The sequence below is a fragment of the Hyperoodon ampullatus genome (genome assembly GCF_949752795.1).
Source record: "Hyperoodon ampullatus genome assembly, chromosome: 10".
Lineage (NCBI taxonomy): Eukaryota > Metazoa > Chordata > Mammalia > Artiodactyla > Ziphiidae > Hyperoodon > Hyperoodon ampullatus.
The window spans coordinates 43,643,052-43,715,140 of NC_136923.1; the positions used below are offsets into that span (position 1 = coordinate 43,643,052).

Genomic DNA, 72,089 nt, shown 5'->3' on the forward strand with positions numbered 1-72,089 from the left:
CAAAATGAACTCATACTATTTACAGCAACATGGATGGAGCAGTAGATCATCTCACTAATTGTGGTAAGTAAGAGACAGAAAGACACATATCCCAGGATATCACTTATATGTGCAGTCTAAATACAGATACAAAGGAAGTAGTATACAAAGGAAACACAGATTCACAAACGGAAAAATGAAGTGTAGAGTTCCCGCAGGGGCAAATTGGAGATGGGGGAAGGATGAAGTAGGAGGTTGGGATTAACACAAACAAACTCACGTATCAAAAAGTGTTCATCAAGGACGACCCGCATGAAAGCACAGGGAACGCTACAAAACATTCTTTAATAAACTAACAGGGAAAAGAATCCAAAATCCTACAGCTACAGCTACATTTATAACTGCATCAAGTTGCTGTACAACTCAAACAAACACAACACTTTACATAAACTATGCTGAAATAGAAAATCAATATGAAATTACTAAACAAGAAAGGGGCAAGGAATGCCTACTCTATTACCCTCAGGCCTCTGTGACGTCAGTTGGTGTCACATCCCTGGAGCCTCAGCAGGCCTACGTCCAGGGGCTGGAGTATGCTGGTGCTGAGGGAGCCAGCGAGGAGGATGTGCCAACTGATCAGTGGCCCCTCGGGCCTCTATTGCCCATTGTCCTCTGCATGGTACCACAATCTCCTGATCCAATGTGGCCCTCTTACAGGTAAGCAAATCCTGGTGTACCCTAATGACGGTAGAACAGCTGAGAGGGAAGAGCTGTGAAGAAACCAGATCTCCACAGCTCCTGCTAGGTGGATTCCCACCTCCAGCCTACTTCATTAGAATCGCCCCACCGACAAACAACAGCACCCTCCAAATAGCACACTGGAAAGTCTTGGGATATGCCTGGTGCGCGGCAGTGCAGTTTAAGGGGCAAGATGTAAAGATACACAAGCCCTGTGGTGTGTGTTTAGCCACGTTCGACTACAGTCTCCAATCCAACACCAGGACTCCCGCTATGGCTTTGTTTGCCCAAGTTACCAGAGAGGACACGAAGTAGTGCTGCCACCTTGTGGCACATTCCCGTAACAACAACTTTAAAAACTGTGCTGAAGGGCAATTATCATTCACAAGGCCAAGGGCCTGCATGTTTGCAAATGAACCCTGCCCACAAGAAATGTCCTGGGCTATGTAACATGAAATGAATTCCAATCAGGCCTGACTCTCAGGCAGAAATGTTTTAAGACCTCAGTGGTACTCACCCACTTTTTAAAAAATAGCACATCAAATGAAAAAATGCTCAGGATCTGTCATGATAAGAGAATACAAATAAACCTAGACTAGGTGTTTCCTCGCTGCAGTCTCAAAAAGCATACAAAGAGTAAGTGCTCAAGAGGGCAGGCCGAAGAGGGAACCCTATTATGCTGTTGGAGGAAATGAAAATTGCTAAAAACCACTATGGAAATCTGAAGGCAAGTTCCCTGCTGAACTAAAAAGTGGAGCTAGCACGAGATTCAGCAACCCCAGTCCAGTTCGTACAACCAGAGAATACCATCATTGGAATAAAACACTTGCACCCCAACGGTCATTGTGGTACATTTACCATATCCAAGACATGCAAAAGAATGAAATATACAGCGACAGATGAATGGATCAAGATGTTCTGCTACCTACCCTCCCTCGACTACCACTCATCCATAGAACAAAATTAACTCACACTATTTGCAGCAACATGGATGGAGCAGTAGATGATCTCACTAATTCTGGTAAGTAAGAGACCGAAAGACACATATCCCAGGATATCACTTATATGTGCAGTCTAAATACAGATACAAAGGAAGTAGTATACAAAGGAAACATAGATTCACAAACGGAAAAAAAGTGTAGAGTTCCAACAGGGGCAAAATTGAGATCAGGGAATGATGAAGTAGGACGATGGGATTAACAGAAACACACTCATGTATCAAAACGTGTTGATCAAGGATGACTGGATTGAAAGCACAGGGAACGCTACAAAACATTCTTCAATAAACTAACAGGGAAAAGAATACGTAATCCTACAGGTACAGCTACATTTGTAACTGCATCAACTTGCTGTACAACTCAAACAAACACAACATTGTACATAAACTATGCTGAAATAGAAAATGAATATTAAATTACTAAACAAGAAAGGGGCAACGAATGCCTACTCTATTACCCTCAGGCCTCTGTGACGTCAGCTGGTGTCATATCCGTGGAGCCTCAGCAGGCCTGAGTCCTGTGGCTGGAGTATGCTGGTGCTGCGGGAGCCAGGGAGGAGGACGTGCCACCTGATCAGCGGCCCCTCGGACCTCTATTGCCCATTTTCCTCTGCATGGCACCACAATCTCCCGACCCAATGTGGCCCTCTTACAGGTAAGGAAATCCTGGTGTACCCAAAGTATGGAAGAACAGCAGAGAGGGAAGACTTGTGAAGAAACCAGATCTCCACAGCTCCTGCTAGGTGGATTCCCACCTCCAGCCTACTTCATTAGAATCGCCCCACCTACAAACAACAGCACCCTCTGAATAGCACATGGGAAAGTCTTGGGATATGCCTGGTGTGCGGCAGTGCAGTTTAAGGGGCAAGATGTAAAGATACAAAAGCCCTGTGGTGTGTGTTTAGCCACGTTCGACTACAGTCTCCAATCCAACACCAGGACTCCCGCTATGGCTTTGTTTGCGGAAGTTACCAGAGAGGACACTAAGTAGTGCTGCCACCTTGTGGCACATTCCCGTAACAACAACTTTAAAAACTGTGCTGAAGGGCAATTATCATTCACAAGGCCAAGGGCCTGCATGTTTGCACATGAACCCTGCCCACAAGAAATGTCCTGGGCTATGTAACATGAAATGAATTCCAATCAGGACTGACTCTCAGGCAGAAATGTTTCAAGACCTCAGTGGTACTCACCCGCTTTTTAAAAAATAGCACATCAAATGAAAAAATGCTCAGGATCTGTCATGATAAGAGAATACAAATAAACCTAGACTAGGTGTTTCCTCGCTGCAGTCCTGAAAAAGCATAAAAAGAGTAAGTGCTCAAGAGGGCAGGCCAAAGAGGGAACCCTATTATGCTGTAGGAGGAAATGAAAATTGCTAAAAACCACTATGGAAATCTGAAGGCAAGTTCCCTGCTGAACTAAAAAGTGGAGCTAGCATGAGATTCAGCAACCCCAGTCCAGTTCGTACAACCAGAGAATACCATCATTGGATTAAACACTTGCATCCCAACGGTCATTGTGGTACTTTTACCATATCCAAGACATGCAAATGAACGAAATATACAGCGACAGATGAATGGATCAAGATGTTCTGCTACCTACCCTCCCTCGACTACCACTCATGCAGAGAATAAAATGAACTCATACTATTTACAGCAACATGGATGGAGCAGTAGATCATCTCACTAATTGTGGTAAGTAAGAGAGAGAAAGACACATATCCCAGGATATCACTTATATGTGCAGTCTAAATACGGATACAAAGGATGTAGTATACAAAGGAAACATAGATTCACAAACGGAAAAAAGAAGTGTAGAGTTCCCACAGGGGCAAATTGGAGATGGGGGAAGGATGAAGTAGGAGGTTGGGATTAACACAAACAAACTCACGTATCAAAAAGTGTTCATCAAGGACGACCCGCATGAAAGCACAGGGAACGCTAGAAAACATTCTTTAATAAACTAACAGGGAAAAGAATCCGAAATCTTACAGCTACAGCTATATTTATAACTGCATCAAGTAGCTGTACAACTGAAACCAACACAACACTGTACATAAACTATGCTGAAATAGAAAATCAATACGAAATTACTAAACAAGAAAGGGGCAAGGAATGCCTACTCTATTACCCTCAGGCCTCTGTGACGTCAGTTGTTGTCACATCCCTGGAGCCTCAGCAGGCCTACGTCCTGTGGCTGGAGTATGCTGGTGCTGAGGGAGCCAGGGAGGAGGATGTGCCACCTGATCAGTGGCCCCTCGGGCCTCTATTGCCCATTGCCCTCAGGATGGTAGCACAATCTCCTGATCCAATGTGGCCCCCTTACAGGTAAGCAAATCCTTGTGTACACTAATGATGGTAGAACAGCTGAGAGGGAAGAGCTGTGAAGAAACCAGATCTCCACAGCTCCTAGTAGGTGGATTCCCACCTCCAGCCTACTTCATTACAATCGCCCCACCTACAAACAACAGCACCCTCCGAATAGCACATTTGAAAGACTTGGGATATGCCTGGTGTGCCGCAGTGCAGTTTAAGGGGCAAGGTGTAAAGATACACAAGCCCTGTGGTGTGTGTTTAGCCACGTTCGACTACAGTCTCCAATCCAACACCAGGACTCCCGCTATGGCTTTGTTTGCCCAAGTTACCAGAGAGGACATGAAGTAGTGCTGCCACCTTGTGGCACATTCCCGTAACAACAACTTTAAAAACTGTGCTGAAGGGCAAATATCATTCACAAGGCCAAGGGCCTGCATGTTTGCAAATGAACCCTGCCCACAAGAAATGTCCTGGGCTATGTAACATGAAATGAATTCCAATCAGGCCCGACTCTCAGGCATAAATGTTTCAAGACCTCAGTGGTACTCACCCGTTTTTTAAAGAACAGCACATCAAATGAAAAGATGCTCAGGATCTGTCATGACTAGAGAATACAAATAAACCTAGACTAGGTGTTTCCTCGCTGCAGTCATCAAAAAGCATAAAAAGAGTAAGTGCTCAAGAGGGAAGGCCGACGAGGGAACCCTATTATGCTGTTCGAGGAAATGAAAATTGCTAAAAAGCAGTATGGAAATCTGAAGGCATGTTCCCTACTGAACTAAAAAGTGGAGCTAGCACGAGATTCAGCAACCCCAGTCCAGTTCGTATAACCAGAGAATACCATCATTGGAATAAAGCACTTGCACCCCAACGGTCATTGTGGTACTTTTTACCATATCCAAGACATGCAAACGAATGAAATATCGAGCGAGCGATGAATGTATCAAGATGTTCTGCTACGTACCCTACCTCGACTACCACTCATGCAGAGAACAAAATGAACTCATACTATTTACAGCAACATGGATGGAGCAGTAGATCATCTCACTAATTGTGGTAAGTAAGAGATAGAAAGACACATATCCCAGGATATCACTTATATGTGCAGTCTAAATACGGATACAAAGGAAGTAATATACAAAGGAAACATAGATTCACAAACGGAAAAATGAAGTATAGAGTTCCCTCAGGGGCAAATTGGAGATGGGGGAAGGATGAAGTAGGAGGTTGGGATTAACACAAACAAACTCACGTATCAAAAAGTGTTCATCAAGGACGACCCGCACGAAAGCACAGGGAACGCTACAACACATTCTTTAATAAACTAACAGGGAAAAGAATCCGACATCCTACAGCTACAGCTACATTTATAACTGCATCAAGTTGCTGTACAACTCAAAGAAACACAACACTGTACATAAACTATGCTGAAATAGAAAATCAATACGAAATTACTAAACAAGAAAGGGGCAAGGAATGCCTACTCTATTACCCTCAGGCCTCTGTGACGTCAGTTGGTGTCACATCCCTGGAGCCTCAGCAGGCCTACGTCCAGTGGCTGGAGTATGCTGGTGCTGAGGGAGCCAGCGAGGAGGATGTGCCAACTGATCAGTGGACCCTCGGGCCTCTATTGCCCATTGTCCTCTGCATGGTACCACAATCTCCTGATCCAATGTGGCCCTCTTACAGGTAAGCAAATCCTGGTGTACGCTAATGACGGTAGAACAGCTGAGAGGGAAGAGCTGTGAAGAAACCAGATCTCCACAGCTCCTGCTAGGTGGATTCCCACCTCCAGCCTACTTCATTAGAATCGCCCCACCGACAAACAACAGCACCCTCCAAATAGCACACTGGAAAGTCTTGGGATATGCCTGGTGCGCGGCAGTGCAGTTTAAGGGGCAAGATGTAAAGATACACAAGCCCTGTGGTGTGTGTTTAGCCACGTTCGACTACAGTCTTCAATCCAACACTAGGACTCCCGCTATGGCTTGGTTTGCCCAAGTTACCAGAGAGGACACGAAGTAGTGCTGCCACCTTGTGGCACATTCCCGTAACAACAACTTTAAAAACTGTGCTGAAGGGCAATTATCATTCACAAGGCCAAGGGCCTGCATGTTTGCAAATGAACCCTGCCCACAAGAAATGTCCTGGGCTATGTAACATGAAATGAATTCCAATCAGGCCTGACTCTCAGGCAGAAATGTTTCAAGACCTCAGTGGTACTCACCCGCTTTTTAAAAAATAGCACATCAAATGAAAAAATGCTCAGGATCTGTCATGATAAGAGAATACAAATAAACCTAGACTAGGTGTTTCCTCGCTGCAGTCCTCAAAAAGCATACAAAGAGTAAGTGCTCAAGAGGGCAGGCCGAAGAGGGAACCCTATTATGCTGTTGGAGGAAATGAAAATTGCTAAAAACCACTATGGAAATCTGAAGGCAAGTTCCCTGCTGAACTAAAAAGTGGAGCTAGCACGAGATTCAGCAACCCCAGTCCAGTTCGTACAACCAGAGAATACCATCATTGGAAGAAAACACTTGCACCCCAACGGTCATTGTGGTACATTTACCATATCCAAGACATGCAAAAGAATGAAATATACAGCGACAGATGAATGGATCAAGATGTTCTGCTACCTACCCTCCCTCGACTACCACTCATCCATAGAACAAAATTAACTCACACTATTTGCAGCAACATGGATGGAGCAGTAGATGATCTCACTAATTCTGGTAAGTAAGAGACCGAAAGACACATATCCCAGGATATCACTTATATGTGCAGTCTAAATACAGATACAAAGGAAGTAGTATACAAAGGAAACATAGATTCACAAACGGAAAAAAAGTGTAGAGTTCCAACAGGGGCAAAATTGAGATCAGGGAATGATGAAGTAGGACGATGGGATTAACAGAAACACACTCATGTATCAAAACGTGTTGATCAAGGATGACTGGATTGAAAGCACAGGGAACGCTACAAAACATTCTTCAATAAACTAACAGGGAAAAGAATACGTAATCCTACAGGTACAGCTACATTTGTAACTGCATCAACTTGCTGTACAACTCAAACAAACACAACATTGTACATAAACTATGCTGAAATAGAAAATGAATATTAAATTACTAAACAAGAAAGGGGCAAGGAATGCCTACTCTATTACCCTCAGGCCTCTGTGACGTCAGCTGGTGTCATATCCGTGGAGCCTCAGCAGGCCTGAGTCCTGTGGCTGGAGTATGCTGGTGTTGTGGGAGCCAGGGAGAAGGACGGGCCACCTGATCAGCGGCCCCTCGGACCTCTATTGCCCATTTTCCTCTGCATGGTACCAGAATCTCCCGATCCAATGTGGCCCTCTTACAGGTAAGCAAATCTTGGTGTACCCTAATGATGGTAGAACAGCTGAGAGGGAAGAGCTGTGAAGAAACCAGATCTCCACAGCTCCTGCTAGGTGGATTCCCACCTCCAGCCTACTTCATTAGAATCGCCCCAGCTACAAACAACAGCAACCTCCGAATAGCACATTGGAAAGTCTTGGGATATGCCTGGTGCGCGGCAGTGCAGTTTAAGGGGCAAGATGTAAAGATACAAAAGCCCTGTGGTGTGTGTTTAGCCACGTTCGACTACAGTCTCCAATCCAACACCAGGACTCCCGCTATGGCTTGGTTTGCCCAAGTTACCAGAGAGGACACGAAGTAGTGCTGCCACCTTGTGGCACATTCCCGTAACAACAACTTTAAAAACTGTGCTGAAGGGCAATTATCATTCACAAGGCCAAGGGCCTGCATGTTTGCAAATGAACCCTGCCCACAAGAAATGTCCTGGGCTATGTAACATGAAATGAATTCCAATCAGGCCTGACTCTCAGGCAGAAATGTTTCAAGACCTCAGTGGTACTCACCCGCTTTTTAAAAAATAGCACATCAAATGAAAAAATGCTCAGGATCTCTCATGATAAGAGAATACAAATAAACCTAGACTAGGTGTTTCCTCGCTGCAGTCCTCAAAAAGCATAAAAAGAGTAAGTGCTCAAGAGGGCAGGCCGAAGAGGGAACCCTATTATGCTGTTGGAGGAAATGAAAATTGCTAAAAAGCAGTATGGAAATCTGAAGGCATGTTCCCTACTGAACTAAAAATTGGAGCTAGCACGAGATTCAGTAACCCCAGTCCAGTTCGTATAACCACAGAATACCATCATTGGAATAAAGCACTTGCACCCCAACGGTCATTGTGGTACATTTTACCATAGCCAAGACATGCAAACGAATGAAATATCGAGCGAGCGATCAATGTATCAAGATGTTCTGCTACGTACCCTACCTAGAATACCACTCATGCAGAGAACAAAATGAACTCATACTATTTACAGCAACATGGATGGAGCAGTAGATCATCTCACTAATTGTGGTAAGTAAGAGACAGAAAGACACATATCTCAGGATATCACTTATATGTGCAGTCTAAATACGGATACAAAGGAAGTAGTATACAAAGGAAACATAGATTCACAAATGGAAAAAAGAAGTGTAGAGTTCCCACAGGGGCAAATTGGAGATGGGGGAAGGATGAAGTAGGAGGTTGGGATTAACACAAACAAACTCACGTATCAAAAAGTGTTCATCAAGGACGACCCACATGAAAGCACAGGGAACGCTACAAAACATTCTTTAATAAACTAACAGGGAAAAGAATCCGACATCCTACAGCTACAGCTACATTTATAACTGCATCAAGTTGCTGTACAACTCAAACAAACACAACACTGTACATAAACTATGCTGAAATAGAAAATCAATATGAAATTACTAAACAAGAAAGGGGCAAGGAATGCCTACTCTATTACCCTCAGGCCTCTGTGACGTCAGTTGGTGTCACATCCCTGGAGCCTCAGCAGGCCTACGTCCAGGGGCTGGAGTATGCTGGTGCTGAGGGAGCCAGCGAGGAGGATGTGCCAACTGATCAGTGGACCCTCGGGCCTCTATTGCCCATTGTCCTCTGCATGGTACCACAATCTCCTGATCCAATGTGGCCCTCTTACAGGTAAGCAAATCCTGGTGTACCCTAATGATGGTAGAACAGCTGAGAGGGAAGAGCTGTGAAGAAACCAGATCTCCACAGCTCCTGCTAGGTGGATTCCCACCTCCAGCCTACTTCATTAGAATCGCCCCACCTACAAACAACAGCACCCTCCGAATAGCACACTGGAAAGTCTTGGGATATGCCTGGTGCGTGGCAGTGCAGTTTAAGGGGCAAGATGTAAAGATACACAAGCCCTGTGGTGTGTGTTTAGCCACGTTCGACTACAGTCTCCAATCCAACACCAGGACTCCCGCTATGGCTTTGTTTGCCCAAGTTACCAGAGAGGACATGAAGTAGTGCTGCCACCTTGTGGCACATTCCCATAACAACAACTTTAAAAACTGTGCTGAAGGGCAATTATCATTCACAAGGCCAAGGGCCTGCATGTTTGCAAATGAACCCTGCCCACAAGAAATGTCCTGGGCTATGTAACATGAAATGAATTCCAATCAGGCCTGACTCTCAGGCAGAAATGTTTTAAGACCTCAGTGGTACTCACCCGCTTTTTAAAAAATAGCACATCAAATGAAAAAATGCTCAGGATCTGTCATGATAAGAGAATACAAATAAACCTAGACTAGGAGTTTCCTCGCTGCAGTCCTCAAAAAGCATAAAAAGAGTAAGTGCTCAAGAGGGCAGGCCGAAGAGGGAACCCTATTATGCTGTTGGAGGAAATGAAAATTGCTAAAAACCACTATGGAAATCTGAAGGCAAGTTCCCTGCTGAACTAAAAAGTGGAGCTAGCACGAGATTCAGCAACCCCAGTCCAGTTCGTACAACCAGAGAATACCATCATTGGAAGAAAACACTTGCACCCCAATGGTCATTGTGGTACATTTACCATATCCAAGACATGCAAAAGAGTGAAATATACAGCGACAGATGAATGGATCAAGATGTTCTGCTACCTACCCTCCCTCGACTACCACTCATCCATAGAACAAAATTAACTCACACTATTTGCAGCAACATGGATGGAGCAGTAGATGATCTCACTAATTCTGGTAAGTAAGAGACCGAAAGACACATATCCCAGGATATCACTTATATGTGCAGTCTAAATACAGATACAAAGGAAGTAGTATACAAAGGAAACATAGATTCACAAACGGAAAAAAAGTGTAGAGTTCCAACAGGGGCAAAATTGAGATCAGGGAATGATGAAGTAGGACGATGGGATTAACAGAAACACACTCATGTATCAAAACGTGTTGATCAAGGATGACTGGATTGAAAGCACAGGGAACGCTACAAAACATTCTTCAATAAACTAACAGGGAAAAGAATACGTAATCCTACAGGTACAGCTACATTTGTAACTGCATCAACTTGCTGTACAACTCAAACAAACACAACATTGTACATAAACTATGCTGAAATAGAAAATGAATATTAAATTACTAAACAAGAAAGGGGCAAGGAATGCCTACTCTATTACCCTCAGGCCTCTGTGACGTCAGCTGGTGTCATATCCGTGGAGCCTCAGCAGGCCTGAGTCCTGTGGCTGGAGTATGCTGGTGTTGTGGGAGCCAGGGAGAAGGACGGGCCACCAGATCAGCGGCCCCTCGGACCTCTATTGCCCATTTTCCTCTGCATGGCACCACAATCTCCCGATCCAATGTGGCCCTCTTACAGGTAAGCAAATCTTGGTGTACCCTAATGATGGTAGAACAGCTGAGAGGGAAGAGCTGTGAAGAAACCAGATCTCCACAGCTCCTGCTAGGTGGATTCCCACCTCCAGCCTACTTCATTAGAATCGCCCCACCTACAAACAACAGCACCCTCCGAATAGCACATTGGAAAGTCTTGGGATATGCCTGGTGCGCGGCAGTGCAGTTTAAGGGGCAAGATGTAAAGATACACAAGCCCTGTGGTGTGTGTTTAGCCACGTTCGACTACAGTCTCCAATCCAACACCAGGACTCCCGCTATGGCTTTGTTTGCCCAAGTTACCAGAGAGGACACGAAGTAGTGCTGCCACCTTGTGGCACATTCCCGTAACAACAACTTTAAAAACTGTGCTGAAGGGCAATTATCATTCACAAGGCCAAGGGCCTGCATGTTTGCAAATGAACCCTGCCCACAAGAAATGTCCTGGGCTATGTAACATGAAATGAATTCCAATCAGGCCTGACTCTCAGGCAGAAATGTTTCAAGACCTCAGTGGTACTCACCCGCTTTTTAAAAAATAGCACATCAAATGAAAAAATGCTCAGGATCTCTCATGATAAGAGAATACAAATAAACCTAGACTAGGTGTTTCCTCGCTGCAGTCCTCAAAAAGCATACAAAGAGTAAGTGCTCAAGAGGGCAGGCCGAAGAGGGAACCCTATTATGCTGTTGGAGGAAATGAAAATTGCTAAAAACCAGTATGGAAATCTGAAGGCATGTTCCCTACTGAACTAAAAAGTGGAGCTAGCACGAGATTCAGCAACCCCAGTCCAGTTCGTACAACCAGAGAATACCATCATTCGAATAAAACACTTGCACCCCAACGGTCATTGTGGTACTTTTACCATATCCAAGACATGCAAACGAACGAAATATACAGCGACAGATGTTCTGCTACCTACCCTCCCTCGACTACCACTCATCCATAGAACAAAATTAACTCATACTATTTGCAGCAACTTGGATGGAGCAGTAGATGATCTCACTAATTCTGGTAAGTAAGAGTCCGAAAGACACATATCCCAGGATATCACTTATATGTGCAGTCTAAATACAGATACAAAGGAAGTAGTATACAAAGGAAACATAGATTCACAAACGGAAAAAAGAAGTGTAGAGTTCCCACAGGGGCAAATTTGAGATCAGGGAATGATGAAGTAGGAGGTTGGCATTAACAGAAACACACTCATGTATCAAAACGTGTTGATCAAGGATGACTGGATTGAAAGCACAGGGAACGCTACAAAACATTCTTCAATAAACTAACAGGGAAAAGAATACGTAATCCTACAGGTACAGCTACATTTGTAACTGCATCAACTTGCTGTACAACTCAAACAAACACAACATTGTACATAAACTATGTTGAAATAGAAAATGAATATTAAATTAGTACACAACAAAGGGGCAAGGAATGCCTACTCTATTACCCTCAGGCCTCTGTGACATCAGTTGGTGTCACATCCCTGGAGCCTCAGCAGGCCTACGTCCTGTGGATGGAGTATGCTGGTGCTGAGGGAGCCAGGGAGGAGGATGAGCCACCTGATCAGCGGCCCCTCGGGCCTGTATTGCCCATTGCCCTCTGCATGGTACCACAGTCTCCCGATCCAATGTGGCCCTCTTACAGGTAAGCAAATCCTGGTGTACCCTAATGATGGTAGAACAGCTGAGAGGGAAGAGCTGTGAAGAAACCAGATCTCCACAGCTCCTGCTAGGTGGATTCCCACCTCCAGCCTACTTCATTAGAATCGCCCCACCTACAAACAACAGCACCCTCCGAATAGCACATTGGAAAGTCTTGGGATATGCCTGGTGTGCGGCAGTGCAGTTTAAGGGGCAAGATGTAAAGATACACAAGCCCTGTGGTGTGTGTTTAGCCACGTTCGACCACAGTCTCCAATCCAACACCAGGACTCCCGCTATGGCTTTGTTTGCCCAAGTTACCAGAGAGGACACGAAGTAGTGCTGCCACCTTGTGGCACATTCCCGTAACAACAACTTTAAAAACTGTGCTGAAGGGCAATTATCATTCACAAGGCCAAGGGCCTGCATGTTTGCAAATGAACCCTGCCCACAAGAAATGTCCTGGGCTATGTAACATAAAATGAATTCCAATCAGGCCTGACTCTCAGGCAGAAATGTTTCGAGACCTCAGTGGTACTCACCCGCTTTTTAAAAAATAGCACATCAAATGAAAAAATGCTCAGGATCTCTCATGATAAGAGAATACAAATAAACCTAGACTAGGTGTTTCCTCGCTGCAGTCCTCAAAAAGCATAAAAAGAGTAAGTGCTCAAGAGGGCAGGCCAAAGAGGGAACCCTATTATGCTGTTGGAGGAAATGAAAATTGCTAAAAACCACTATGGAAATCTGAAGGCAAGTTCCCTGCTGAACTAAAAAGTGGAGCTAGCACGAGATTCAGCAACCCCAGTCCAGTTCGTACAACCAGAGAATACCATCATTGGAATAAAACACTTGCACCCCAATGGTCATTGTGGTACTTTTACCATATCCAAGACATGCAAACGAACGAATAATACAGCGACAGATGAATGGATCAAGATGTTCTGCTACCTACCCTCCCTCGACTACCACTCATCCATAGAACAAAATTAACTCATACTATCTGCATCAACATGGATGGAGCAGTAGATGATCTCACTAATTCTGGTAAGTAAGAGACCGAAAGACACATATCCCAGGATATCACTTATATGTGCAGTCTAAATACAGATACAAAGGAAGAAGTATACAAAGGAAACATAGATTCAGAAACAGAAAAAAGAAGTGTAGAGTTCCAACAGGGGCAAATTTGAGATCGGGGAATGATGAAGTAGGAGGTTGGGATTAACAGAAACACACTCATGTATCAAAACGTGTTAATCAAGGATGACAGGATTCAAAGCACAGGGAACGCTACAAAACATTCTTCAATAAACTAACAGGGAAAAGAATATGTAATCCTACAGGTACAGCTACATTTGTAACTGCATCAACTTGCTGTACAACTCAAACAAACACAACATTTTACATAAACTATGCTGAAATAGAAAATGAATATTAAATTACTACACAAGAAAGGGGCAAGGAATGCCTACTCTATTGCCCTCAGGTCTCTGTGATGTCAGCTGGTGTGACATCCGTGGAGCCTCAGCAGGCCTGAGTCCTGTGGCTTGAGTATGCTGGTGCTGCGGGAGCCAGGGAGGAGGACGTGCCACCTGATCAGTGGCCCCTCGGACCTCTATTGCACATTTTCCTCTGCATGGTACCACAATCTCCCGATCCATTGTGGCCCTCTTACAGGTAAGCAAATCCTGGTGTACCCTAATGATGGTAGAACAGCTGAGAGGGAAGAGCTGTGTAGAAACCAGATCTCCACAGCTCCTGCTAGGTGGATTCCCACCTCCAGCCTACTTCATTAGAATCGCCCCACCTACAAACAACAGCACCCTCCGAATAGCACATTGGAAAGTCTTGGGATATGCCTGGTGTGCGGCAGTGCAGTTTAAGGGGCAAGATGTAAAGATACACAAGCCCTGTGGTGTGTGTTTAGCCACGTTTGACTACAGTCTCCAATCCAACACCAGGACTCCCGCTATGGCTTTGTTTGCCCAAGTTACCAGAGAGGACATGAAGTAGTGCTGCCACCTTGTGGCACATTCCCATAACAACAACTTTAAAAACTGTCCTGAAGGGCAATTATCATTCACAAGGCCAAGGGCCTGCATGTTTGCACATGAACCCTGCCCACAAGAAATGTCCTGGGCTATGTAACATGAAATGAATTACAATCAGGCCTGACTCTCAGGCAGAAATGTTTTAAGACCTCAGTGGTACTCACCCGCTTTTTAAAAAATAGCACATCAAATGAAAAAAGGCTCAGGATCTGTCATGATAAGAGAATACAAATAAACCTAGACTAGGTGTTTCCTCGCTGCAGTCCTCAAAAAGCATAAAAAGAGTAAGTGCTCAAGAGGGCAGGCCGAAGAGGGAACCCTATTATGCTGTTGGAGGAAATGAAAATTGCTAAAAACCACTATGGAAATCTGAAGGCAAGTTCCCTGCTGAACTAAAAACTGGAGCTAGCACGAGATTCAGCAACCCCAGTCCAGTTCGTACAACCAGAGAATACCATCATTGGAATAAAACACTTGCACCCCAACGGTCATTGTGGTACTTTTACCATATCCAAGACATGTAAACGAATGAAATATACAGTGACAGATGAATGGATCAAGATGTTCTGCTACTTACCCTCCCTCGACTACCACTCATCCATAGAACAAAACTAACTCATACTATTTGCAGCAACATGGATGGAGCAGTAGATCATCTCACTAATTCTGGTAAGTAAGAGACCGAAAGACACATATCCCAGGATATCACTTATATGTGCAGTCTAAATACAGATACAAAGTAAGTAGTATACAAAGGAAACATAGATTCAAAAACGGAAAACAGAAGTGTAGAGTTCCAACAGGGGCAAATTTGAGATCGGGGAATGATGAAGTAGGAGGTTGGGATTAACAGAAACACAATCATGTATCAAAACGTGTTAATCAAGGATGACAGGATTGAAAGCACAGGGAACGCTACAAAACATTCTTCAATAAACTAACAGGGAAAAGAATACGTAATCCTACAGGTACAGCTACATTTGTAACTGCATCAACTTGCTGTACAACTCAAACAAACACAACATTGTACATAAACTATGCTGAAATAGAAAATGAATATTAAATTACTACACAAGAAAGGGGCAAGGGATGCCTACTCTATTGCCCTCAGGTCTCTGTGACGTCAGCTGGTGTCACATCCGTGGACCATCAGCAGGCCTGAGTCCTGTGGCTGGAGTATGCTGGTGCTGTGGGAGCCAGGGAGGAGGACGTGCCACCTGATCAGTGGCCCCTCGGACCTCTATTGCCCATTTTCCTCTGCATGGTACCACAATCTCCCGATCCAATGTGGCCCTCTTACAGGTAAGGAAATCCTGGTGTACCCAAAGTATGGAAGAACAGCAGAGAGGGAAGACTTGTGAAGAAACCAGATCTCCACAGCTCCTGCTAGGTGGATTCCCACCTCCAGCCTACTTCATTAGAATCGCCCCACCTACAAACAACAGCACCCTCTGAATAGCACATGGGAAAGTCTTGGGATATGCCTGGTGCGCGGCAGTGCAGTTTAAGGGGCAAGATGTAAAGATACACAAGCCCTGTGGTGTGTGTTTAGCCACGTTCGACCACAGTCTCCAATCCAACACCAGGACTCCCGCTATGGCTTTGTTTGCCCAAGTTACCAGAGAGGACACGAAGTAGTGCTGCCACCTTGTGGCACATTCCCATAACAACAAATTTAAAAACTGTGCTGAAGGGCAATTATCATTCACAAGGCCAAGGGCCTGCATGTTTGCAAATGAACCCTGCCCACAAGAAATGTCCTGGGCTATGTAACATGAAATGAATTCCAATCAGGCCTGACTCTCAGGCAGAAATGTTTCAAGACCTCAGTGGTACTCACCCGCTTTTTAAAAAATAGCACATCAAATGAAAAAATGCTCAGGATCTGTCATGATAAGAGAATACAAATAAACCTAGACTAGGTGTTTCCTCGCTGCAGTCCTCAAAAAGCATAAAAAGAGTAAGTGCTCAAGAGGGCAGGCCAAAGAGGGAACCCTATTATGCTGTTGGAGGAAATGAAAATTGCTAAAAACCACTATGGAAATCTGAAGGCAAGTTCCCTGCTGAACTAAAAAGTGGAGCTAGCACGAGATTCAGCAACCCCAGTCCAGTTCATACAACCAGAGAATACCATCATTCGAATAAAACACTTGCACCCCAACGGTCATTGTGGTACTTTTACCATATCCAAGACATGCAAACGAACGAAATATACAGCGACAGATGTTCTGCTACCTACCCTCCCTCGACTACCACTCATCCATAGAACAAAATTAACTCATACTATTTGCAGCAACTTGGATGGAGCAGTACATGATCTCACTAATTCTGGTAAGTAAGAGTCCGAAAGACACATATCCCAGGATATCACTTATATGTGCAGTCTAAATACAGATACAAAGGAAGTAGTATACAAAGGAAACATAGATTCACAAACGGAAAAAAGAAGTGTAGAGTTCCAACAGGGGCAAATTTGAGATCAGGGAATGATGAAGTAGGAGGTTGGGATTAACAGAAACACACTCATGTATCAAAACGTGTTGATCAAGGATGACAGGATTGAAAGCACAGAGAACGCTACAAAACATTCTTCAATAAACTAACAGGGAAAAGAATACGTAATCCTACAGGTACAGCTACATTTGTAACTGCATCAACTTGCTGTACAACTCAAAGAAACACAACATTGTACATAAACTATGCTGAAATAGAAAATGAATATTAAATTACTACACAAGAAAGGGGCAAGGGATGCCTACTCTATTGCCCTCAGGTCTCTGTGACGTCAGCTGGTGTCACATCCGTGGACCATCAGCAGGCCTGAGTCCTGTGGCTGGAGTATGCTGGTGCTGCGGGAGCCAGGGAGGAGGACGAGCCACCTGATCAGTGGCCCCTCGGACCTCTATTGCCCATTTTCCTCTGCATGGTACCACAATCTCCCGATCCAATGTGGCCCTCTTACAGATAAGGAAATCCTGGTGTACCCAAAGTATGGAAGAACAGCAGAGAGGGAAGACTTGTGAAGAAACCAGATCTCCACAGCTCCTGCTAGGTGGATTCCCACCTCCAGCCTACTTCATTAGAATCGCCCCACCTACAAACAACAGCACCCTCTGAATAGCACATGGGAATGTCTTGGGATATGCCTGGTGCGTGGCAGTGCAGTTTAAGGGGCAAGATGTAAAGATACACAAGCCCTGTGGTGTGTGTTTAGCCACGTTCGACCACATTCTCCAATCCAACACCAGGACTCCCGCTATGGCTTTGTTTGCGGAAGTTACCAGAGAGGACACGAGATAGTGCTGCCACCTTGTGGCACATTCCCATAACAACAAATTTAAAAACTGTGCTGAAGGGCAATTATCATTCACAAGGCCAAGGGCCTGCATGTTTGCAAATGAACCCTGCCCACAAGAAATGTCCTGGGCTATGTAACATGAAATGAATTCCAATCAGGCCTGACTCTCAGGCAGAAATGTTTCAAGACCTCAGTGGTACTCACCCGCTTTTTAAAAAATAGCACATCAAATGAAAAAATGCTCAGGATCTGTCATGATAAGAGAATACAAATAAACCTAGACTAGGTGTTTCCTCGCTGAAGTCCTCAAAAAGCATAAAAAGAGTAAGTGCTCAAGAGGGCAGGCCAAAGAGGGAACCCTATTATGCTGTTGGAGGAAATGAAAATTGCTAAAAACCACTATGGAAATCTGAAGGCAAGTTCCCTGCTGAACTAAAAAGTGGAGCTAGCACGAGATTCAGCAACCCCAGTCCAGTTCGTACAACCAGAGAATACCATCATTGGAATAAAACACTTGCACCCCAACGGTCATTGTGGTACTTTTACCATATCCAAGACATGTAAACGAATGAAATATACAGTGACAGATGAATGGATCAAGATGTTCTGCTACTTACCCTCCCTCGACTACCACTCATCCATAGAACAAAACTAACTCATACTATTTGCAGCAACATGGATGGAGCAGTAGATCATCTCACTAATTCTGGTAAGTAAGAGACCGAAAGACACATATCCCAGGATATCACTTATATGTGCAGTCTAAGTACAGATACAAAGGAAGTAGTATACAAAGGAAACATAGATTCAAAAACGGAAAACAGAAGTGTAGAGTTCCAACAGGGGCAAATTTGAGATCGGGGAATGATGAAGTAGGAGGTTGGGATTAACAGAAACACACTCATGTATCAAAACGTGTTGATCAAGGATGACAGGATTGAAAGCACAGGGAACGCTACAAAACATTCTTCAATAAACTAACAGGGAAAAGAATACGTAATCCTACAGGTACAGCTACATTTGTAACTGCATCAACTTGCTGTACAACTCAAAGAAACACAACATTGTACATAAACTATGCTGAAATAGAAAATGAATATTAAATTACTACACAAGAAAGGGGCAAGGGATGCCTACTCTATTGCCCTCAGGTCTCTGTGACGTCAGCTGGTGTCACATCCGTGGACCATCAGCAGGCCTGAGTCCTGTGGCTGGAGTATGCTGGTGCTGCGGGAGCCAGGGAGGAGGACGAGCCACCTGATCAGTGGCCCCTCGGACCTCTATTGCCCATTTTCCTCTGCATGGTACCACAATCTCCCGATCCAATGTGGCCCTCTTACAGATAAGGAAATCCTGGTGTACCCAAAGTATGGAAGAACAGCAGAGAGGGAAGACTTGTGAAGAAACCAGATCTCCACAGCTCCTGCTAGGTGGATTCCCACCTCCAGCCTACTTCATTAGAATCGCCCCACCTACAAACAACAGCACCCTCTGAATAGCACATGGGAAAGTCTTGGGATATGCCTGGTGCGCGGCAGTGCAGTTTAAGGGGCAAGATGTAAAGATACACAAGCCCTGTGGTGTGTGTTTAGCCACGTTCGACCACAGTCTCCAATCCAACACCAGGACTCCCGCTATGGCTTTGTTTGCCCAAGTTACCAGAGAGGACACGAAGTAGTGCTGCCACCTTGTGGCACATTCCCATAACAACAAATTTAAAAACTGTGCTGAAGGGCAATTATCATTCACAAGGGCAAGGGCCTGCATGTTTGCAAATGAACCCTGCCCACAAGAAATGTCCTGGGCTATGTAACATGAAATGAATTCCAATCAGGCCTGACTCTCAGGCAGAAATGTTTCAAGACCTCAGTGGTACTCACCCGCTTTTTAAAAAATAGCACATCAAATGAAAAAATGCTCAGGATCTGTCATGATAAGAGAATACAAATAAACCTAGACTAGGTGTTTCCTCGCTGCAGTCCTCAAAAAGCATACAAAGAGTAAGTGCTCAAGAGGGCAGGCTGAAGAGGGAACCCTATTATGCTGTTGGAGGAAATGAAAATTGCTAAAAACCACTATGGAAATCTGAAGGCAAGTTCCCTGCTGAACTAAAAAGTGGAGCTAGCACGAGATTCAGCAACCCCAGTCCAGTTCGTACAACCAGAGAATACCATCATTGGAATAAAACACTTGCACCCCAACGGTCATTGTGGTACTTTTACCATATCCAAGACATGCAAACGAACGAAATATACAGCGACAGATGTTCTGCTACCTACCCTCCCTCGACTACCACTCATCCATAGAACAAAATTAACTCATACTATTTAGCAACTTGGATGGAGCAGTAGATGATCTCACTAATTCTGGTAAGTAAGAGTCCGAAAGACACATATCCCAGGATATCACTTATATGTGCAGTCTAAATACAGATACAAAGGAAGTAGTATACAAAGGAAACATAGATTCACAAACGGAAAAAAGAAGTGTAGAGTTCCCACAGGGGCAAATTTGAGATCAGGGAATGATGAAGTAGGAGGTTGGCATTAACAGAAACACACTCATGTATCAAAACGTGTTGATCAAGGATGACTGGATTGAAAGCACAAGGAACGCTACAAAACATTCTTCAATAAACTAACAGGGAAAAGAATACGTAATCCTACAGGTACAGCTACATTTGTAACTGCATCAACTTGCTGTACAACTCAAACAAACACAACATTGTACATAAACTATGTTGAAATAGAAAATGAATATTAAATTAGTACACAACAAAGGGGCAAGGAATGCCTACTCTATTACCCTCAGGCCTCTGTGACATCAGTTGGTGTCACATCCCTGGAGCCTCAGCAGGCCTACGTCCTGTGGATGGAGTATGCTGGTGCTGAGGGAGCCAGGGAGGAGGATGTGCCACCTGATCAGTGGCCCCTCGGGCCTCTATTGCCCATTGCCCTCTGCATGGTACCACAGTCTCCCGATCCAATGTGGCCCTCTTACAGGTAAGCAAATCCTGGTGTACCCTAATGATGGTAGAACAGCTGAGAGGGAAGAGCTGTGAAGAAACCAGATCTCCACAGCTCCTGCTAGGTGGATTCCCACCTCCAGCCTACTTCATTAGAATCGCCCCACCTACAAACAACAGCACCCTCCGAATAGCACATTGGAAAGTCTTGGGATATGCCTGGTGTGCGGCAGTGCAGTTTAAGGGGCAAGATGTAAAGATACACAAGCCCTGTGGTGTGTGTTTAGCCACGTTCGACCACAGTCTCCAATCCAACACCAGGACTCCCGCTATGGCTTTGTTTGCCCAAGTTACCAGAGAGGACACGAAGTAGTGCTGCCACCTTGTGGCACATTCCCGTAACAACAACTTTAAAAACTGTGCTGAAGGGCAATTATCATTCACAAGGCCAAGGGCCTGCATGTTTGCAAATGAACCCTGCCCACAAGAAATGTCCTGGGCTATGTAACATAAAATGAATTCCAATCAGGCCTGACTCTCAGGCAGAAATGTTTGGAGACCTCAGTGGTACTCACCCGCTTTTTAAAAAATAGCACATCAAATGAAAAAATGCTCAGGATCTGTCATGATAAGAGAATACAAATAAACCTAGACTAGGTGTTTCCTCGCTGCAGTCCTCAAAAAGCATAAAAAGAGTAAGTGCTCAAGAGGGCAGGCCAAAGAGGGAACCCTATTATGCTGTTGGAGGAAATGAAAATTGCTAAAAACCACTATGGAAATCTGAAGGCAAGTTCCCTGCTGAACTAAAAAGTGGAGCTAGCACGAGATTCAGCAACCCCAGTCCAGTTCGTACAACCAGAGAATACCATCATTGGAATAAAACACTTGCACCCCAACGGTCATTGTGGTACTTTTACCATATCCAAGACATGCAAACGAACGAAATATACAGCGACAGATGTTCTGCTACCTACCCTCCCTCGACTACCACTCATCCATAGAACAAAATTAACTCATACTATTTGCAGCAACTTGGATGGAGCAGTAGATGATCTCACTAATTCTGGTAAGTAAGAGACCGAAAGACACATATCCCAGGATATCACTTATATGTGCAGTCTAAATACAGATACAAAGGAAGTAGTATACAAAGGAAACATAGATTCACAAACGGAAAAAAGAAGTGTAGAGTTCCAACAGGGGCAAATTTGAGATCGGGGAATGATGAAGTAGGAGGTTGGGATTAACAGAAACACACTCATGTATCAAAACGTGTTGATCAAGGATGACAGGATTGAAAGCACAGGGAACGCTACAAAACATTCTTCAATAAACTAACAGGGAAAAGAATACGTAATCCTACAGGTACAGCTACATTTGTAACTGCATCAACTTGCTGTACAACTCAAAGAAACACAACATTGTACATAAACTATGCTGAAATAGAAAATGAATATTAAATTACTACACAAGAAAGGGGCAAGGGATGCCTACTCTATTGCCCTCAGGTCTCTGTGACGTCAGCTGGTGTCACATCCGTGGACCATCAGCAGGCCTGAGTCCTGTGGCTGGAGTATGCTGGTGCTGCGGGAGCCAGGGAGGAGGACGAGCCACCTGATCAGTGGCCCCTCGGACCTCTATTGCCCATTTTCCTCTGCATGGTACCACAATCTCCCGATCCAATGTGGCCCTCTTACAGATAAGGAAATCCTGGTGTACCCAAAGTATGGAAGAACAGCAGAGAGGGAAGACTTGTGAAGAAACCAGATCTCCACAGCTCCTGCTAGGTGGATTCCCACCTCCAGCCTACTTCATTAGAATCGCCCCACCTACAAACAACAGCACCCTCTGAATAGCACATGGGAATGTCTTGGGATATGCCTGGTGCATGGCAGTGCAGTTTAAGGGGCAAGATGTAAAGATACACAAGCCCTGTGGTGTGTGTTTAGCCACGTTCGACCACAGTCTCCAATCCAACACCAGGACTCCCGCTATGGCTTTGTTTGCCCAAGTTACCAGAGAGGACACGAAGTAGTGCTGCCACCTTGTGGCACATTCCCATAACAACAAATTTAAAAACTGTGCTGAAGGGCAATTATCATTCACAAGGCCAAGGGCCTGCATGTTTGCAAATGAACCCTGCCCACAAGAAATGTCCTGGGCTATGTAACATGAAATGAATTCCAATCAGGCCTGACTCTCAGGCAGAAATGTTTCAAGACCTCAGTGGTACTCACCCGCTTTTTAAAAAATAGCACATCAAATGAAAAAATGCTCAGGATCTCTCATGATAAGAGAATACAAATAAACCTAGACTAGGTGTTTCCTCGCTGCAGTCCTCAAAAAGCATAAAAAGAGTAAGTGCTCAAGAGGGCAGGCCAAAGAGGGAACCCTATTATGCTGTTGGAGGAAATGAAAATTGCTAAAAACCACTATGGAAATCTGAAGGCAAGTTCCCTGCTGAACTAAAAAGTGGAGCTAGCACGAGATTCAGCAACCCCAGTCCAGTTCGTACAACCAGAGAATACCATCATTGGAATAAAACACTTGCACCCCAACGGTCATTGTGGTACTTTTACCATATCCAAGACATGCAAACGAACGAAATATACAGCGACAGATGTTCTGCTACCTACCCTCCCTCGACTACCACTCATCCATAGAACAAAATTAACTCATACTATTTGCAGCAACTTGGATGGAGCAGTAGATGATCTCACTAATTCTGGTAAGTAAGAGACCGAAAGACACATATCCCAGGATATCACTTATATGTGCAGTCTAAATACAGATACAAAGGAAGTAGTATACAAAGGAAACATAGATTCACAAACGGAAAAAAGAAGTGTAGAGTTCCAACAGGGGCAAATTTGAGATCGGGGAATGATGAAGTAGGAGGTTGGGATTAACAGAAACACACTCATGTATCTAAACGTGTTGATCAAGGATGACCGGATTGAAAGCACAGGGAACGCTACAAAACATTCTTCAATAAACTAACAGGGAAAAGAATACGTAATCCTACAGGTACAGCTACATTTGTAACTGCATCAACTTGCTGTACAACTCAAACAAACACAACATTGTACATAAACTATGCTGAAATAGAAAATGAATATTAAATTACTAAACAAGAAAGGGGCAAGGAATGCCTACTCTATTACCCTCAGGCCTCTGTGACGTCAGCTGGTGTCACATCCGTGGAGCCTCAGCAGGCCTGAGTCCTGTGGCTGGAGTATGCTGGTGCTGCGGGAGCCAGGGAGGAGGACGTGCCACCTGATCAGCGGCCCCTTGGACCTCTATTGCCCATTTTCCTCTGCATGGTACCACAATCTCCCGATCCAATGTGGGCCTCTTACAGGTAAGCAAATCCTGGTGTACCCAAAGTATGGAAGAACAGCTGACAGGGAAGACTTGTGAAGAAACCAGATTTCCACAGCTTCTGCTAGGTGGATTCCCACCTCCAGCCTACTTCATTAGAATCGCCCCAGCTACAAACAACAGCACCCTCTGAATAGCACATGGGAAAGTCTTGGGATATGCCTGGTGTGCGGCAGTGCAAGTTAAGGGGCAAGAGGTAAAGATACACAAGCCCTGTGGTGTGTGTTTAGCCACGTTCGACTACAGTTTCCAATCCAACACCAGGACTCCCGCCATGGCTTTGTTTGCCCAAGTTACCAGAAAGGATACGAAGTAGTGCTGCCACCTTGTGGCACATTCCCGTAACAACAACTTTAAAAACTGTGCTGAAGGGCAATTATCATTCACAAGGATAAGAGGCTGCATGTTTGCAAATGTACCCTGACCTCAAGAAGTGTCCTGGGCTATGTAACATGAAATGAATTCCAATCAGGCCCGACTCTCAGGCATAAATGTTTCAAGACCTCAGTGGTACTCACCCGTTTTTTAAAAAACAGCACATCAAATGAAAAGATGCTCAGGATCTGTCATGACTAGAGAATACAAATAAACCTAGACTAGGTGTTTCCTCGCTGCAGTCCTCAAAAAGCATAAAAAGAGTAAGTGCTCAAGAGGGCAGGCCAAAGAGGGAACCCTATTATGCTGTTGGAGGAAATGAAAATTGCTAAAAACCAGTATAGAAATCTGAAGGCATGTTCCCTACTGAACTAAAATGTGGAGCTAGCACGAGATTCAGCAACCCCAGTCCAGTTCGTATAACCAGAGAATACCATCATTGGAATAAAGCACTTGCACCCCAACGGTCATTGTGGTACTATTTACCATAGCCAAGACATGCAAACGAATGAAATATCGAGCGAGCGATGAATGTATCAAGATGTTCTGCTACGTACCCTACCTCGACTACCACTCATGCAGAGAACAAAATGAACTCATACTATTTACAGCAACATGGATGGAGCAGTAGATCATCTCACTAATTCTGGTAAGTAAGAGAGAGAAAGACACATATCCCAGGATATCACTTATAGGTGCAGTCTAAATACGGATACAAAGGAAGTAGTATACAAAGGAAACATAGATTCACAAACTGAAAAAAGAAGTGTAGAGTTACCACAGGGGCAAATTTGAGATCAGGGAATGATGAAGTAGGAGGTTGGGATTAACAGAAACACACTCATGTATCAAAACGTGTTGATCAAGGATGACTGGATTGAAAGCACAGGGAACGCTACAAAACATTCTTCAATAAACTAACAGGAAAAAGAATACGTAATCCTACAGGTACAGCTACATTTGTAACTGCATCAACTTGCTGTACAAATCAAACAAACACAACATTGTACATAAACTATGTTGAAATAGAAAATGAATATTAAATTACTAAACAAGAAAGGGGCAAGGAATGCCTACTCTATTACCCTCAGGCCTCTGTGACATCAGTTGGTGGCACATCCCTGGAGCCTCAGCAGGCCTACGTCCTGTGGCTGGAGTATGCTGGTGCTGAGGGGGTCAGGGAGGAGGATGTGCCACCTGATCAGTGGCCCCTCGGGCCTCTATTGCCCATTGCCCTCTGCATGGTACCACAATCTCCCGATCCAATGTGGCCCTCTTACAGGTAAGCAAATCCTGGTGTACCCTAATGATGGTAGAACAGCTGAGAGGGAAGAGCTGTGAAGAAACCAGATCTCCACAGCTCCTGCTAGGTGGATTCCCACCTCCAGCCTACTTCATTAGAATCGCCCCACCTACAAACAACAGCACCCTCCGAATAGCACATTTGAAAGACTTGGGATATGCCTGGTGTGCGGCAGTGCACTTTAAGGGGCAAGATGTAAAGATACACAAGCCCTGTGGTGTGTGTTTAGCCACGTTCGACTACAGTCTCCAATCCAACACCAGGACTCCCGCTATGGCTTTGTTTGCCCAAGTTACCAGAGAGGACATAAAGTAGTGCTGCCACCTTGTGGCACATTCCCGTAACAACAACTTTAAAAACTGTGCTGAAGGGCAATTATCATTCACAAGGCCAAGGGCCTGCATGTTTGCAAATGAACCCTGCCCACAAGAAATGTCCTGGGCTATGTAACATGAAATGAATTCCAATCAGGCCTGACTCTCAGGCAGAAATGTTTCAAGACCTCAGTGGTGCTCACCCGCTTTTTAAAAAATAGCACATCAAATGAAAAAATGCTCAGGATCTGTCATGATAAGAGAATACAAATAAACCTAGACTAGGTGTTTCCTCGCTGCAGTCCTCAAAAAGCATAAAAAGAGTAAGTGCTCAAGAGGGGAGGCCAAAGAGGGAACCCTATTATGCTGTTGGAGGAAATGAAAATTGCTAAAAACCACTATGGAAATCTGAAGGCAAGTTCCCTGCTGAACTAGAAAGTGGAGCTAGCACGAGATTCAGCAACCCCAGTCCAGTTCGTACAACCAGAGAATACCATCATTGGAATAAAACACTTGCACCCCAACGGTCATTGTGGTACTTTTACCATATCCAAGACATGCAAACGAACGAAATATACAGCGACAGATGAATGGATCAAGATGTTCTGCTACCTACCCTCCCTCGACTACCACTCATCCATAGAACAAAATTAACTCATACTATCTGCATCAACATGGATGGAGCAGTAGATGATCTCACTAATTCTGGTAAGTAAGAGACCGAAAGACACATATCCCAGGATATCACTTATATGTGCAGTCTAAATACAGATACAAAGGAAGTAGTACACAAAGGAAACATAGATTCACAAACGGAAAAAAGAAGTGTAGAGTTCCAACAGGGGCAAATTTGAGATCGGGGAATGATGAAGTAGGAGGTTGGGATTAACAGAAACACACTCATGTATCAAAACGTGTTGATCAAGGATGACCGGATTGAAAGCACAGGGAATGCTACAAAACATTCTTTAATAAACTAACAGGGAAAAGAATACGTAATCCTACAGGTACAGCTACGTTTGTAACAGCATCAACATGCTGTACAACTCAAAGAAACACAACATTGTACATAAACTATGCTGAAATAGAAAATGAATATTAAATTACTAAACAAGAAAGGGGCAAGGAATGCCTACTCTATTACCCTCAGGCCTCTGTGACGTCAGCTGGTGTCACATCCGTGGAGCCTCAGCAGGCCTGAGTCCTGTGGCTGGAGTATGCTGGTGCTGCGGGAGCCAGGGAGGAGGACGTGCCACCTGATCAGTGGCCCCTCGGACCTCTATTGCCCATTTTCCTCTGCATGGTACCACAATCTCCCGATCCAATGTGGCCCTCTTACATGTAAGGAAATCCTGGTGTACCCAAAGTATGGAAGAACAGCAGAGAGGGAAGACTTGTGAAGAAACCAGATCTCCACAGCTCCTGCTAGGTGGATTCCCACCTCCAGCCTACTTCATTAGAATCGCCCCACCTACAAACAACAGCACCCTCTGAATAGCACATGGGAAAGTCTTGGAATATGCCTGGTGCGCGGCAGTGCAGTTTAAGGGGCAAGATGTAAAGATACACAAGCCCTGTGGTGTGTGTTTAGCCACGTTCGACCACAGTCTCCAATCCAACACCAGGACTCCCGCTATGGCTTTGTTTGCCCAAGTTACCAGAGAGGACACGAAGTAGTGCTGCCACCTTGTGGCACATTCCCGTAACAACAACTTTAAAAACTGTGCTGAAGGGCAATTATCATTCACAAGGCCAAGGGCCTTCATGTTTGCAAACGAACCCTGCCCACAAGAAATGTCCTGGGCTATGTAACATGAAATGAATTCCAATCAGGCCTGACTCCCAGGCAGAAATGTTTCAAGACCTCAGTGGTACTCACCCGCTTTTTAAAAAATAGCACATCAAATGAAAAAATGCTCAGGATCTGTCATGGTAAGAGAATACAAATAAACCTAGACTAGGTGTTTCCTTGCTGCAGTCCTCAAAAAGCATAAACAGAGTAAGTGCTCAAGAGGGCAGGCCGAAGAGGGAACCCTATTATGCTGTTGGAGGAAATGAAAATTGCTAAAAACCACTATGGAAATCTGAAGGCAAGTTCCCTGCTGAACTAAAAAGTGGAGCTAGCACGAGATTCAGCAACCCCAGTCCAGTTCGTACAACCAGAGAATACCATCATTGGAATAAAACACTTGCACCCCAACGGTCATTGTGGTACTTTTACCATATCCAAGACATGCAAACGAACGAAATATACAGCGACAGATGTTCTGCTACCTACCCTCCCTCGACTACCACTCATCCATACAACAAAATTAACTCATACTATTTGCAGCAACTTGGATGGAGCAGTAGATGATCTCACTAATTCTGGTAAGTAAGAGACCGAAAGACACATATCCCAGGATATCACTTATATGTGCAGTCTAAATACAGATACAAAGGAAGTAGTATACAAAGGAAACATAGATTCACAAACGGAAAAAAGAAGTGTAGAGTTCCCACAGGGGCAAATTTGAGATCAGGGAATGATGAAGTAGGAGGTTGGCATTAACAGAAACACACTCATGTATCAAAACGTGTTGATCAATGATGACTGGAATGAAAGCACAGGGAACGCTACAAAACATTCTTCAATAAACTAACAGGGAAAAGAATACGTAATCCTACAGGTACAGCTACATTTGTAACTGCATCAACTTGCTGTACAACTCAAACAAACACAACATTGTACATAAACTATGTTGAAATAGAAAATGAATATTAAATTACTAAACAAGAAAGGGGCAAGGAATGCCTTCTCTATTACCCTTAAGCCTCTGTGACATCAGTTGATGTCACATCCCTGGAGCCTCAGCAGGCCTACGTCCTGTGGCTGGAGTATGCTGGTGCTGAGGGAGCCAGGGAGGAGGATGTGCCACCTGATCAGTGGCCCCTCGGGCCTCTATTGCCCATTGCCCTCTGCATGGTACCACAATCTCCTGATCCAATGTGGCCCTCTTACAGGTAAGCAAATCCTGGTGTACCCTAATGATGGTAGAACAGCTGAGAGGGAAGAGCTGTGAAGAATCCAGATCTCCACAGCTCCTGCTAGGTGGATTCCCACCTCCAGCCTACTTCATTAGAATCGCCCCACCTACAAACAACAGCACCCTCCGAATAGCACATTGGAAAGTCCTGGGATATGCCTGGTGTGCGGCAGTGCAGTTTAAGGGGCAAGATGTAAAGATACACAAGCCCTGTGGTGTGTGTTTAGCCACGTTCGACTACAGTCTCCAATCCAACACCAGGACTCCCGCTATGGCTTTGTTTGCCCAAGTTACCAGAAAGGACAAGAAGTAGCACTGCCACCTTGTGGCACATTTCTGTAACAACAACTTTAAAAACTGTGCTGAAGGGCAATTATCATTCAGAAGGCCAAGGGCCTGAATGTTTGCAAATGAACCCTGCCCACAAGAAATGTCCTGGGCTATGTAACATGAAATGAATTCCAATCAGGCCTGACTCTCAGGCAGAAATGTTTCAAGACCTCAGTGGTACTCACCCGCTTTTTAAAAAATAGCACATCAAATGAAAAAATGCTCAGGATCTGTCATGATAAGAGAATACAAATAAACCTAGACTAGGTGTTTCCTCGCTGCAGTCCTCAAAAAGCATAAAAAGAGTAAGTGCTCAAGAGGGCAGGCCAAAGAGGGAACCCTAATATGCTGTTAGAGGAAATGAAAATTGCTAAAAACCACTATGGAAATCTGAAGGCAAGTTCCCTGCTGAACTAAAAAGTGGAGCTAGCACGAGATTCAGCAACCTCAGTCCAGTTCGTACAACCAGAGAATACCATCATTGGAATAAAACACTTGCACCCCAACGGTCATTGTGGTACTTTTACCATATCCAAGACATGCAAACGAACAAAATATACAGCGACAGATGAATGGATCAAGATGTTCTGCTACCTACCCTCCCTCGACTACCACTCATCCATAGAACAAAATTAACTCATACTATCTGCATCAACATGGATGGAGCAGTAGATGATCTCACTAATTCTGGTAAGTAAGAGACCGAAAGACACATATCCCAGGATATCACTTATATGTGCAGTCTAAATACAGATACAAAGGAAGTAGTATACAAAGGAAACATAGATTCACAAACGGAAAAAAGAAGTGTAGAGATCCAACAGGGGCAAATTTGAGATCGGGGAATGATGAAGTAGGAGGTTGGGATTTACAGAAACACACTCATGTATCAAAACGTGTTGATCAAGGATGACCGGATTGAAAGCACAGGGAACGCTACAAAACATTCTTCAATAAACTAACAGGGAAAAGAATACGTAATCCTACAGGTACAGCTACATTTGTAACTGCATCAACTTGTTGTACAACTCAAACAAACACAACATTGTACATAAACTATGCTGAAATAGAAAATCAATACGAAATTACTAAACAAGAAAGGGGCAAGAAATGCCTACTCTATTACCCTCAGGCCTCTGTGATGTCAGCTGGTGTCACATCCGTGGACCATCAGCAGGCCTGAGTCCTGTGGCTGGAGTATGCTGGTGCTGCGGGAGCCAGGGAGAAGGACGGGCCACCTGATCAGCGTACCCTCGGACCGCTATTGCCCATTTTCCTCTGCATGGTACCACAATCTCCCGATCCAATGTGGCCCTCTTACAGGTAAGCAAATCCTGGTGTACCCTAATGATGGTGGAACAGCTGAGAGGGAAGAGCTGTGAAGAAACCAGATCTCCACAGCTCCTGCTAGGTGGATTCCCACCTCCAGCCTACTTCATTAGAATCGCCCCAGCTACAAACCACAGCAACCTCCGAATAGCACATTGGAAAGTCTTGGGTTATGCCTGGGGTGGGGCAGTGCAGGTTAAGGGGCAAGAGGTAAAGATACACAAGCCCTGTGGTGTGTGTTTAGCCACGTTCGACTACAGTTTCCAATCCAACACCAGGACTCCCGCTATGGCTTTGTTTGCCCAATTTACCAGACAGGATACGAAGTAGTGCTGCCCCCTTGTGGCAAATTTCCGTAACAACAACTTTAAAAACCGTGCTGAAGGGCAATTATCATTCACAAGGATAAGAGCCTGCATGTTTGCAAATGAACCCTGCCCTCAAGAAGTGTCCTGGGCTACGTAACATGAAATGAATTCCAATCAGGCCCGACTCTCAGGCATAAATGTTTCAAGATCTCAGTGGTACTCACCCGTTTTTTAAAAAACAGCACATCAAATGAAAAGATGCTCAGGATCTGTCATGACTAGAGAATACAAATAAACCTAGACTAAGTGTTTCCTCGCTGCAGTCCTCAAAAAGCATAAAAAGAGTAAGTGCTCAAGAGGGCAGGCCGACGAGGGAACCCTATTATGCTGTTGGAGGAAATGAAAATTGCTAAAAACCACTATGGAAATCTGAAGGCATGTTCCCTACTGAACTAAAAAGTGGAGCTAGCACGAGATTCAGCAACCCCAGTCCAGTTCGTATAACCAGAGAATACCATCATTGGAATAAAGCACTTGCACCCCAACGGTCATTGTGGTACTTTTTACCATAGCCAAGACATGCAAACGAATGAAATATCGAGCGAGCGATAAATGTATTAAGATGTTCTGCTACGTACCCTACCTCGACTACCACTCATGCAGAGAACAAAATGAACTCATACTATTTACAGCAACATGGATGGAGCAGTAGATCATCTCACTAATTGTGGTAAGTAAGAGACCGAAAGACACATATCCCAGGATATCACTTATATGTGCAGTCTAAATACGGATACAAAGGAAGTAGTATACAAAGGAAACATAGATTCACAAACGGAAAAAAGAAGTGTAGAGTTCCCACAGGGGCAAATTGGAGATGGGGGAAGGATGAAGTAGGAGGTTGGGATTAACACAAACAAACTCACGTATCCAAAAGTGTTCATCAAGGACGACCCGCATGACAGCACAGGGAACGCTACAAAACATTCTTTAATAAACTAACAGGGAAAAGAATCCGAAATCCTACAGCTACAGCTACATTTATAACTGCATCAAGTTGCTGTACAACTCAAACAAACACAACACTGTATATAAACTATGCTGAAATAGAAAATCAATACAAAATTTCTAAACAAGAAAGGGGCAAGGAATGCCTACTCTATTACCCTCAGGCCTCTGTGACGTCAGTTGGTGTCACATCCCTGGAGCCTCAGCAGGCCTACGTCCTGTGGCTGGAGTATGCTGGTGCTGAGGGAGCCAGGGAGGAGGATGTGCCACCTGATCAGTGGCCCCTCGGGCCTCTATTGCCCATTGTCCTCTGCATGGTACCACAATCTCCCGATCCAATGTGGCCCTCTTACAGGTAAGCAAATCCTGGTGTACCCAAAGTATGGAAGATCAGCTGAGAGGGAAGACTTGTGAAGAAACCAGATTTCCACAGCTTCTGCTAGGTGGATTCCCACCTCCAGCCTACTTCATTAGAATCGCCCCACCTACAAACAACAGCACCCTCCGAATAGCACATTGGAAAGTCTTGGGATATGCCTGGTGTGCGGAAGTGCAGTTTAAGGGGCAAGATGTAAAGATACACAAGCCCTGTGGTGTGTGCTTAGCCACGTTCGACTACAGTCTCCAATCCAACACCAGGACTCCCGCTATGGCTTTGTTTGCCCAAGTTACCAGAGAGGACAAGAAGTAGTGCTGCCACCTTGTGGCACATTCCCATAACAACAACTTTATAAACTGTGCTGAAGGGCAATTATCATTCAGAAGGCCAAGGGCCTGAATGTTTGCAAATGAACCCTGCCCACAAGAAATGTCCTGGGCTATGTAACATGAAATGAATTCCAATCAGGCCTGACTCTCAGGCAGAAATGTTTCAAGACCTCAGTGGTACTCACCCGCTTTTTAAAAAATAGCACATCAAATGAAAAAATGCTCAGGATCTGTCATGATAAGAGAATACAAATAAACCTAGACTAGGTGTTTCCTCGCTGCAGTCCTCAAAAAGCATAAAAAGAGTAAGTGCTCAAGAGGGCAGGCCAAAGAGGGAACCCTATTATGCTGTTGGAGGAAATGAAAATTGCTAAAAACCACTATGGAAATCTGAAGGCAAGTTCCCTGCTGAACTAAAAAGTGGAGCTAGCACGAGATTCAGCAACCCCAGTCCAGTTCGTACAACCAGAGAATACCATCATTGGAATAAAACACTTGCACCCCAATGGTCATTGTGGTACTTTTACCATATCCAAGACATGCAAACGAACGAAATATACAGCGACAGATGAATGGATCAAGATGTTCTGCTACCTACCCTCCCTCGATTACCACTCATGCAGAGAACAAAACTAACCCATACTATTTGCAGCAACATGGATGGAGCAGTAGATGATCTCACTAATTCTGGTAAGTAAGAGACCGAAAGACACATATCCCAGGATATCACTTATATGTGCAGTCTAAATACAGATACAAAGGAAGTAGTATACAAAGGAAACATAGATTCACAAACGGAAAAAAGAAGTGTAGAGTTCCAACAGGGGCAAATTTGAGATCGGGGAATGATGAAGTAGGAGGTTGGGATTAACAGAAACACACTCATGTATCTAAACGTGTTGATCAAGGATGACCGGATTGAAAGCACAGGGAACGCTACAAAACATTCTTCAATAAACTAACAGGGAAAAGAATACGTAATCCTACAGGTACAGCTACATTTGTAACTGCATCAACTTGCTGTACAACTCAAACAAACACAACATTGTACATAAACTATGCTGAAATAGAAAATGAATATTAAATTACTAAACAAGAAAGGGGCAAGGAATGCCTTCTCTATTACCCTTAAGCCTCTGTGACGTCAGCTGGTGTCACATCCGTGGAGCCTCAGCAGGCCTGAGTCCTGTGGCTGGAGTATGCTGGTGCTGCAGGAGGCAGGGAGGAGGACGTGCCACCTGGTCAGCAGCCCCTCCGACCTCTATTGTCCATTTTCCTCTGCATGGTACCACAATCTCCCGATCCAATGTGGCCCTCTTACAGGTAAGCAAATCCTGGTGTACCCAAAGTATGGAAGAACAGCTGAGAGGGAAGACTTGTGAAGAAACCAGATTGCCCAGCTTCTGCTAGGTGGATTCCCACCTCCTGCCTACTTCATTAGAATCGCCCCAGCTACAAACCACAGCAACCTCTGAATAGCACATTGGAAAGTCTTGGGTTATGCCTGGGGTGGGGCAGTGCAGGTTAAGGGGCAAGAGGTAAAGATACACAAGCCCTGTGGTGTGTGTTTAGCCACGTTCGACTACAGTTTCCAATCCAACACCAGGACTCCTGCTATGGCTTTGTTTGCCCAAGTTACCAGACAGGATACGACGGAGTGCTGCCACCTTGTGGCACATTCCCGTAACAACAACTTTAAAAACTGTGCTGAAGGGTAATTATCATTCACAAGGATAAGAGCCTGCATGTTTGCAAATGAACCCTGCCCTCAAGAAGTGTCCTGGGCTATGTAACATGAAATGAATTCCAATCAGGCCTGACTCTCAGGCATAAATGTTTCAAGACCTCAGTGGCACTCACCCGTTTTTTAAAAAACAGCACATCAAATGAAAAGATGCCAGGATCTGTCATGACTAGAGAATACAAATAAACCTAGACTAAGTGTTTCCTCGCTGCAGTCCTCAAAAAGCATAAAAAGAGTAAGTGCTCAACAGGGCAGGCCGACGAGGGAACCCTATTATGCTCTTGGAGGAAATGAAAATTGCTAAAAACCACTATGGAAATCTGAAGGCATGTTCAGTACTGAACTAAAAAGTGGAGCTAGCATGAGATTCAGCAACCCCAGTCCAGTTCGTATAACCAGAGAATACCATCATTGGAATAAAGCACTTGCACCCCAACTGTCATTGTGGTACTTTTTACCATGGCCAAGACATGCAAACGAATGAAATATCGAGCGAGCGATCAATGTATCAAGATGTTCTGCTACGTACCCTACCTCGACTACCACTCATGCAGAGAACAAAATTAACTCATACTATTTACAGCAACATGGATGGAGCAGTAGATCATCTCACTAATTGTGGTAAGTAAGAGACCGAAAGACACATATCCCAGGATATCACTTATATGTGCAGTCTAAATACGGATACAAAGGAAGTAGTATACAAAGGAAACATAGATTCACAAACGGAAAAAAGAAGTGTAGAGTACCCACAGGGGCAAATTGGAGATGGGGGAAGGATGAAGTAGGAGGTTGGGATTAACACAAACAAACTCACGTATCAAAAAGTGTTCATCAAGGACGACCCGCATGAAAGCACAGGGAACGCTACAAAACATTCTTTAATAAACTAACAGGGAAAAGAATCCGAAATCTTACAGCTACAGCTATATTTATAACTGCATCAAGTAGCTGTACAACTCAAACAAACACAACACTGTACATAAACTATGCTGAAATAGAAAATCAATACGAAATTACTGAACAAGAAAGGGGCAAGGAATGCCTACTCTATTACCCTCAGGCCTGGGTGACGTCAGTTGTTGTCACATCCCTGGAGCCTCAGCAGGCCTACATCCTGTGGCTGGAGTATGCTGGTGCTGAGGGAGCCTGGGAGGAGGATGTGCCACCTGATCAGTGGCCCCTCGGGCCTCTATTGCCCATTGTCCTCTGCATGGTACCACAATCTCCCGATCCAATGTGGCCCTCTTACAGGTAAGCAAATCCTGGTGTACCCTAATGATGGTAGAACAGCTGAGAGGGAAGAGCTGTGAAGAAACCAGATCTCCACAGCTCCTGCTAGGTGGATTCCCACCTCCAGCCTACTTCATTAGAATCGCCCCACCTACAAACAACAGCACCCTCCGAATAGCACATTGGAAAGTCTTGGGATATGCCTGGTGTGCGGCAGTGCAGTTTAAGGGGCAAGATGTAAAGATACACAAGCCCTGTGGTGTGTGTTTAGCCACGTTCGACTACAGTCTCCAATCCAACACCAGGACTCCCGCTATGGCTTTGTTTGCCCAAGTTACCAGACAGGATACGAAGTAGTGCTGTCACCTTGTGGCACATTCCCATAACAACGACTTTAAAAACTGTGCTGAAGGGCAATCATTCACAAGGATAAGAGCCTGCATGTTTGCAAATGAACCGTGCCCTCAAGAAATGTCCTGGGATATGTAACATGGAATGAAGTCAAATCAGGTCTGACTCTCAGGCAGAAACGTTTCAATAGCTCTGTGGTACTCACACAGTTTTTTCAAAACCGCACATCAAATGAAGAAGTGCTCAGGATCTGTCATGATTAGATAATGGAAATAAACGTAAACGAGGTTTTCCGGGCCTCCAGTCCTCAAAAAAGCCTAAAAAGAGTAAGTGCTCAAGAGGGCAGGCAGAGAAGCAAAGCCTACTAGGCTGTTGGTGGGAATGTAAATTGCTAACAGCCAGTATGGAGATCAGTAGGCAAGTTCCTTACGAAACTACAAGATGGAGCTACCACGACATTAGGCAACATGCCTCCAATTCGTGTAACCAGAGAATACCATCACTGGATAAAAAATCTTGCACCCCAACGGTTGTTGTGGTACTCATTACCATAGCCAAGAAAAGCAAACGACCGAGATATCCATCGACAGATGAAGGGATAAAGAAGTTGGGCTACCTATACTCCCTCAACTGTCACTCATCAAGACAACAAAATGAACTCGTGCCATTTGCAGCGACAGGGATGGAGCAGTAGACGATCTCACTAATTCTGGTAAATAAAAGACAGACATACACATATTCCAGGATATCACTTACAAGTGCAGTCGAAAAATGGATACAAAGGAAGTAATGTACAAAGGAAACACAGACTCACATATGGAATAAGGAAGTGTAGAATTACCACAGGGCGAAATTGGGCATCGGGGAAGGATGGAGTAAGAGGTTGGGATTAACAGAAACACACTCATGTTTCAAAAGGATTTCATCAACAACGACCCTCCTTACAGCACAGGGAACTCTATTCAACATTCCTCAATAACCTAACAGGGAAAAGAATCCGAAACAGTACAGGTACAGCTTTATTTATAACTGCAGCAAGTTGCTGTAGAACTGAAACAAACACAACATTGTATCCAAACTACACTTAAATAGAAACTAAATATTAAATTATAAGAGAAGTAAAAGGCAATAAATGCCTACTCTGTTACCCTCCAGCCTCGGTGACGTGTGGTTCTCTCACATCCCTGGAGCCTCAGCAGGCCTGGGCCCCAGGGATGGAGTAGGCTGGTGCTGAGGGAGCCAGGGGGGAGAACATGCCACAAGATCAGCGGCCCCTCGGACCTCTCATGCCCATTCTCCTCTGCATGGGACCACAATCTCCTGATCCAAGCAGGCTCTCTTACAGGTAAGCAAAGTCTAGTGTGCCCAAAGAATGGTGGACCCGCTGGGAGGGAAGTGCTGTGAAAACACACTACATCTCCCCAGCTCCTGCTGGTGAGGTTCCCACCTCCAGCCTATTTCCTTAGAACCACCCCACCTACGAACCGCAGCACCCTCTGAATAGCACATTTGCAAGGCTTGGGATTTGCCTCGCGTCAGGCTGTGCAGGCTAAGGGGGAAGAGCTAAACATACACAAGCCCTGCGGTGTGAGTTCAGCCACGTTGCACTCCAATTTCCAAGCCAACACCAGGACTCCCTCTAAGGCTCTGTTTGCCCAAGTTACCAGAGAGGGCACGAAGAAGTGCTGCCGCCTTGTGGCCCTTTCCTGTAACGACAACTTTACAAACTGTGCTCAAGGGCACTTAACATTCACAAGGCCTGCAGGGCTGCTAATGATCCGAGCCCTTGAGAAATGTCCTGGGCTAGGTAATCTGAAATGAATTCAAATCAGGCCCAACCCTCAGGCAGAAATGTTTCAAGTGCTCAGTGGTACTTACTCCCTTTCTAAAAAACAGCACATCAAATGAAAAGATGCTCAGGATCTCTCACGATTAGAGATTGCAAATAAAAGTAGTCGATGTGTTTCCTGGCTGCAGCCCTCAAAAAGCCTAAAACGAGTAAGTGCTCAAGAGGGCAGGCAGAAAAGGGATCATTACTATGTTGTTGGTGGGAATGTAAATTGCTAACAGCCACTATGGAGATCAGTAGGCAAGTTCCTTACTAAACTAAACACTGGAGCTACCACGAGATTAGGCAACCTCACTCCCGTTTGTATAACGAGAGAATACCATCATTGGAATAAAAAACTTGCACCCCAACAGTCGCTGTGGTACTCTTTACCATAGCCAAGACATGCAAATGACCGAAATGTCCAGCGAGAGATGAATGGATAAAGAAGTTGTGCTACCTATACTCCCTCGACTGTCACTCATCCAGAGAACAAAATGAACTTGTGCCATTTGCAGCAACATGGATGGAGCAGTAGTTGATCTCACTAATTCCGGTAAGTTAGAGAAAGAAACACACATATGCCAGGATATCACTTATATGAGCAGTCGAAAAATGGATACAAAGGAAGTAATGTACAAAGGAAACACAGACTCACAAACGGAAAAAAGAAGTGTAGAATTACCATAGGGCGAAATTGGGGATCAGGGAAGGATGAAATAGGAGGTTGGGATTAACGAAACACACTCATGTATCAAAAAGAGTTCATCAACAGGACCCTCCTGACAACACAGGGAACTGTACTCAATATACCTCAATAACCTAACAGGGAAAAGAATCCGAAACAGTACAGGTACAGCTACATTTATAACTGCAGCAAGTTGCTGTAGAACTGAAACAAACACAACATTGTATCTAAACTACACTTAAATAGAAACTAAATATTAAATTATAAGAGAAGTAAAAGGCAAGAAATGCCTACTCTGTTACCCTCCGGCCTCGGTGATGTGGGCTTCTCTCACATCCCTGCAGCCTCAGCAGGCCTGGGCCACAGGGCTGGAGTATGCTGAAACTGAGGGAGCCAGGGGGCAGGACGTGCCAGCAGATAAGGGGCCATTCGGACCTGTCATGCCCATTCTCATCTGCACAGGTCCACAATCTCCCAATCCAAGCCCACTCTCATACAGGTAAGCAAAGCCTAGTGTACCCAAAGAATGGTGGACCCGCTGGGAGGGAAGTGCTGTGAAAACACACCGGATCTCCACGGCTCCTGCTGGTGAGGTTCCCACCTCCAACCTATTTCCTTAGAACCACCCCACCTACGAACCGCAGCACCCTCCGAATAGCATATTTGCAAGGCTTGGGATTTGCCTGGCGTCAGGCTGTGCAGGGTAAGGGGGAACAGCTAAAGATACACAAGCCCTATGGTGTGTGTTCAGCCACATTCCACTCCAATTTCCAACCCAACACCAGGACTCCCTCTAAGGTTCTGTTGGCCCAAGTTACCAGAGAGGGCACGAAGGAGTGCTTCCGCCTTGTGGCGCTTTCCCGTAACAACAACTCTAAAAACTGCTCAAGGGCAATTAACATTCACAAGGCCTGCAGGGCTGCAAGTGACCATTGCCCTTGAGAAATGTCCTGGGCTAGGTAATCTGAAATGAATTCAAATCAGGCCCGACTCTCAGGCAGAAACGTTTCAAGAGCTCAGTGGTACTCACACGCTTTTTAAAAAAACACACATCAAATGAAGAGATGCTCAGGATCTGTCATGATTAGATAATGGAAATAAACATAGATGAGCTTTTCCGGGCCTCCAGTCCTCAAAAAGCCTAAAAAGAGTCAGTGCTCAAGAGGGCAGGCAGAGAAGGGAAGGCTACTAGGCTGTTGGTGGGAATGTAAATTGCTAACAGCCAGTATGGAGATCAGTAGGCAACTTCCTTACGAAACTAAAACGTGGAGCTACCACGACATTAGGCAACATGCCTCCAATTCATGTAACCAGAGAATACCATCACTGGATAAAAAATCTTGCACCCCAACGGTTGTTGTGGTACTCTTTACCATAGCCAATACAAGCAAACGACCAAAATCTCCATCTACAGACGAATGGATAAAGAAGTTGTGCTACCTATACTCCCTCAACTGTCACTCATCCAGACAAGAAAATGATCTCATGCTATTTGTAGCAACAGGGATGGAGCAGTAGATGATCTCACTAATTCTGGTAAGTAAGGAAGTCAGTAGGCAACTTCCTTACGAAGCTAAAACCTGGAGCTACCATGACATTCGGCAACAACCCTCCAATTCATTTAACCAGAGAATATCATCATTGGATTAAATAACTTGCACCCCAACGGTTCTTGTGGTACTCTTTACCATAGCCAAGACAGCAAACGATCGAAATGTCCATCGACATTTGGCAGATGAATGGATAAAGAAGTTGTGCTACCTATAGTCCCTCAACTGTCACTCATCCAGAGAACAAAATAAACTCATGCCATTTGCAGCCACATGGATGGAGCAGTAGATGATCTCACTAACTGTGGTCAATGTGACACAGGAAGACGTGTATCACATGATATCACTTACATGTTCAGTCGAAAAATGGTTACAGTGGAAGTAATGTACAAGGTAAACACAGACTCACAAACGGAGAAATGAAATGTAGAGTTACCATAGGAGGAAACTGGGGATCAGGGAAGGATGAAGTAGGAGGTTGAGATTAACAGAAACACACTAATGTATCAAAAAGACTCATCAACGAAGACCCTCCTGATAGCACAGTAACTCTAATCAACACTGGTCAATAACCTAACATGGAAAAAATCCAAAATAGCAAAGGTACAGCTACATATATAACTGCATCAAGTTGCTGTAGAACTCAAACAAACACAAGATTGTATATAAACTATAATGAAATAGAAAATAAATATTAAAATATAAAAGAAGAAAAAGTCAAGAAACACCTACTCTATTACCCTCAGGCCTCTGTGACGTCAGTTGGTGTTACATCCCTGGAGCCTCAGCAGGCCTGGGTCCCAAGGCTGGAGTATGCTGGTGCTGAGGGAGCCAGGGAGGAGGACGTGCCACCAGATCAGCGGCCCCTCGGAGCTCTATTGCCCATTCTCCTCTGCATGGGACCACAATATCCCTATCCAAGACGGCCCTGCTACAGGTAAGCAAAGCCTAGTGTACCCAAAGGATGGTGGGCCCGACGGGAGGGAAGTGCTGTGAAAAGACACCGGATCTCCATGGATCCTGCTGGTGGGGTTCCCACCTCCAACCTACTTCCTTAGACTCGCCTCAACTACGAACCACAGCACCTTCAGCATAGCACATTTACACTGCTTGGGTTTTGTGTCGGGGAGGGTGGTGCAGCGTTAGGGGAAAGAGGTAAAGATACACAAGCCCTGCGGTGTTCAGCCCGGTTCCATTCAAAGTTGCAATCCAACAACAACACTCCCTCTAAGTCTCTGTTTACCCAAGTTAACAGAGAGGGCACGAAGAAGTGCTGCCGCCTTGTGGCGCTTTCCTATAACAACAAATTTAGAAACTGTGCTCAAAGGCACTTAGCATTCACAAGGCCTGCACGGCTGAAAATGATCTGAGCCCTTGAAAAATGTGCTGGGCTAGGTAATCTGAAATGAATTCAAATCAGGTCCGATGCTCAGGCAGAAACGTTTCAAGAGCTCAGTGGTACTCACACGCTTTTTAAAAAACAGCACATCAAATGAAAAGATGCTCAGAATGTCATGATTAGGGAATGCAAATAAACGTAGACAAGGTGTTCCCTGGCTCCAGTCCTCAAAAAGTGTATAAAGAGCAAGTGCTCAACAGGGCAGGCAGAAGAGGGAAGCCGACTAGGCTGTTGGTTTGAATGTATATTGGTAAAAGCCAGTATACAGATCAGTAGGCAAGTTCCTTACTAAATTAAAAACTAGAGCTAACACGAGTTTCGGCAACCCCACTCTGGTTCATACAACAAGAGAATACCATCATTGGAAAAAAACATTTGCACCCCAACAGTTGTTGTGGTACTCTTTACCATAGCCAAGCCATGCAAACGACCAACTATCAAAAAGAAAGAATCTTAAAATCAGCAAGAGTAGAGAAGCTTATAACTTACAAGAGAACCTCATAAGATTATTATTTTTTTAAAATATTTATTTATTTGTTTGCACTGGGTCTTAGTTGTGGCACATTGGCTCCTTAGTTGTGGCATGCAATCTCTTATTTGCAGCATGCATGTGGGATCTAGTTCCCTGATCACGGGTGGAAGCTGGGCCTCCTGCACTGGGAACATGGAGTCTTATCCACTGTGCCACCAGGGAAGTCCCTAGAGCCTCATAAGGTTAAAAGTTGATTTCTGAGCAGAAACCTCACAGGTCAGGAGAGAATGGGATGATATATTCAAATTGCTCAAAAAAAACCCCAAAAAAACAAAAAACCTTGCCAACCAAGAACATCCTATTCATCATAATTGTCCTTCTTGAATGAAGAGATTAAAAACTCTTTTCAAAAAACAAAAGCTGGCCAGAGTGTCAGGAAAAGACTAAAGATTAGATTGTAAGAAAAGAAAATAGAAGCCATGTTTCGAAGACCTGTAGTACAGGTATTTCATCAGTTTGTAAGACATGAGTCTGAAATAGCTAGCAGTTTGGTTCTCAAAAGATCTCTGAATCATGTGCAGCTACTTGGTTGAGTAGGTTAGGACCCTATCATGAGACAGGTAGAAGGAAAAAACCCAGTCACGATATTTTCTGTAGCAGCAAATGAGATGTGGCGATCAGGGGCAAATGAAGCATTACCAAATGGGTGATGTCGGTCAAAAGACAACGTGGCACAGAATTTCAGTATTATGACCAGGCCTCAGAGATGTGGCATATCAGTATGTGAAAAAGGGGTCTTGAATTTACCTGGAAGGGAAAGCAGACTATGGTGAATATATGGATAAAAATAATGTGAGACAACAAGCAACAACAATTATAGCTGATAACATTATATTTCTGAGTGAACAAAGGAAAGAGAAGGCATAGAATGTACGATTCTTCTTTGGCCATTGTTTGGTACAGTCTCATTTCCAAATCATGATAGTCTTTATAGTTTTTAAGGACAAGAATTAAAATACTCTCTTATGTAAAAAAACAAAACAAAAAACACAAAAGCTGAGGGAGTTCATCATCACTAGATCTGTCTTAGAACAAATTCTAAAAGAGTTCCTCAAGCTAAAATAAAAGGACGCTAAATAGTACCATGAAAACATATGAGACTACACAATAGACTTGTAAATGTTAGTATATAGTTAAGGTAAGAATACCTTAATAGTGTGATATGGTGGTGTGTTAATCAGTTAACTTTAGTATATAAAGGTTAAAGGATGAGATTATTAAAATAACTGCAGCTATAGTAATTTTAATGTATAAACAATAGAGAAAGAGGTAAATTGTAACACCATACACAAGAATTCATGGAGGGGAGTAAAAGAGTAGATTTTTTTTTGTATGTGATGGAAGCTAAATTGTTATCAACATAAAATAGAGTGTTATGTTTTCTGTGAGCCTCATGGAACCACAAAGCAAAAACCTGTACTAGATTCAGAAAATACAAAGGGAAGGGAATACCACTACAGGATATCACTAATTCACAAAGAAAGGCAGCAGAAGAGGAAAAAAGGAACAAGAAACAAAAAAAACCCAGGAAACAATAAGATAGCATTGATAAGTCTTTACCTATCAATAATTACTGTAAACATAGATATATTAAATTCTCTAGTCAAAAGTAATAGAGTGGCTAGATAAAAATACAAGATCAAACTATATACTGCCTATCAGAGGCTCACTTCAGTGTCAAAAACACAAACAGGCTCCAAGTGAAAGTTTAGAACAGGATATTCCATACATGTGGAAACCAAAAGAAAGCAGTGGTAGCTAGAGTTACACCAGACAAAATAGACTTTAAGCCAAAAGCTGCAAGAAGAAAAAAAATAAGGTCATTACATAATGATAATGTTTTCAATTCATCAAGAAGACAACAATCATAAATAAATATGCACTCAACAGTGGAGGACCTTAATGTGTTAAGCAAATACTAACAGATTTGAAGAGAGAAATAGACAACAGAAAAAAAGTGTCCAGATCTCCTGTGTGGTATAATGTTGATTGTCCTCAATGAATGTCTCAATTTGATCGTTATCAACTTCAACTGGTCTACACGACTGTGCAGCATCATCCAGTGAGAAATCTCCAGCATGAAACTTCGCCAACCACTTTTGACATGTTTGATCAGTCACAGCACCTTCTCCATACACTGCACAAATCTTTTTTTGCGTTTCAGGTGCGTTTTTGCCTTTCTTGAAATAATAAAGCATTATATTCCGAAAATGTTGCTTTTTTCTTCCATCTTCAATATTAAAATGGCTACACAAAAATTCACCAATTTTTATGTCTTTTTTTAAATGCACATTGATATGACAGCTGTCACATACAATCTAACAAAATTGTTTTGAATGAAGTTAAAGACAACTAAGTGCTACTAAAGCCATCTTACGGAAAAAATGGAATGAACCTTTTGTCCAACCCAGTATTTTTTTCAACCACAATGGTAAGAAACCAGAAATGATCAATAGGACAGAGTCTGGAAAATTTTCAAATGAGTGGAAATTAAACAACACAATCCTAAAGAATCAATGGGCCAAAGAAAAAATTAAAAAATTAAAAATAAAAAGACTGAATCATGAAGAAATAAAACAATCTGAACAGACCAAATTACTATTAAGGAGAGTAAATCGGTTCTCAAAAACCTCCCAACAAAAATTTACCAGGACTACAAGGCTTCACTGGTGAATTCTACAAAACTTTTAAAGAAGAATTAATACTAATTACTTTTAACTGGATAAATCTTATGAATCTATTTGTGGATGATATACTTTGCATTTTATAAATACACTTGGGGAGATATACACACAAAGATATAAAACAAGTTAGAGCTATTGTTTCTGAATCTTTGATGTCTTTGAAAATACTTATCATTTCAGTTGAGCTATATTTCTGAAATTTAACATAATTGAGCATACATTAATAATATGATTCTTGTAAACTTTTGAAAATACAAAGAAGTGATAAAGAAGAGTATGTCTGTTACGTGAGCGTAGAGTATAATGGAAACCTACAAGAACAAGCCTTGACTGATTACAGCCTCCACTTGAAAAGCCAGTATCTTTAATAAACAAAGGTGACAACGTTCATTTTCCAAGCAAACTACAAGTAAAGGAAAACTAAGAAGAAATTGGAGTTTCCAGATACACCATGATGGTTTATGCACATTTTTCAGTGAATCACACCAAACCCTTACTAAAGATAAAAGAAGTATATGAACTTCAAAGCAGAGAAATCTTGCAGAAAACACCTGAACCAGGGAACATCAGGTGTAATGGGACAAACAATTATCAGGTCACTGAAGCACACATGACACATTATCCCTGCCATGGTATTCTGGGTGAAAATACTAAGAAAATCATAATCTGAGACTATCATGAAAAAAATGTCAGTTTTATGCAAATTTCAGTCCACATATACCTCCCATGTTCCCTGACTCTAATACTGTATTTAAATAGTCTTTCTTATCAATATACAGAGCAAATCTCTCCTAGTTACTTTTTTTCCCCAGAACTTTGAGTTATCTGGACCACTAATGACATCCCACTTAAAAGTGTGTTAATCCTGTTGTGCTAAGTTGATGTTGCATTCAGATGTACATTAATCTTTCCACTTTCCCCTTCTTCACTAATATCTCAACATCTGAAATTATCCCATAGGGAATTTTGGATACTAATGCCTTCCCATGTTGATCTTTCACAAAAGGAATAATTTCAATAGTTGAAGGTCATTAATTCATGGTGAGAATTCTCCATGCTCTGTAGGGAGCCTGGATGCAGACAATGGGGAAAAGGCTCTGGAACACAGAGAAGTATTGTAAAGAGCTGACTATTATAAGAAGGAAAAAAACAAGTAGTTGAAAACAACGTTGCTAGGCAGGAACATCAGAAGTAGAAAATGAAAGGTTTGCAGGTTCTCAATTCATGACATTTCAGGAGAAAAGCAGACATAGCCTCTGACCCAGGACAGGACGTTTACCTGAGAAGCTGCCATTTTCTCCTCTTCTTCCTCCTGCTCTGGGTTGTTTTCTCATCGATATTATGTTGAGGAATCACATCAGTATCTTGAGAATATGTCTTTAATGGCATCAGCACGGCTCCTTCACCTGTTCCCGCCATACCCACAGGCAAAAGGACCATGAAATGCCAACCTTTTGAAAAAGAGAGATTCAGGAACAATGAGCTCCTGCATGGAGACCAAACAGTGAGGTTTTTCTTTCCTGTCTACATGTGCTCTCCCCTCACACAGAGGCCCAAAAACTCTGCTACAGCATAGAGCAAGTGGGCTACATGGCCCTGCCCCTTCCAATCCCATGTAGAGCAGACACCAATGCCTCTCCAACGGCAAAAGGACCAAAGACTGGAAGCAACGCTCACCAATGAACCCAGCAGCCCTCGTGCTTAAACAGGGCCTAAATTTAGAATCACCTGGAGTTAAAACAATGCAAATGCTCCCACCCAGATCAATAAACAGACTCAGTGGGGAGGGTACAGGTGATGTTATTTCTAAATACTCACCATGTAATATTAGTGGGAAACTGCATGGGAGCCACACAGCAAACATTTCTTCCAAAGCTTTAAGGTGCTTACAAATTTGGGGGGAATCAGAGTCCCACTCTAAATTATGATTCTCCTGTGGGGCTCATAAAATGGCATCTTTAACAAGTTTTTTGTTGGTGCAGATGTTACTCCTCAGACCCGTATCCAGTAGCACTGAGCTAGAGCTATCAGGCAGAGCACACCTGAGACCACTGAGTAGCGTGAAGGTTTCAGGTAAGAAGTTCCAGAAGTGCAGGTTCCCTGGGCCTGATTCCTAGGGGCTGAGCCCCTCCTGGAATAGGTGTGGACTTGCTGTTGCCTAGGGGACATGCTGCTAGGTTGGTGGAAATCTCACATGGTGGGTTTAGGGTTGTGTGAGGGGTGGCCCATAGAAATCTACCCAAAGGTACCCTTAGTCCTCAGGTCCTTTAGCCCCCTCTCCTCTCAGGGCCCACCTGACCCACAGGACTACCTGAGAGCAGGGCATGACCACCTGTCCTCAGGTGAGCCAAGACTCCCTACCCCCAAAGATCCAGAGCATGAAGTTGTTTGCATCACAGATTTGTTTGAAAATAAACCAAAGGCAGCAACGGAGGGTGGATTAACATTTTGTGTTGGGAATGGACAGAAGCCTTTGAAAATGATGCCATGAATGCATATTTGATGATTCACAAAGGAAGTCGTGATCTATGTTAATAAAGCACCTTATAACTGAATCAACAGATCAGAATTTTTTGTTTATTGTGTGTCTATGTGTATGTGTTATAAATTGTGGTTCCAGAGTTTGTTCTCTCCACCCCCCTCACGAATTTATACTTTCTCAAATATTTAAAGTGCATTGATTAAGGTGAAAATTAGAGAAAAGCACATCCACTTTTTCAAATATTCTTTGAGAATACTGTACCTTTAAAATTTTTTATTTATTTTATTTTAAAAACTTAAAACATATATATATATTTTTTTTTTTTTTTTTTTTTTTGCGGTACGCGGGCCTCTCACTGTTGTGGCCTCTCCCATTGCGGAGCATAGGCTCCGGACGCGCAGACTCAGCAGCCATGGTTCACGGGCCCAGCCGCTCCACGGCATGTGGGATCTTCCCGGACCAGGGCATGAACCCGTGTGCCCTGCATCGGCAGGCAGACTCTCAACCACTGCGCCACCAGGGAAGCCCTTAAAAACTTAAAATATCTTTTATAGTTTTTTAAAAAATAAATTTATTTATTTACTTGTTTTTGGCTGTGTTGGGTCTTCGTTTCTGTGCGAGGGCTTTCTCCAGTTGCGGCGAGCAGGGTCCACTCTTCATCACGGTGCGCGGGCCTCTCACTGTCATGGCCTCTCATTGTGGAGCACAGACTCCAGACACGCAGGCTCAGTAGTTGTGGCTCACGGGCTTAGTTGCTCCATGGCATGTGGGATCTTCCCAGACCAGGGCTCGAACCCATGTCCCCTGCATTGGCAGGCAGATTCCCAACCACTGCGCCACCAGGGAAGCCCTTCTATACAGTTTTTAAAGTTTACTTTCCATTTACAGTTATTATAAAATATTGGCTATTTTCCCCATGTTGTACAATACATCTCTGAGCCTATCTTATACCCAATAGTTTGTACCTCCCACTCCCCCACCCCTATAGTGCCCCTCCCACCTCCCCACTGGTCACCACTTGTTTGTTCTCTGTATCTGTGCATTTGTTTTCTTTTTTGTTGTAGTCACTCATTTGTTGTATTTTTAGATTCCACATATAAGTGATATCATACAGTATTTGCCTTTTGCTGTCTGACTTATTTCACTTAGCATAATGCCCTCCAAGTCCACCCATGTTGCTGCAAATGGCAAAATTTCATTTTTTCATGGTTGAATAGTATTGCGTTGTATACATATACCACATCTTCTTTATCCATTCATCTGTTGAAGGACACTTCGGTTGCTTCTGTATCTTGGCAATTGTAAATAGTGCTGCTATGAACATCGGGGTGCATGTATCTTTTGAAATAGTGTTTTGGGTTTTTCTTGGATGTAAATCCAGGTGTGGAATCACTGGGTCATAGGGTAGTTCTATGTTTAGCGTTTTGAATCTTTTATAATAGTATATCCCAATAAGTGTTTCATGCTCCACATACCAGTGTATTTAAATTTTAAGTGATTTTTAAAATAGCCCTTTTTTTTTTGGCCACATGGGTTGTAAGGTCTTAGTTCCCCAACCAGGGATTGAACCTGGGTCACCACAATGAAAGTGCTGAGTCCTAACCACTGGACCACCAGGGAACTCCCAGACAAATGAGACTTTAAAATAAGGACTGTTAGGAGACAAAGAAGGGGACTTCCCTGGTGGTCCAGTGGTTAAGACTCCATGCTTCCATTGCAGGGGACGACGGTTCAATCCATGGTCGGGGAACTAAGATCCCACATGCCATGCAGTGCGACCAAAAAATAAAAAATAAATAAAATAAAAGAGACAAAGAAGGACACTACATAATGATGAAGGGATCAATCCAAGAAGATATAACAATTTTAAGAATTTATGCACCCAACACAGGAGCACCTACACACATAAAGCAAATATTACCTGACATAAACAGAAAAATTGACAGTAACACAATAAAAGTAGGGAACTTTAAAACCCCACTTATAACAATGGACAGGTCATCCAGACAGAAAATCAGTAAGGAGACACTGACATTAAAGGACACATTAGAACAGATGGATGGATGTATATATGACACATCCATCCAAAAGCATCAGAATACACTTCATTTTCAAGTGCACGTGGAACTTTCTCCAGGATAGACCACATGCTACGCCTCAAAACAACCCTCAGTAAATTTAAGGAAATTGAAATAACATCAAGTATATTTTCCAAACACAATGCTATGAGACTACAAATCGACTTTAAGAAAATAACTGCAAAAACACAAACACATGGAGGCTAAACAATATGCTACTAAACAACCAATGGATCACTGAAGAAATCAAAGAGGAAATAAAAAATACCTAGAGACAAAAGAAAATGAAAACACAACAATCCAAATCTACAAAACACAGCAAAAGCATTTCTAAAAGGGAAGTTTACAGTGATACAAGCTTGTTTACAGGAAACAAGAAAAATCTCAAATGTACAATCTAACCTTACACCCAAAGGAGTAAGAAAAAGAAGAAAGCTCAAAGTTAGTAAAATTTTAAAAAATCATAAAGATTAGAGCAAAAATAAATAAAATAGAGATGAAAATCAATAGAAAAGATCAATGAAAGTAAGAGCTGGTTCTTTGAAAAGATAAACAAAATTTAGCCAGACTCATCAAGAAGAAAAAAAAGAAGAGGGTCCAAATCAGTAAAATCAGATATGAAAAAGGGGAAGGTACCACTGACACCACAGAAACACCAACAAGCGTGAGACTACCACGAATGATTATATGCTAATATAATGGACAACCTAGAAGAAATGAAAAAATTCCTAGAAATGTACAATCTCCCAAAACTGAATGAGGAAGAAATAGAAAATATAATCAATTTGATGAATTACCAGTAATGAAATTGAATCAGTTATTTTTTAAAACTTCCAATAAACGTAAGTCCAGGAGCAGATGCCTTCACAAGTGAATTCTACCCAACACTTAGAGAAGAGTTAACACCTATTCTTTTCCAACTATTCCAAAAATTGGCAGAGGAACTTGCAGAGTCAGGAATTATAGGGTTGGGGGAAATGGGTGCAGGGTCATGAGGAAACTAAGGACACTTGGTAACTGATGACTGGAACATTTGGGGGCATTAGACATACAGGACACGAAACATGGGCTGAAGTCACTGGAAGGAGAGGAGGATAAAGGGCAAGAGAGAAGGAGGGTATGAAGGATAAAAGGCTTGGGAGCAGTAGAAGGGGAGGAGGTTGGGTTGAGAGCTCTGGAATCCAGGGGATAGAGGTTTCATGGGGATGGAGGTCTAAAATGCACAGGATGGACATGGGAGAGTAATAAAGAAGCCTAGAAGGGGAAGAATTCATTCTAGAGATATCTAAAGGTCACAGAGGCAGAGAGACTGAGGTCACAACGAGGAATAGAGGATGGTGGAGTTGAGGGGTGGAGGAGGGTGATGGTAGTTGCAGCAGGTGGATTAAGGGTTACTAATTTTTTCTCCTATTCACTAATTCCATGATTTTCATTCAAATCATAACCTAATCGTGAATAGTTTCTAGTTTGAGACCTTGAGGTAATAACCTTACTTACATAAAATACTTGTGATAATCCCTTCTACTGAATACACAGTAAATGATTAGAGAAAAAATGAGTGAACAATGACACAGTGTTTCTCCTCTCCTTTAGGGACACTGGGTGCAAGGTGTGACCATGGAGGGCTCACATGGAAGCCACCAGAATGAAATGGATTCTGCCTAGCACCTGAATGGCCCTGGAAGTGGATTCTCCCCTGGAAGCTGCAGATAAGAACCTATGCCTCATGAGACCCTAATTTTTGACCTTGTAAGACCGTAAACAGAAAGCCCAGCCCAGACCACTGGATTTCTAACTTATGAACTGTAAAATGTTTTTTAAATTGCTAAATGTGTGGTCATACATTATAGCAGTGATAGAAAACTACTGCACATAGGGACAAATTTACTTATAAAATAATAAACATTATAAAATATGAAATTATAATATATTTAAACAATAAAATCAAGTAAAAATGCCCATTAATTAACCACCCTCCAGAAGCAATAAATTTTTTTCTTTGGCTATACATCACGGCATGTGGGATCTTAGTCCCCTGACCAGGGATCAAACCCGGGCCCAAGGCAGTGAAAGCCCAAGTCTTAACCACTGGACAGCCAGGGAATTCCCCAGAAGCAATAAAATTTTATCTCCAGATGTAACATCATCAGTTCCAAGTATATCCTCCTTGCTATGCAATTTCCATGTGTAACAAACTATATTTGAATTTGTATAATATATATCCACACATACACAAACACTAAAATATTATGTACATGGTTCAATATTGATATATATGTCAAATCAAACTGTCAATAAAATTGCTTTCCGTAACCAATGATATATGAAGGTAATATTTTCACACCAGTAGAAATGTATCTCCTGCATTCCCAAACACATGATATCATATTCCATGGTAATTATGAATAGAAAGACTTTACTGAAACCCTCCCTAGTTATGCATTTATATAGATACATCTGTTTTTGTTCTGCTATCACAGAATGTGGATCTCCGATTTCTACACATGTGGCTTATCTGGGTGGTTCTGGGACATGAAATTGTTGCACCAACATGACTGTGCATTTCTACGTTAGGTGGACAATTGCTAAATTACCTTGCAAATGGATGAAAAAGTATAATATCCCACCTACTGTGTTTCCAGTGTTAAAGTAATTAAACAAGGAGGCCATTAGGCTGAGGTGACTCTCATATTTTGGTAGCCTATTTAAGCAAACAAAACTTAATTCAGAGTCAAGTCTCGTTAATCTGAGAAAATAAATTAAGAACAACCAGTCACACAACCAGCAAGGCTTTCCCAAACCAAGGTGACTGGTTAAGATACAGTCAATTATCCTTGCTTTGATGTGGTGTCTTCTTTAGAAAAACCTCTCTCCGAGTTCCTGCAGATACAGTGCTCCTAACCACCTTTGATTTGAGGCTGCTGGAACTGAATAGAGGTCGGCTCAGATGAACTCTTGAAAGCTGGAATGCTCATAAATTAACATTTTAACACACAGTGCCACATTTCATTTTGAGCACTAGCACCTCGTCTAGTCCCTAAACACCTCGCTCAGGTGCAGCGTGGCCTGAGGACTCAGGGTTAAGTCTCTCCCCGCTTCTCCCTGCCCCCACTCACTCACACCAACAACACACCAGCACAGCTGTGCCCTCACTTGACCAGACTGCACCCTTGATAGTAACACCACACTGCCTGCACCAGCAGAGTCTCCCCCCATGTGCTGAGCAGTGCACAGAGGACTTCAGGCACACACCAGCCCCTCCCAGGGCCAAAACATCCAGTCACAGGCTCCTCCCTTCACCAGCCCTGGGCTCAAGATCACCAGCCTTGAATTCCATTTTAATGGAGCCCACACACCTGAGTTCGTAGTTCAGGCAAGCTGGTACCACAATCTGTAGCACAGGCCAGTTCTCCCTCTGACCCGTACTGTTACCCCTTGGGGTTTTTTTTAAACATCTTTATTGGAGTATAATTGCTTTACAATGGTGTGTTAGTTTCTGCTTTATAACAAAGTGATTCAGTTATACATATACATATGTTCCCATATCTCTTCCCTATTGCGTCTCCCTCCCTCCCGCGTCTCCCTCCCTCCCACCCTCCCTATCCCACCCCTCTAGGTGGTCACAAACCACCGAGCTGATCTCCTTGTGCTATGCGGCTGCTTCCCACTAGCTATCTATTTTACATTTGGTAGTGTATATATGTCCATGCCACTCTCTCACTTTGTCACAGCTTGGGTTTTGACAACCTTTCCTTTTTTGGCCTCTCCTTTAGCCCAAACCTTCACACAGGCACACACAGGGAATGCAGGTGAAACTCATAAAGACTTGAATCTAGTACCTCTAACAATGCATATGACCCAAGAGCAGACTGGAATCAGGGACTGGCCACCCAGAATCACCCTGAGTAATATAAACTCATAAGGCACTGGTCAGTCCCACCTCTAGAGCAGCCCATCGGATGCCACAGATTCCTGTTTCATACTTCATGCTTTACATTGCAGGCACAGCTCTGCTGCCCCAGAATTTCCACCCAGAATACAGTCCCTCTTCCAAAATCAGACTTGCAGAGCCTAATAGGAAAGGTCAATTCAGATTCCTTTTAAAAGGACCGCTTAAACAAGCAAAGAAAAAAAAAAAAAAAAGTCCTGCCATGGCTCCGCCCCCATTCCTTGGTCATTCTTTTCAGAGCAGCTGAGACACCAGTTTCTGAAAACTCTGCCACCTTTGTGAATGGATCTGGCATTCACAATTTTTGATGCTTAGACTCAGATAAAGGAGAGCAAAGGACTATCTTCCGTGATAATGAAAGAGAAGAGACAAAGATAATCCCTACTCCCAGGAAGGCAAGCCCAACAACTAAATCCTCCTGGGAAAGATGAACATAGAATATCCAGTTCCCAGCAGATTACGACAATCAACTCTCATAACGTGAGGATGTCAGCACAGTGTCTTGAACACAGTGCATCCTCACATACCTGTGAGCATACAGTAGATCCTCATGAAACATTCCTTTCATGAATGAATAAATGTTTCCCCATAACAGTCTTCCTCAGACCCCACTGCTTTCTCTAGTCCCTGATCAATTTGAAAGTGGTGAGCAGAGAATGTCATCTTTTCAGAAGTTGTTAGTGGTCTTCACTGGGAACAAGCAGTATTTGTGTTTGGATAGGCACTCAGGCACTGTTCTTGATTTCTCTAGATAAATGCTGCTGGAAATGAGGTCTGGGGTAAGCGACTTCAGTGGTTGCTCAAAGTGCAAATTAATGACCTTCATCCCAACTTGGAGACTCATAACGTTCGAGTGTGCGGCCCCAGTATCTGTTTTTAACGGGACGCATAAGTGATTTGTATAGACATGAAATTCTGGTGAGCAATGTTCCCCAAAGTCATTTTCAGCCTTGACCCCACATTGGAATAATTTATGTATATTTTAGAACTACCATTCCCTGTGTCCCACCCCCATAGCTTCTGTCAATTAGTCTTTGGCAGGGCCCAGCATCAATTACATCTTAATGAAGTGGCCCAGGTTATTCTATCATGAGGCCGGGTAAACACTGTGAGGCTCCCAGCTTCATTTCTTTTTTTTTTTAATTTTTAAAACTTTATTTATTTAATTTATTTATTTTTGGCTGCGTTGGGTCTTCATTGCTGCGCATGAGCTTTCTCTAGTTGTGGTGAGCAGGGGCTACTCTTCATTGTGGTGTGGGGGCTTCTCATTGTCATGGCTTCTCTTGTTGCGGAGCACGGGCTCTAGGCACGCAGGCTTCAGTAGTTGTGGCTCGTGGGCTCAGTAGCTGTGGCTTGTGGGCTCTAGAATGCGGACTCAGTAGTTGTGGCGCTCAGGCTTAGCTGCTCCATGGCATGTGGGATCTTCCTGGACCAGGGATCAAACCCATGTCCCCTGCATTGGCAGGAGGATTCTTAATCACTGTGCCACGAGGGAAGCCCCTCCAGGTTCATTTCTGATGACCTAGTACAGGGTCTGGTCCATGGGAAAGCCTAGTCTACATAGACTTGAATGGGGGTCACTCAGTCTATCTCACGTTCCCAGGGTTGTACTGGAATGTGTACGTGTCTCTAGGAGACAAGTACCTCCAAAGACAAGGAAGGAGAAACTCACATAAACTCCATAAAAGAACTTTGTATGTGCACAGATTTTCCCCAGGTCCCCAAAAGCAATGGAATAACAGCCAGAACATGCAGACCCTCAGAGGCCATGGGGAAGCCTTTGGCTCTCACTCTGATTGCTATGGAAGGTCACTGGAGCAAAAGGAAAACCCTTAGAGGATTTAGGAGCAGGATTCGAGTGGAGCAGGATAAGTACCTCTGTGACAGCAAGAGACATACACCCGGGCTTCTCAAAATAATTTCCATTGAAGCAGAGCCTCCCAAACAACATTTTAAAGCCTCGCTTCCTCCTTCACCTTTGTACATCACTCCTGTGTTATCTGCTTTATTCATTCCCACCTACCTGGGTGTATGACTGTTGTCTCCTTTTCTTCACATCCCAGGGCTCTTTGCTCAAAAAAGGTGACCAGGTTCAGCTTAGAGACAGCAACACCTATTTATTAAACAAAGGAACATATTACTCATCCTGGGGGTTCTACAATTTCCAATCCAGTACTGTGTTCAGTAGAGAAGAGAGAACACTATAAATTATAGAAAATTACTTCACCAAATAGTATTTCCTGACAGCCCCTTTAAAATACTTAGGAAGCATTTCTAATTTGCAGATCCTTAACTCTACTTCCAAGTAGTACTCAATCAAAAATAAGGAATGGATAGCCGATTTTAAGATGTGGGCAACAATATCTTATTTCATTTTAAATATCTAGAAGGATCACTGATCTACAGCAAAAGATGTAGATCAACTCAAGAAATGAGAAGGCCAAGATGAAACCTGAGGAAGATTTTCTTTGCATCAACAAACCCCTATTTCCTTGAAATATGAAATGATTTCATTTCTCATTTGTGCTGATTATATTACAGCATTTTAAGATACTTGAACACATACTATAGGACCCTTATTTACTTTTCCTGAAGACACAAAAGTAATAAAGAAGAAATGGCAGTGTAATAAAAAAGGAAATTTACAGAATATTTACTAACAAAAGTCTGAACAAAGGTGAGAGTCTTCATTTTCCAAAGCAATCTACAAGTAAAGGGAAATGAAGTAGAGAGGGGGAGTATTCACATGAAATACGATGGTTTATGCACAGCTCTCAATAAATCCCTCCGAGACCCTATTAATGGTAATTGAAGAATTATTAACTTCTCTGCCAAGGAATCTGGCTCACAGCCCCTGAATCAAGTGAACAAAATTAACATCAGCTGTAATGGGACAAATTGATATCAGCTGCCCTATCCACACAGGACTCATCATTGCTGATACCGTTTTGAAAAAAAGAAAAAATCTAATCATGAGAAAAGTGTTAAGCAAGTTTAAAGTCACATATAACTCTCACATCCTGTACTCTTGTGTATTTTAAATAGTAAGTCTTTCCTTGAGGCAACTGGTAGCTCTGTTTCTTTATCAGAACTTTGGGTTACTCTGGGCCATATAGCAAATTAGCTTTATTGGTGCATTTTCATTATCCTTGTCTACATAGACTGGTGCTGCATCCACACAGGACCTAAATATTACATATTCTCCTTCACTGATATCCCAGAACCCAACCTCATATTCAGTGGGAATCTTGTGTATCAACACATCCCTGAGTTGATAGGACAAAAAGGGATCATTTTCAACATTTGCACATCAGTAATTTATGGTAGGAATTCTTTATGCTGTAAAGGGAGCCTGGATGGAGAGAAGGAAATGGGATGTGAGAAAGGAATATCCTGAAGATCTAACCTTGGCTATCATTAGGAAAAAAAGAAAAGTACTGTTGCAGTAAAAATAGAATTGAAGTTTTCCTTCTCCTGAGAGCAAGGAAAACAAAGGGAACAGTGAACACGCAGGCTAGAGACAAAACATAACCTGGCCTGAAACAGTTAATCACTCCTAGTTTTATTTTAACTGCTACTAATCTGTAGTGTCTGTAACTAGATTTGTTCTTCACAAAGCTGACCTCACTCCCTGACACTATGTAAATTACGTTCTGCACCTATCACCCCTAACCCTGTGTGAGTTACATCCTGGGCCTCTCACTCCCTAACCTTATTCCATCCCTGCACTTACATTTCCTATGCCCCCTTGTAACAAATCACCCCCTGTAGCTTTTGCATTTCAGAAAGAAGGTCGCTGGCCCATAAACCAGAGACAAATGGACCCAATTACCAGAGTGCTGGACCCCAATTACCCGGCTGCCTGACGCCAGCTTTGACTGTTTTGAAATAATGCAAAGGAAAAAGAATGCAAGACATTCACTACTTTGATCCTTATCACATGCCCTGGACTGCGAGCCCCACGTATAAAATCTTCTCTGATTCCCCAAGGAGGGGGTCACAGTTCTTGAGGCGCTAGCCTGCTGTGTCTTCCCTTTGCCGGGCAAAGAAAATAAAAAGCCTCTCTATTTCTTATCCTCCAAATTTCCGCCTGCGTATTTCTATTTGGCATCAGTGCACAGGGAGCCAAAATTTGTTGGCAACAGTATTGAAAGCAAATTTGTTAGGCAGGACCACCAGTGGTAGAGAAGTAAATGTTTGCAAGTTCTAAATACATGGGATTTCAGCAAGAAAAGGGGACACAGCCGCTGATCTGGGTCACAAATTTTACCTGAGAACCTGCCATTTCTTCCTCCTCCACTTCTAGGTTCCTTTCTCAGGCAATATTATGTAGATACATGGCACCTGTACATCTTTGAGGGCATCAGCACGGCGCCTTCACCTGCTACCCCCACTCTCAGAGGCAGGAGGCCCCTGAAATGCAGAAAGACCACGCTCCCCTCTCCTTTGTCACGTGACAGATTCAGGAGGAAATGCGCTCCTACATGGAGACCAAGGATATTCTCCTTCCCTGTTTTCATACGCCCTTCTGTCTCACAGTCAGCCAGGAATGCTGCTACAGCAATGGGCTATGCGGGGTGCACGGCCCTGACCCACCCACCCAGACTCTACTACCTTTCCTTAAACCAAAGGCTGGACTCAAGTCTCACACCACAGAAATATGAGAGCCCTCTTGCATAACCCTTGTTTCACCCTAGAATTGCCTGGGAACGTAATTAAAGCGAATTTATTTGTAATCTATATAAACCATGTTCACCTGAAACTATTTGTAATCTATATAAATCATGTTCACCTGAAACTATGTTGAAACGCTGAATCAAATACAATATTGTATGTCAATTATACTTCATTTTTTAAAAATGCACACTCACCCAAGCCAATAGACAGAATCTGTGAGGGAGGTCACAGGTAATAGTAGTAATTAAAACTCTCCATGTCATCTTTATTGTAAGCCTAGAGTGCAAAGCACTTATGTAAATCTTGCCTCTCAAATTTTAACATGCATACAAAGCATTCAAGCACCCATGGAAAAAAACTGGGATTCTGCAGGTTTGGAGGGGGGCCCATGAATTGGCAGCTTTAACAAATTTCTTCCTTGTACTGAGGATGCTCCCCCAGACCTGTTTTTAGTAGCACTAGAGAAAGCAGGCACACCACACCTCAGCCCCTTCCACCAAATACCTTATCTCAAAGTGACTATTATTGGTTCTGTGTACTTAAAAAATTATTCACAACCTAAAAGTTGAGAGTTATGTTTTATTCAGTGGGAATTTTTAGGGCTTCAAGCCCGGGAGGCAGCATCTCAAGTAACCCCGAGAACATTGCTCCGAGGAGGCGAGGTGGGGAGCCAGGTTATATAGACATTTTGCAACAAAGGGCAGGTAGTCAGGAACATAAAAGGATTACTGTTAATTCAAGAAAACCAGATATCCCAAGTTAAGGAATTTAGCACTTTTCTATGTATGGGAAGATGCAAGAGTCTGGGCTCACTGAAATAATTCCTTTGATAGGCACCTCAGCTACCTGAGGCCAGTATCCTTTATTTTCACATTCTGAGTTTCCTCAGGGCTCACGGTAGAGAGTGGCTGCAGTCTGATGGCTGCTAGATGGCAGGTATTCTTTCCTTCCTGAGTTCCCTCAGGGCTCACCAGGTCTCATTGGAGGGCTGCAAGTGCTGAGGACTGTGACATCCTTTGTTTACTGATATGGCAGGAAATACTCCTTTTCTCAGTTCCAAGAAAGACCACCATCAACATCTTGAAGGATCACATGTTTGGCTGGTACTTTAAAGTTTACAGAAGGCAATAAAGGCTGTAACATCTGACTAAGTCTCTATTTGTTAAACAACATGTATATAGTCATTAGTGCAACGATTATTGAGCATCTACTATGTGTTTACAAGTAGGTTATGGTTTTGGAAACCTCATGGATATTATTGGAGTTAATCTTCATAATACCCTGGGATTTTGGCACTAGGAGTCTCATAATAACCATGAGGATATAGATACTAGGACTCACCTTTCTCTCTCTTCTTCTGTTTCCCTATCATTGATTTTTTTTTAAAAAGTGTTTGCAGGACTTCCCTGGTGGCGCAGTGGTTAAGAATACGCCTGCCAACACAGGGGACATGGGTTCGATCCCTAGTCCAGGAAGATCCCGCATGCTGTGGAGCAACTAAGCCTGTGTGCCACAACTACTGAGCCAGCGTGCCACAACTACTGAAGCCCGCAAGCCTAGAGCCCACGCTCTGCAACAAGAGAAGCCACCGCAATGAAGCCCATGCACTGCAAGGAAGAGTAGCCCCTGCTCGCCTCAACTAGAGAAAGCCTGTGCGCAGCAACGAAGACCCAACACAGCCAGAAAAAAAAATTGTTTGCATACAATAAAAGCTACCTATAGATGGCTTCCTCTTAATTCAGCTCCGCCTTAATTCGGGTAACCTGTCTTTAGGTAAGGTCTCCAAACAGGTGTGGAAATGGGAGGAAGAGGCTCAGATGAAAAGCAAAGAAGGAAGTTTCAGGAGAACTTGCAAGAGAAAAAAAGGCCACAGAGATGAGCAGAGCCTGATCCACAAAAATACCAGCACTTTTACAAGCCCTGCATTCATGGCCATCAGCTACGTTTTCAACATACCTACAGCCACCCAGGCCTAGAGCCGGAAAACTGCAAGCCCAGGAGTCAAGCCAGGTATTACAGGGTCCAGAGTCCTGCCTCTGGAGAAATAAAGGGAAGTCAGCCCGCAGACAGCCTTCACGCTGTCCAGCCTCTTGGCCACCCGATCAGGCTGGAAGGGCCCCCATCAATGCCGAAAGCAGACCTCTGTCCCCTATTTGAGGCGAGGCAACTTGAGCCAGAGGGTCAAAGCCACTCGGTAACCAAGCCCTCATGTCTGCCCGCGACCTTGAAGTTGCTCCAAAGCCATCTCCTGGCCCTGAGGTCCAGCCAGGGAGCCTTAGCTGGGTTGCACCAGTCCTCTGGCGCCGCCTGGCGGATGTCCGCTGGAACAACGCTCTCAGCCCTTCAAACAGCCTCCCTCCCCTGCCCTGGGGGCTACACTGGCCTCGGGCACCAGCCCGCCTGATTTCCTATCTCCCCTCCCTCTAAGGACAGTGAAGTGCCCCACTTAGGGTCCTACTGTTTCGCAAAGTTTCCCAGGGCACTCATCCCTCCCTACAACACCCATTACTTTATTCCAATTAGGCCTTAAAGTGACTTGATGTGACCTGGCTTTCAATCAATCAGCTCCCCCTCAATTCAGGTGCCCTGGCTTTAAGTCAGGTCCACAAACAGGGGTGTGGGGACAGGAGGAAGAGGCTCAGATGGTAAGAGAAGTAGGAAGTTTTGGGAGATGTAGCAAGAGAAAGAAAGGGCACAGGGATGAGCAGAGCCCGACCCACAAAATACCAGCGCTTTTACAAGCTCTGCATTCACTACCAACAGCCTCGTTTTCAACATGCCAACACCCATCCAGGCCTAGAGCTGGAAAACTGCAAGCCCAGGAGTCAAGCCAGGTATCACTGGCTAGGGAGTCCTGCCTCTGCTGGTCTTGGGCACCAGCCAGCCTGATTTCCTACCTCCTCTCCCTCTAAGCTCAATGAAGTGCCCTATACAGGGGCATATATATCTCTCAAAGTCTCCCAGGGCACTCACCCCTTGATATTTCACCCCACTACTTTAAATCACGCAGCCTCTGAAATCACCTGAGTCTGCTTTAATTCAGGTGACTTGAAGTCTAGTGACTTGGCCTTGCTGTAAATCAATCATCTCCACCTTAATTCAGGTGAACTGGCTTTAGGTCAGCACTGCCCTGGAGGGGTGTGGCGACAGGAGGAAGATGCTCAGATGGAAAAGGAATAAGGAAGTTTCTAAAGAACTCTTGAGAGAAAGAAAGGGAACAGGGATGAGCACAGCCAGCCCACTAAAATATCAGCACTCTTACACGCTCCCGAGACATGATCGCCAACCCCCTTTTCCAGATGCCAATACCCACGCAGCCCTGCAGCTTGAAAACTGTAAGCCCAAGAGTCAAGGCAGGTATTTCTGGGTCCAGAGTCCTGCCTCTTGAGAAACAAAGTGCAGTGAAACCGCAGACAGCCTGTTAGGCTGTCTGGCCACTGAGCCACTTGCCAGGCTGGAAGCGCCCCCATCGCAGGCTGAAGTCAGACCCCTGCCCCCTTTGTGAGGTGTGGCAATTTTGGGCAGGAGAGTCAGAGCCGCCCAGTAACCAACACCTTCACTCTGGGCACCACCTTGGGGTTCCACCAACCCCACCTCCCGCCCCATCTCAGAGCCTGGAAGTCTGACCTGGGAGAAGCAGTTGGGCTCCGCCGGTGCTCCTGAGCCCTCTTGCGTCCATCCCCTCTAACGACAGCTCTCGTCCCTTCCTCCTGACCGCCCAGCCCAGGGGCTTGCTTGGCCTTGGGCACCTTCCAGCATGAGTTCGTTCTTCCTCTCCCTCTAAGTGCAATCAAGTGCTCTACAGAGGGGCGTTTCTGCCGTAAGGGTCCCGGGGCGTCTGTGATAGCTCAGGTCCCGACCTCTTTTCTAGGTGAGGCCACCCTCGTCCCCTCCCGCCTGGTGCTTTATCTCAGAGAGGAAGGGGCGCAGAGGGACTTGGCTGAGTCAAGGGACCTGATAGCTTACAGATGAGTTTTAAGTCAGAACGCCGCAAGACGCAATTAAATATTATTGGAACCTACTGTAGGAGCGGGAGGGGATGTTAGGAGGCTGAGAGGCTGAGCCCGACCGCAGAGGGTCCAGCCTTGGGACCCCGCACAGCCCCCCCACCCTCGCTTCCCCGCCTTCAGGAGGAGGGGCGCTGCGACTACAGCCCGGACTCTGCACCTCCCCTCCCCAATTCCCATCGGGACGCGCAGGGAGGCCCCCTCCCCACCCCGGGAGGCCCGAGCAAGCCGGGCGGAGGGCACCGGCGAGAGGAGGGACCGAAGTTCCCCTGGACGAAGACGCTGTGTGCAGCTCTTCCTAAAAAGCTGCAGTAGCAGCGACTTTGAGCGAACCCAGTGCGCCTGGAGCAGCAGCCCGGGCATGCGGTGCAGGGTCGGGACCGACTTACCTGGCGCGCCGCCCGGAGGGCAGACGGGGTTTCGGCCGCCGGGGTCTGTCCCGAGCGCAGTGGCAGTGACTCTTTGGGCGGGGTCGGGGGTCGCGCCGCCCTCCTCTCAGGCTTTGGGACAATCAGCGACCGTGGAGGCAAGAGAAGCGGAGCGAGGAGTTCAGGGTCCTTGCGGACCCGCGCGCCGTTCTGGGCGGCGGGGCGGGGCAGGGGCGGGGCTGCTTGGCCCACAGTTAAGTGCCCGGCCTCAGGTCAGGTGCCCCAGCCTAACGCCAGGTGCCCCGGCTTACGGTTGACAGCAGAGTCCTGGGATTTAGGTATCGTTCATCAAGAGTGGAGCTTATTGTAAAGCAATTATACTCCAATAAAGATGTTAAAAACAAAAGAAGTAGGATTAAATGCTGTAAAAGAGAAAATAGGATATATGAGCAAGGCACAATTTATTCTCACAAATAACCAAGCCAACTTGGTAAAGATTCAAATACAACTTCTGGAAACAGAACATTTCCATTGGGATAAAATCCCCAATGGATGAGTACACCTAAAATCAGACATAGTTGATAAAAGAAGTAGTAAACTGAAAGTTAGATGTGAAGCACTTCCCCATAAAGCAGGTTAGAGAGACGGAGAGAGAAAATATAAAAAAGAAAAAAAAGAAAGAAAGAAAAGAATGGAGCTTATGGTACAAAAAAGTATGGGTGGCTCAGAAGGGGGTTGAAGACTTCTACCACAATAGGTAGGACAGGGGCCAGATAATAGAGGGCTTTGTACTCCATGAAGACTTTGATTTTACTTTTGAGACACTGAGAAATCATAGGTTTTTTAAGCACGGGTGACGTGATTTGGCGTGGGTTTTGTCAAGAGTATTCTGGCAGCACTGTGTAGAGTGGTAGGTGAGGAAGCTGGTGTTTGCATGAGAGGTCTGAGGCAAGGAGGTGAACTGAGACGGGACTGCAGAAGGCCATGTGGAGGGATAGAGAAAGAGTAACCATGAATTCACTTTTTGGGTGAGGAAGAGGGAAAAATTCAGGAAGACATCCAGATTGCAGTTAGTTGAATAAATGGGAGGAAAAACTTTTCTTTTAGACGCTTGGATTGTTTTTTTTTTAAGGTGAAGTTTTTTATGTGCAAGATATTTGAGAACTTTATGGACTGAAGGAAAGGGAGATTGAAGATATAAGAGACTGTAATTAATGCTGTGAGGGCTGTAGACAGCTCCTGTTGATGTCTAAGATTAAGGATTCTGCCAGGAGGGTGGCTGAATGGATGTACTGTGAGATCTACAGAGGGTCGGGAATGAAGTGGGGTGAGGAGGAAGAAAGGTGATACAGTCAGTAAAAAGAGAGGGCTTGAAGGACTTCCTGGAAAGTCAAAGAGGAGGTGTGTTTGGGGGGAACACCAAGTAGATGTTTAGTAAACGCTGCTTAGGTTACATGATTACTTAAGGGAGTCTGTGATAAAATTGAATGATCCCGGAAACAGAGTTAGGAAAATGAAAAGAATTTTAGGGTATATTCTGTCCCACTTGACTGGGTTATTATCTGCCCATATGGCTCTGATGAGCAGTGATGTGTAAGTCTCCAAGTGTTCACACAGGTGCTCACGCCCTCAGAGTATGCCAGGGGGTCTTGTGGGAGTGAAGGAGTGGCAACGGAGTCAGTATTCCAAGCAGAGTAATCTTTCTCCTCTCATCAACTTACTAATTTTTGTATTTTTTTGTAATATTAGAAGAAAAAATGGCTTAAAGCTCTCTATATTCTCTTATTTTTCAAATACTAATTATTCTTGAGCTCTGGTAAATCCTCTTTACTCTTACCTTTGGAAAATAGGTTCTCCCAGCTTTTACTTCTACACCTTAAGTAATCAAATTACAGTTTTGTGAGTGCTGTGTTTTCATAAAATTGAAAGATGTGTATGACTAGCTTACCGTGTAGTAAAAGAAAAATGTATACAAAGTTTAAAAGGGAAAATTAACCAGTAATTAAGGGCATTTCATGAAACAGCTTTTTGTGTGTGTGTGTGTGTGAATATTTCTCTTAAATGTGTTTTGGGGCTTCCCTGGTGGCGCAGTGGTTGAGAATCTGCCTGCTAATGCAGGGGACACGGGTTCGAGCCCTGGTCTGGGAAGATCCCACATGCCGCGGTGCAACTAGGCCCGTGAGCCACAACTACTGAGCCTGTGTGTCTGGAGCCTGTGCTCCGCAATGAGAGGCCGCAATAGTGAGAGGCCCGCACACCACGATGAAGAGTGGCCCCCACTTGCCCCAACTAGAGAAAGCCCTCGCACAGAAATGAAAACCCAACACAGCCTAAATAAACAAACAAACAAACAAAAAATAAATAAATAAAAAGCCAAGCATTTGAAGCCCTTAAAAAAAAAACAAACCAATCGGCAGGCTAAAAGAATAACCTCATGTAAAATACAGAATCCAATTACCATTTTTTAAAAAATGTGTTTTGGCCAAACGCTGTCATGGAAAGTTGTTTTTCTTAAATTGGATATAATTTGTATTATCTATCTGCTGAAAGGGCCTAGAAGCAGTGATATGCTATTAGCAATGTACCTTGAGACCAGATCTTCGTTTCTAGAAAAAAACATCTCCTGCTGAAAGAACCCAGCACTTGCAGAAATGGCTGATTCCAGGGATGGTGCAGGGAAAGTACAAACTGGAACATCTTGTGCCAGAAAGCAAGAAAGTGCTCAAACAAATGGTGAGGTCATGTCAAAAGGACACAGGAGTCAGCTTTATGGAGATCTAACTTATCTTGTCTGGAACTATTTGATATCAAAATAAAATGGATTATAGACCTATTAAATAGGAATCCCTATTTTAATACATAAGTAAACACATGGGTGTAAGGAGAAGCTTCTGTGTACCACGGACTGTCAACTAATAAGTTTGTAAGAATGAAAGAGAAAAATCATTTCGCAGCCATCACGGTAGTAAGTGTTTCAGACAATTATCAGTGGATGTTAAAACTAGACAGTGGAAGTTTTATGAGGAATAGGACATGTATATAGTCTAAAAGAATCCCACTGCAAATTACTTATTGATAACAAAGCAAGAAATGATAACTTCACAGTAAAGAAACTCCCCCTTAACTGAGTGATCAAAGTTAATATTGCATGTATGGGACTTGCTGATAAACTCTACATCCTGGTGTGATGCACTAAGAAGGATACAGTATCACTTCTGTGATATTTCTGCACAAAATACATAATGTTGAGTCTCATCATGCAGGAGTATCAGGCAAACCCCAACTGAGGGACATTACATGAAATAGCTGACTTATATTCTTCAAAAATGTTAGTGTCAAAGGTAAAAGCTGAGAAATAAACTCTTCCAGATTAATGGAGACTAAAAACTAAAGATTAAAATGCATGAAAACAAATTGCATTGTGTTATCTTAGATCAGATCCTACATCAGAAAAACAAAAGTCGCTAAATAAGACTTTATTAGGACAATTGGTAACATTTGAGGTCTGTAGATTAGATAATTATATTTTATCAATGTTAAATTTCCTGATTTTGATCATTGGACTGTGATTATGTAAGTGAATGTCTCTGTGCTTAGGAAATACATCCTTAAGGATGTGTCTATGACTTATTTTCAAAAGGTTTAGGGAAAAAATATATATAGAGAGAGGAAAAGAGTGATAAATTGGGAAAAATGTTGAGTCGATGAACTTGGATGAAGGGTGTGCAGGTGTTCCATATGCCATCCTTACACATTTTAAATTGGCAATTAATTCAGAATGAAACAAATATATACATACATACCTTTTAGTATATCTTTTCTATAACAGAATTCTTATTACACTGGAATATATAAAACTAACCACTAAAAAGACTTAACCTTGTTTCTCCTAAATAGTTTATCAGTGAATGATATTCAGGCATGCTCAAGTAGCCTTGAAGAGTTTCAAAAGAGACCTGTCAACTCTTCTTACCCTAACTAGTGTCATAATGATGAATGTATGAGGGCAGTCAAGATCAGCTTCCTGAAGAGTATACTTTGAGTAATGGTCTTGTTTTCTTGTTTTTATTTTAAAGCATTATTTGTCTTTGGTCTTTTCTTTCAGATTCTGGGCCTCTGAACCTATATCATTAGTTTTCCATGTCTATATTAATTGATAGGACCTATTCATGCTCACATTGGCAAATCTTTAAGTATCTCTCATGTGGTAGGAATGTATATGGAATTATAAATGACATGCTTCAGACTACATTCTTGATTACTTTCTCCCTTCTTCCTCTATTTCACATCCTGGGAGTCATCTCTCTCTCTTAATTTCTTTGGTGTCAGCAACTTTTATCAGTTCTTTTACTTAGTAACTTGTACTCAGATTTTGCTGAAGCTCTGAACACCTGCAATATTGCTGCAGCTTCCACTAAGTTTCTCTGCACTTCCTACTTTCTGGCATAATGGGATGTTCCAGACTCATCTTGGGCAAACTCTGGAATCATCCATTTCTCTTGGTTCGTTTTAATGGGGATTGGTATTTAGAAACCAAGATCTGGGCAAGTTGATTCTCGAGTACTCAGTCTGCTGTTTGGCTTGTCATGTGTGTTCACCACATTTATTTTTAGACTTTTTTAGTGGGTGGAGAGAGCCCCAAAGAACATAGTATGTGAATTATTTTGCCTTTAGTGGCATACTGTTGGGAAGGCCTTTTTTCTCCATCTTCAATATTCCTATGCTTTTTGAGAAGGAGATTTATAGACCCTGGTCATAAAGGAAGCAGATTACCCTGTGTGTTATGTATGTGTACGTAAAGTTAGATGTTGATAGGAATCCATATCCCTGGATGGGTATATAGTTTTTCATCTTTCTGGGAAGCATATCAAAGTGGCATCTACTTTTATATACATATTTATGTTTTTCACTAACAATTTCTGTTATATCTTTTGTTAGATTTGACATCATTTTTCAGATGAAACTTGATTTCAGGTGGAATTTTAAATTTAAAAATCTTTAGTATGTCTATTAGCATGAAAGCAAAATATGACCCTTTAATAAATTAAATTGGAAAAATTGTCTCAGAGCTTGCCATTTTAAGAATTTAGTTGGGCCAAAAAGATTATATGTATGCATACAAATATATACACATATAAACTTGGGCAAATTTGATTAAGGAAAATAGACATGGGAGACAAAGGTAGGCAAGGGGAAGAGGTAGGAAAAGGTAGGATGTGTGCCGAGAAACAGTAAGTCCCAGACAGTTGGATTAGAGCACTTGTATAGGGAAGGAGACAAACATAAAAGGAAAGGATAAACAACAAGGACCTACTGTATGGAACAGGGAACTATATTAAATATCCTGTAATAACTATAATGCAAAAGAATCTGAAAAAGAATATATATGTGTGTGTGTATAAAACTGAATAACTTTGCCATACCTGAAACGAATACAACATTATAAATCAACTATACTTCAATAAAAAGTTGTTTTGAAAAAAAAAAAAGAAGAAAAAAGGGAAGATTTGCACCAGGTGGTAGAAACCTTTAATGCCCAGCTAAAAGTTCCAGTTATTTTCTAGCAATTCATAATAAAATCATTGTGGATAAAACCATGTCCTTTAGTGATGCTGAGAAAGGGGACACAGCATTGCCCAGCCCTTGAGGTGGGTCTGTTCCTCTCAAGGAATAAATACGTATTTGAATCATGAATTCCTGTTTCCCAGGGAATGTCTTACAATTATGTGTGGCAATTCAGAATGCCTGAGAAGTGTTCGTGTTTTGTTTTCTTAAATCCAGCCATTTAGTATTTACTTCTTGTTTATGACTGTACTCTGAACCTTATTTTAGGAGGATGTAACTAATAAAAGCGAGGTATTAATTTACATATATGTGTCTACTTTGGAGGAAGTGAAGCGGATGAGCTGGTGTTTATCGAGGGCCGTATATACCACCCGGTGTGTAGGTAGCTTTGTTCACGCCATCCCAGTCAGTCCTCACAAACAGCTCTTACAAACAAGCAGTGGTCATCTTCTTTTATAAGTAAGGAAATTGAGGTTTTGAGGGGTCACATCCAAGTGACATTGCTAGTAATTGTCAAGGGAGAAATCCAAAGTGGGTCTCTCTACTTGTATGAGAATTGCCAGTCATTCATAGTATTGTTTTTTAAGATCTCATAAGTCTACAGTGAAAGAATTGCTGTGCTCTTCATATATAGAAGCTTAAGGCCAGGAGGTAAAACATGGTGTGGATGGAGAGCAGTTACAAGTGATATTTGCTAGCCTGCAAAAATAAGAACAGAAAATGGGCCAAGAGGAAGATTCATTATAGCCAGGCAGAAACGTCTGCTAGAATATGTAGGAAAGAATCACAGCATCATAGGACGTGAGTAAATGTGAGCCTGAGGGAAGATTGGTAGCAATGATTTTATCAGAGTGAGTCATCTGACAGCTCTAATCAGAATCACCCCCTTTATTATAGCTTAGGTCATCCATGTGCCTATTTCTAGAAAAGACTAAATCAAGACAAGTGAAACATACCTGAAGATCCTGGCCTGAACATTATAATTGACCTGGCAGGAAAGTGAGCTTCAGATTTGACAGCTCAGTAATGGTGGTGGTGGTGATGTTAGAAGTACTTAACAGTCTGGGTTTTCCTTCTACAGCATTATTTTCCAAACTTCCACAGGTCCTGGAGGGGGAGGAAATTGAAAATATGTCTCCAGGGATCTTGAGGCATCAGCTGAAGTGATCGGGAATTTTTTTTGAAATCTCCTCTTTTATCTTTAGGCAATCTTCATTTTCATATCTATTTGTTTTAATTGAAATTACTTCTTTTACTGGTTAAATATTTCTTTACCCCCATCCTAAATCACCCAGTGGAATTGACAATTTGGGAACATGTGCTTATTTCACTGGCCTGGCATCTCCCGCCTCTGTGCCGGGTGGGTGCCCCGTGTGAGAAGCACCATCTCCCAGGGTTTGAGCTCCCACAGAGGCTTTACCGGTAGCACATGGGGCTGCCACACCCCTGTTGACTCCCCACCCCTGTGATTCCCTCACTTCTGGTTCCTCCCTATTTATCACACTGTCATGGTCTCTTTCTTTCACTTGATTGGCATGACTTTATTTTAAGGGCTTTATCTCTTGATGTGTCCAACAGTTTTATTTTTAGAATTTCTTTTTTTTTTGTCTTACCAGGGGAATGTAACCAAATATCTATCTATCTATCTGAGTCTTGCAGGTACATATTTTTTCCTCATGATGCTGCTTGCTATTTCACTTAAGGCACAGTTGCTGCAGATATGTCATGACAGAGGGCAGGCTTAGCCTGGGTGTTGTTTGCGGCCAGTCTCTGCTGGCACTGAGTCAGCATGAAGGCCCAGCTCTGTGTGTGTGGAGTTGGGGGTGGGATGGGGGAGCAAATTGTCATCTCTGTCTCTTGGATAGGAGGGAACGAGTGCAGGCCAGCACATACGGAAACTAATTTCAGGTCACGAGTGCCAGCTTTATGATTGTTATATATATTGTATTTTCTAGTGATTCCCAGTTGTTTTCCAGCTTTTGTTACAGCCTTGACAAGAGTTCAGTGCTTTCTGGTAATTTAACAGCAGCAAAGATTTCCTTTGTAAAGCATTTTTATACCTAGATGTTATATGAAAAGGATTATTGCTGATTTACTGATACTAAAGACTTGGTTCACATTAAGCCCTCGAGTCCTTTGTTTAGGGTGTCTTTTGTGTCCAACCTGTTTTCTTCTCCTGAAACCCTATTGTCCACCTTGAACTGGTCTAATCTTGCTTGATCCCATATTTCCCCACTATCCCTCTGCAGAACCACCTTTTGTACCAAATGCAATTGCATTCCTGTCCTTTGAATGACATCTGCTACAAAAATAGCTTTTTACATAGGCCTTGCAGATTTCAAAATCTTTTTTTTTTAAACTAACCTGTCTTTATATCTTTGGAACTATTCTATGAGATAGACAGTTTGGGGATTGTTATTACTCATTTTATGAATGAAAAAAGAAGATACCAATTGTCGTGACTTGCAACTTCATGCCAAAGCCCCAGGTCTCTGGGGTTTCAATCTGCTGAACCATTCTGCTTCAGTACCCTAGTTTCTAGAAACATTTCCAGTTTTCCCAAAAGTGGGAAGAATTTATTATGTAGGTTGAGTTGTCTACAGAGAAGATAGCTCTAAGATATTTCAGGTTTGTTTTTTTTTTTTTTAAGTTTTAAAATCAGGGAAGAAATGAGTTTTCTGAATTTCCAAATAGGACTGGTTCCTATATTAGATAGGTTAAATATGTTTACTTCCTGAGAGCAAAGTGGACTGAATCAGAGAAGATAGTGAGTTGGCTAAGTTTTCATTTTTCTCTTTATTTCTGGGACTAGTATTTTATCTCCTCTTTGTTGAAATATTGTAAGTCATGGGTGGAAGAGTCACACTTTGTGGTTCTTAGTAGGAATTTCTGTGTTCATGAGGTTTCTCAAAGGTAGTATTAGAGGTCCTCTAGCTATGTGAGAGTTTTTGAAAATCTAATAGAAATGGTAGATTTCCATGTGGTAAATCCATGGATCTTAAAATGTCAAGCTTCTTTACTTTTGGCTGGAATTTAATGCACCTGATTAGAAGCCCTGTTTGGCAGAACATGGGCGTGACTGATTAATTTTTTTGAGAGTTGTCATTTGTTTGTAGACAAGGAGTCGGTGAGGAGAGAATATAATCAAGTGACTGGTCTCCTAAAGCTCCAGATAGTTGGGAGTCTGAGATCTGTGCTGCAGTGAGGGAAGATGTCCACCAGGTGGCACCAAGGATTTGCTTAACTGTTGGCTCCCCAGCTAGTTAGTGACTGGACCACCTGAAGCCCATTTAAACTTCTCCCCCACCTTGTAAACTATGGCTCAGCTGCAGCCACACCTTCAGCTCTGGTCCCTGACTTCCCCTGCACCCACCCACTCAGCACTGCTGCTGCTGCTCTGTATCGGCTTCTCACCACACTGTGGGTGTTGACTCTTCCCCTGGATGGGAAGCTTCTTGAGAGCAGCGCCAAATGAATTTACTTTAAAGCTTATTCCTTTCGGTATTTCCAGTAGTGCCGGGCACAGGACCTCTGAGTTGCAGTGTTGAGTTAATATCTCTTGGTGATCTGTGGGCTAGTTGTGACCCTCCATTGCGTTCACTTTCAGTATGTTTTTTGTCTTGAAGGGCATGTTTATTTTCCCAGCTGCATAAATGACTTGCTGGAGGGGGTTGTGTAGTTTCATAAACCTTACTCTAAACTGCCCCCTGACCAACCACTTTCACTAACTTCCAAGACAGTTATAGAGACCATTCCTGTGGAATGATGGGTCTTCCCTGCAGCCCTGCAGTTGGCCTTGGCGGTGGGACTTCCCTGCGTGTTAGGCAACAGATGGCCTCGGAGTTGTTAGGCTGTGCGCCGTGTGGGTAGGAGCTTGGGAAAAGCAGAAAAGAATCCTCTGTAGCTCTCATCCCTCTGCCTTATCTGGGCTCCCAGCGGGGCCTCCCACAGCAAGTGGGTTTGGCCTGGAAGGGAGGCCTCTTGCCAAGGAAGGGCCGCCCGGGAGGAGCAGTAGTACCACAAGCATATAGTAGCTGCATTGTGTCATTTTATTGGAGACCATTAAGGAAATGGACGTTCATGTTTTTCTTTTTCAGAAAGCAGATAATGGCTTCTAAGCCAATTGGAAGGAAATTTGAGAAGGTTTCATA

General features: G+C 43.5%; 1 pseudogene across 1 annotated transcript; it reads left to right on the forward strand.

The window, feature by feature from the left end:
- Positions 1-42,547: 42,547 nt before the first annotated feature.
- Positions 42,548-43,067, forward strand: LOC307059792 (single-stranded DNA-binding protein, mitochondrial-like; annotated as a pseudogene). The gene has a single exon. The product of its transcript is annotated as a single-stranded DNA-binding protein, mitochondrial-like (transcript).
- Positions 43,068-72,089: the final 29,022 nt, after the last annotated feature.